General features: G+C 39.1%; 4 protein-coding genes across 5 annotated transcripts in view; all 4 read right to left on the minus strand.

Annotated features, from left to right (window-relative positions):
* Positions 1 to 1,637: 1,637 nt before the first annotated feature.
* ndufa4b (NDUFA4 mitochondrial complex associated b) lies at positions 1,638 to 3,222 on the minus strand. Its single transcript, XM_082151668.1, has 4 exons — positions 3,061 to 3,222; positions 2,262 to 2,350; positions 2,135 to 2,195; positions 1,638 to 1,967 (listed from the first exon to the last, which is right to left on the minus strand). Exons 1-4 carry the CDS (start codon positions 3,100 to 3,102, stop codon positions 1,911 to 1,913), a joined length of 249 nt encoding a protein of 82 aa, XP_082007794.1. The 5' UTR covers positions 3,103 to 3,222; the 3' UTR covers positions 1,638 to 1,910.
* Positions 3,223 to 4,829: 1,607 nt separating this feature from the next.
* Positions 4,830 to 18,859, minus strand: fam117ab (family with sequence similarity 117 member Ab). Its single transcript, XM_082152922.1, has 8 exons — positions 18,518 to 18,859; positions 17,254 to 17,408; positions 14,886 to 15,005; positions 14,599 to 14,685; positions 9,200 to 9,313; positions 8,867 to 9,017; positions 6,141 to 6,261; positions 4,830 to 5,992 (listed from the first exon to the last, which is right to left on the minus strand). The coding sequence occupies exons 1-8, from the start codon at positions 18,618 to 18,620 to the stop codon at positions 5,812 to 5,814; spliced, it is 1,032 nt and encodes a 343-aa protein (XP_082009048.1). The 5' UTR covers positions 18,621 to 18,859; the 3' UTR covers positions 4,830 to 5,811.
* Positions 18,860 to 24,085: 5,226 nt separating this feature from the next.
* rundc3ab (RUN domain containing 3Ab) lies at positions 24,086 to 36,047 on the minus strand. 2 transcript variants are annotated; one of them, XM_082151360.1, is made up of 12 exons: positions 35,824 to 36,045; positions 35,522 to 35,644; positions 31,070 to 31,185; positions 30,840 to 30,967; positions 30,193 to 30,278; positions 29,858 to 29,947; positions 29,535 to 29,615; positions 27,863 to 28,025; positions 27,603 to 27,760; positions 26,586 to 26,705; positions 26,328 to 26,422; positions 24,086 to 25,358 (listed from the first exon to the last, which is right to left on the minus strand). In XM_082151360.1, exons 1-12 carry the CDS (start codon positions 35,829 to 35,831, stop codon positions 25,216 to 25,218), a joined length of 1,311 nt encoding a protein of 436 aa, XP_082007486.1. In that variant the 5' UTR covers positions 35,832 to 36,045; the 3' UTR covers positions 24,086 to 25,215. The 2 variants fall into 2 exon arrangements, with proteins under 2 accessions (XP_082007486.1, XP_082007485.1); XM_082151359.1 differs by having other exon boundaries at positions 30,840 to 31,185; positions 35,824 to 36,047.
* A 5,482-nt stretch (positions 36,048 to 41,529) lies between these two features.
* pth3r (parathyroid hormone 3 receptor) overlaps positions 41,530 to 72,089 on the minus strand; it is a gene marked incomplete at its 5' end in the record, with an annotated part of 31,843 nt that continues 1,283 nt past the window's right edge. Inside the window, 12 exons of the mRNA XM_082152288.1 lie at positions 41,530 to 41,973; positions 51,150 to 51,191; positions 51,860 to 52,001; positions 52,204 to 52,298; positions 52,510 to 52,576; positions 54,073 to 54,133; positions 54,280 to 54,433; positions 54,522 to 54,672; positions 56,126 to 56,220; positions 56,684 to 56,805; positions 58,301 to 58,411; positions 59,838 to 59,943. Coding sequence (XP_082008414.1) covers positions 41,536 to 41,973; positions 51,150 to 51,191; positions 51,860 to 52,001; positions 52,204 to 52,298; positions 52,510 to 52,576; positions 54,073 to 54,133; positions 54,280 to 54,433; positions 54,522 to 54,672; positions 56,126 to 56,220; positions 56,684 to 56,805; positions 58,301 to 58,411; positions 59,838 to 59,943 — 1,584 coding nt within the window. The 3' untranslated portion in view covers positions 41,530 to 41,535. The remainder of the gene's footprint in view (positions 41,974 to 51,149; positions 51,192 to 51,859; positions 52,002 to 52,203; positions 52,299 to 52,509; positions 52,577 to 54,072; positions 54,134 to 54,279; positions 54,434 to 54,521; positions 54,673 to 56,125; positions 56,221 to 56,683; positions 56,806 to 58,300; positions 58,412 to 59,837; positions 59,944 to 72,089) is intronic.

Consider the following 72,089-nt stretch of genomic DNA (forward strand, 5'->3'; position numbering starts at 1 on the left):
GTTTTCATGGCCAAGATTAAGACCCATTTCTGTCATATTAGCAGCTTCTAACAGGAAAGATCAGGACTTCGCTCAGCTCAAAGAGAAGAATGTTTGGGGAGCTCTTTTATGAGCTCTTTATGTTTTTAACAATGGAGAGAAACTTAATAGAGTAAGTTTACACTGCCAGACTCTTTCAAGCAAGAGACGCATGTAATAATACACCCCAGGGTTCGGAAGCAAAATACAACTTTGCATCGAAAACATTAATCATTTGTTTAATTTGATAGTTTACATGTAAGCTAGATTTAATGCACACACACACACACAAACACTTTTTAAAGAACTTTTTTAAACTTAAAAGCCATCGAATTATAGGCTAATATAGCCTCACTGAAATAATCATATTAAAACAAACACAACCTTTACCATTTTTCTTTGTTACTGTACATTTAAATGCTGAATTAATTGAACATTAACATTATTATACACAGCTTCAATTTTGTATATTTATGTATTTTCATGTGCAAAAAAATAAATAAATACATAAAGTAAACTTACATAATATCGCCCCCTTTCAGAATAAAGTGGTATTGCAAAGTGGTATTCCACATTCAATCTTTAACTAAATGACAGGAGGCAATCCAACATAAATGATAGATAGATAGATAGATAGATAGATAGATAGATAGATAGATAGATAGATAGATAGATAGATAGATAGATAGATAGATAGATAGATAGATAGATAGATAGATAGATAGATAGATAGATAGATAGATAGATAGATAGATAGATATTAAACAGTGGATGGGCCCCATTGACTTCCATAGTATGGAAAAGAAATACTATTGAAGTCCCATCAGTTTGGTTACTGATATTCTTCAAAATATCTTCTTTTGTGTTCAGCAGAGGAAAGAAATTAATACAGGTTTGGAACAACTCGCAGGTGAGTAAATGATGACAGAATTGTCATTTTTGGGTGTACTATCTCTTTAAGTCTGACCAAACGACCAAAGTCGTTTTTGAGTAAATGGCGCCATCTATTGTAAGGCAAAATACCCTCTGTCAGAGTAACAGAGCCTGCGTCCCAATGTGCATACTATCCATCCTAAATGGTATGTGACATTAGTAATTGTCAATACTATTTAGGGCAGATAGGGTGGATAGTATGCACATTGGGATGCAGGAAGAGTGTTGAATTTCCATGCTTCAAACTCGGTCCTGGAGGGCCACTGTCCTGCACAGTTTAGCTCCAACCCTGACCAAACACACCTAGCTGTGAGTTTCTTAGCTTGCTCAGGTGTGTTTGATAAGGGTTGGAGCTAAACTGTCCAGGACCGAGTTTGAGAGACCCTGCTTTATGGGGACTTTCCATACACATAATGACGTTTATAGCCTACTGTACAAACTGTATATTCTATCCCCTAACCCTACCAATCACAGAAAACTTTCTGTATTTTTACAGTTATAAAAGCATAAAACGCATAATTCTGTATGATTTATAAACTGTTCTCCTTATGGGGACCAAAAAATTTCCCCACAAGGACAAGGATTTTCAGATATTGCCATCTCTGTGGGGACATTTTTCCCCATACCTGAACCACACACACACACACACACACACACACACACACACACACACACACACACAACACTTCTTTTATTGCTGTCTGTCTTGTTTATTTGGATAACAGAAAGATAACTATAGATGATATTGTTACAGGTTTGATGATGCATTTCCTTTGAGGTGTCAATATGTGTATCTCAAATATTGTTTCTAACTAAAGATGTACATTCAGATCTTATAGCTGATGTGTATGTGCTCACTTTCCGTTTCTTTAAAGATTTCAAATGGTGATTCACATGTCATGTTGAATAGGCCGGGGCAGGAAGTGCAGCGTTTACCACACCCAGCTGATTCACTTTGCTCAGAAGTCAGGCCTGTCCTTCTCCAGTTTAGAGTAGTCCATGTTGACAGCGAAGAGCTGTGGGAGGTGAAAATTGGTTAATTTATATTATTAAATTTTAATACACTAACAAAAAAGTACAGACGTTACCACCATGAGACTATTTGGCTATAATAGCTAAATATACAAAGCTGCATAATCAGAAATGGGCAAAAACAAGTGGTCTACATAAATTTTGCTTTCACCTTGTACTGGTCATTTGGCCCCAGCTTATTCCATGGCTCTGGGTTGTTCTTGCGATCCCATCTGTTGACAGATTTCAGTCAGTTCTCCATTATGTTTGATAAGGTACTGAATGAAAAGGTTACTCACGAGCAGTCAGGGTTCTTTAGAGCGAGGCGGCCCAGGTATAGCATAGACATGGTCGCTCCACCACCGATGAAAATAAAGAGAGGAATCAACTTCAAAGAGAGAAAGAATTATAAATGAATTACTAAACTGCTCAAAATACAGCTGAACAACCAATAACCTGCCTATTATGCTGCCTATAGATGTCAACCCTGTTATCATCATCATATATATATTAGACCTGAAACATAATTTGATGTAATAGAATAAAATGTTGTTGTTTTTTTTATATTCAAAAATCAAAATGTTGCCGATCAACCACATTAGAATTCCTGCACACAGGCTAATGTATGTTCTGTTCTAATGTTTTATGCTTAAGTCTTGTAAGTCTCGATAGGAAGCTGTTATGCTAAATGAATAAAAGAGGCAAAGCTGATTTAACCTCAATGCCCTTGATGGCTGCTGAACAGCCATATATGACAGATATATGCAGGCATATATCTAGGCTACAGCAGGCATACGTGCTCAGACACTGTTGTTATATGGGGAATTCAAGAGCACGCGGTATATATAGACAGAAATACATTTGGGAAATGCCAATACCCTCTCCATCACAGAATGGCCAGAATTTCTAATCACTGTGACGTGACATCCCCTATGTGGCCGTTAAGTTTATTGAAACCTTATCAAACAGCCTCGAGCAGAGGATGTATTAGCAAACGCGTAACGCCTGAAATGATTCAGAGACATGATTGGAGAGAATAAATGAATCCTCATCATTAACAGACATGAGCATCATCAGTATCAAATCTGAAATACTTACAGCCGGGTGGCTTTTCAGTTGTTTCAGTACGGTATTCAGCATGTCAAACTCCAAAAATATGTCTATACAGAGCAGGATTTGAAAGGCGTTCGTCGTACACTCAACTGTGTAGGAGAATGAGCAGTCTGATGTCAAGGGATGCCTGATATAAATGCGCTGTAGAAGATGCGCTGTGCATCTTTTCTGGCGACAGCCGACAGAGGGCGTCCGCGGGTTACATTTACATTTAGTCATTTAGCAGACGCTTTTATCCAAAGCGATTTACAGATTAGGACTAAATTAAGCGAGTCATCATGAAGAGGCAAAAACAACGCAAGTTAGACATTCATTCCTCCATTGAGTCTTTTTTCTTTATTGCAATAACAATGGGGGAATAGGGATATGCAAAACACTTGAGGGCTAGTTCACCCAAAATGTAATTCTTTCCATTTACTCACCGTTTCAAGCCCATAAGACTTCGTAACACAAATTAAGATATTTTTAATGAAATCTGAGAGCTTTCTGTCAAAGAGATCATAAAACTATAATCCATATGTGTTGAGCAGTTTATTCCAAATTTTCTGAAGAGACACGATCACTTTATGTGATGAACAGATTGAATTTAGGCTTTTATTCACATATAAACATTTCATCAACACACACATCCATTGGAAGCTCATGTTCGCTTGTCAGCGAGAACCAATGAGGTCATCTCGTGTTACGCAGCATGTTTGAGCTTCTGCGAGAACCAATGAGGTTCATTCTCATGTTACGCAGCATGTTTGAGCTTCTGAGAACCCAGGAGGTTCATTCTTGTGTTTGCGAGAACCAATGAGGTTCATTCTCGTGTTACGCAGCATGTTTGAGCTTCTGCGAGAACGAGGTTCATTCTTGTGTTACGTAGCACGTTTGAGCTTCCGCAAGAACCAATGAGGTTCATTCTCGTGTTACGCAGCATGTTTGAGCTTCTGCGAGAACGAGGTTCATTCTTGTGTTACGTAGCACGTTTGAGCTTCCGCAAGAACCAATGAGGTTCATTCTCGTGTTACACAGGTTCAGTTGAGCTTCTGTTTATGTTCGCTGATCAATGTTTATGTGAATAAAAGCCTTAATTAAATCTGTTCATCATATAAAGCGACTGAGTCTCTTCAGAAAATTTGGACTAAACTGTTACTGCTCAATTCATATGGATTAGTTTTACGATCTCTTAATTAACTTTTTGAAGCGTCAGAGTGGTGGTTGCATAGCTGTCTATGGAAGGACAGAAAGCTCTCAGATTTCATCAAAAAGATCTTCATTTGTGTTCCGAAGATGAAAGGAAGCCTTACAGGTTTGTGACGACATGAAGGTGAGTAAATTATGACAGAATTTCCATTTTTGGGTGAAATATACCTTTAACGAAGGCCTTTAACTTCTGGCTTAATCTAAGCCCTCTCTGTGAAAGGCCTAGCTGCTATAATCTCAGGAAAATAAATGAAATTTGACAAGGCACATGGGATCCAGCAAGCAATTTTTTGTTCCCAGTAAGTTCTGGGAAAGACTGTTTTTGGTTACAAAAAAAAAAGAGAACATTCATATTTGATTCCCATATGGAAACATTCTGTGTTTGCTGCAGCAGCAGATAGGAAATTGAATTGTGAAAAAAACTGTAAGGGCACACAAATAAAAAAATTCTGTTTAGTGCAGATTACATGACGTGAGATTAGCACTTAATTTTTATTTATTTTTTTACATTCTTGTCATTCTTGTTCTCCTTTTATCAGTGCCAGAACATACTGCAGACATGCAAGAATTTTTTAATTGATTTATAGAAATAAAAGAACAATAATAATAAAACAAGATTGACGAATCATCAATTTGCATGTAGTTTCCCCAAGCACTTCCCAACAGGAAGGCCAATAGTTCAAATTAATACATCTGAATATAAAGCATTTTAACCCAAGCTTAAAACATCAACAAAAATCATGTGCATTAAATGAGCACATTGAATAAAGAAATACTTTTGAAGTCAAATAGTGCATCACCACATTATATAGCTTATGTTTAGCAAAAACTTATGTGCAAACAGTAGAGCACTCAACTGAGCTTACATTCATGTCCAGATTCATCTATACAAGTAAAAAATTAACATATGTTCAAGGTACACAATTGTAACATTCATTAAACCAAAATAATCTACTTTTGTAAAAAGCACAAATGTAAAGGGTGAATGTAAATATGACTGTAATATATAGATATCACCTTAAATCCAATGACATGAATATACCCACTGAAACCCACCCACAATACCATCTTTTGATCTTTTCAATAACTGTAACTAAATAAAGCTAAAGTACAAATATAAAAATTAAAACATTTGATAATTTCTTTGCACATTATAATGCTGAAGTGGGTGGTAAAACACTGATTTAAACACAAGCATTGCCTTAATAGTAACATTTGTCTTTATATAACAAACAAATCTACTCATTCTTCCCTGTTCAGTATTCAAAGGATAGCCTTTTTCTTATAAAACTGCCTATTATTAAACCATAAATCTATCCTGTCTGCCATTCCAACAGGATATTTTCACCACTCTCATTAAAGAAATTTAAAGAAGCTGTTACTCGTATTACAATTACTTTTTAAATTGGAAAATAAATGTATACATTTTTCACTGTTCAACAATGGAAAATATTATTTTTAATAGTAAGGATGCTGAAGCAAGTACAACATTACAAGTGTTTTTAAAGACACAGTCACTTCTCTCGCTCTCTCTCTCTTATTAAGTCATCACTGTCCCACCCAGCAGGACCCTGGAGAAACTGAGAGGCTGCAGATCAGGAAGTCCACTGGAGGAAGGAGGGGCTTCGGGAGATTGACAGGGCAGAAGGCTGAGCCTGTGTGTGTGGTGAAGTTCACTTTGTTGGGGTCGGGGCAAGAGGATACATACACCTGATCCAAGCATGATGGGCTGAATTAGAGGATAGGAATACAAAATTTAAAAAAGACTTGATGCAAGGTGAAGGAAAACTACAAAAACAGTAGTGTTGTTCAAAACAAAATGCAGTGACCACTCAGAACACCACATAGAAACACCCTGTCATTGTATGCCTACTTACACGTTCTCTTCACACACTCGGACTCTCTCACAGCCCTCTGGCGGATCTCTCTGGAAGCAGTAGCTGTTATTAGGCCGTGGTGATGAGGACAACATCAGGATACATGAGTTTACCTCCCCAACTGAGGACAGAGCAGGGTCACAGTCAGTTCAAATCAGACAAGAATATAAACTAAAAAAGTGACAATATATTTCTTGTATGTTTTTTAATAGTTGTCAGTTCCATATTCTAACATTCTATTATTATAATTAATTATCTTTATCATTATGATTTGGTGAGTGAAACTAACCCAAACTGGTTTTAATATTATCAATTTGGTACATTACTATAATATTAAAGGCTAAATTTGTATTAGGTTTGTATAGGCTACTTAATAATAATAATGTTATAGAAATGATATTAATAAAAAAGAATACATTGTATTTATAAAAGTGCCTTTCAAGAACCATTTTAACGTAATTGTGTTAATGACAATTATGTTTCTGCTATTTAAAAAACAATTTATATAAACATTTAAACATTACATTTAAACATTTATGGAATTAGTTTCCATTGTTATGCTGATGACACTCAAATATATATTTCATCACGGCCGGATGAAAACGCAAAATTTTCCAAATTGACAGAGTGTGTTAAAGATATAAAAGATTGGATGACCCGTAATTTTCTTTTATTAAATCCAGACAAGACAGAGGTAATACTTATCGGTTCAAAAAACCGCCCACAAAACCTCGCACAATACAACTTTAACATCATAGGATGTCCAGTTACTTTATCCTCTACAGTAAAAGACCTGGGTGTTATACTCGATTGCAACCTGTCTTTTGAAAATCATATTTCATATGTTACAAAAACAGCATTTTTCCACCTTAGAAACATTGCTAAGCTACGTAATATGCTATCAGTTTCTGATGCAGAAAAGTTAGTTCATGCATTCATGACCTCGAGACTGGATTACTGTAATGCTTTATTAGCTGGTTGTCCTGCATCCTCAATAAACAAGCTACAGTTAGTCCAAAATGCCGCCGCTAGAGTTCTTACTAGATCAAGAAAATATGATCATATAACACCGATTTTATCATCACTGCATTGGTTACCTATAAAGTTCCGTATTAATTATAAGGTATTGCTACTGACTTATAAAGCCCTAAACGGCTTAGCTCCAGTCTATTTAACGGATCTTTTATCACCCTATAATCCATCGCGCTCTTTAAGATCACTAAATTCAAGGCTTTTGGTCATACCTAGGATATCCAGAACCACCAAAGGAGGGAGAGCATTTTCACATTTGGCTCCAAAACTCTGGAATAGTCTTCCTGATACTGTTCGTTGCTCAGACTCGCTCTCCCAGTTTAAAACTAGATTAAAGTCGCATCTCTTCAGCCAGGCATTCATATAATCCTACAGTTCAAACTACAATCCGGCCTCTAGCTCATAAATGCCAGAGGAGAACTGGCCCCCGACTGAGCCTGGGTTCTCCCAAGGTTTTTTTTTCTCCATTAGGTCACCTGATGGAGTTTTAGGACACCATTAGGTCACTTGATGAAGTTTTTCGGTTCCTTGCCACTGTTGCCTTTGGCTTGCTCAGTTGGGGATATTTTGGGGATATTTAATTTAATTTTATCAATCAATAAATTCCTCTTGAAACAAACTTTGTTGTATTATTTTAATTTAATACTGTGAAGCTGCTTTGATACAATCTGTATTGTGAAAAGCGCTATACAAATAGACTTGACTTGACTTGACTTGACTTAAATGGGAGCTGTCATAAAAACATTTCCGGACATCCCATCTCTCCTGGAAGTTCCGGAAGACTCCCGCACATTGATAGCAGCTCCGATGGCCAGAAATTATACACAATATCACGGAAATGGAGCGTGCGAGACAGAAGCCCTGTTTCCACCATGGTATTTAGATGCATTTTCAGTGATCCGATCACAAATGGTCAGCCAAGACTCATTACCGTTTTCACCTGGAATTATTATGCATTTCAAAAGCATCCCCAGTGACCACTTGCTTCCGGATTAACTATTTTTATTTTCATCACACATCTACAGTACATCACTTTCAGCGCACGAATACTATTGAATGAACAAACTAGTGTTACACGGCTTACCCAGATATATAATATAATAGAATAAATATAATACTGTTATAATGCACTGTCCTTTGGGGGGCGGCTGCACCCTAATTAGGCTTATTATTTTGCATTTTAGACTTATTTAGCATTTTAGACTTATTTTGAGCACAAAGTTATTCCTGTACATGTAAATGATGCAAGTGTAATTGTTTAGTAAATCTTTTATTTATTTATTTATTTATTTATATCAAGTTATACTTTCACCCATGTGATGTAGTTAAGATGTGTGTGGGAATTACTGCACTGTGGTTGCTGAACTTTTTTGGGAATGTCTAAAATTGTGTGCAAAACAAACACACCCCGTTCAAGCCCTGGTATACAGTACATACTGTACAAAAACTAAAACAGTTTTACATTAATCATTGTAGCTTTCAGCCCTCTGTTGGTGAAAATAATCACTACAAAATTGCTCTGGTAACCTGCAGAGTATGTGGGTCGGGCTTTTTGTTGTGTATTTGAAGGGTGTTTTGGATAGATTTAGTAGGGGCCAGGACACCAAAAACCAGGATTGTCTGCGGAAACAGGGACGTCTGTCCACCATTATATACAGTGAGAGTAAAAAAAAAAAAAAAAAAAAGACACCTACCAGTATCAAGATCTAAAGGGCACTGTGGAGTGCAAGATGTGAATGAAGATAAAGAGGACTGGGAAGATACACAAGAAGACTCGATCTGAAACCCACTCCTGGAGCTCAGGTGTGGAACAGGAGCCCTGTGGCCATCAGGAACCTCATGTAGCTAAAAAACAAAAGAAAAACACAAATACAGTTACATACGTTTCCAGTTGTTCAGGTTTGTGTAAAAAAAAAAAAAAAAAACTGAGCATTTGGCCTCGGTTATCCAGTTTATATAATATGCAAATTAGCATGACATCAGCCTTCACAATCAGTTCAAACAGTGAAAAGTGTAAAGAAACTTACTCCACAATGGTCAACGGGTGAATAATGTATGAAGACTTTCTCCAGCTCCTGATCTAGTCTCTCTTCACTGTGTCGAAGACGAGACGGCAGTCGAGTCAATGACGCAGCCGAGGACTGAGAAGACAGGAAACGCACACATATTGGTACTACAATGATTAAATGGCCTTTCCATTTTTATCTATAGGTTTTAAATTGAGCTAATGCTATTTTTATCCTTTCTGTTGTCGGTGGCCACTTTTTTTTCCTGTTTCCTACATTTTTATCCCCAAATTGTAGGTGAACAACAAACAGACTTTAAAGGCATGTTTAAACATAATACATCTTCAAACTCCTGAGAATGATGAAAATTACCACATCACACATATGACATTTCATGGTCACAATTTAAGATGAAGTTAGCAAAGATAAGGGGATTTGTTTGAATGTTTATTTATATGCAAGAGCATTAGACAAAAACTAAAAAGATGGTTTCAGTTTTATATTTTCAATCCATGCTGGATGTTCTGATTTAATTATTCTCCTAAGCCTGATATGTGTGTGTGTGTGTGTGTGTGTGTGTGTGTGTGTGTGTGTGTGTGTGTGTGTGTCTGTGTGTGTGTGTGTGTCTGTGTCTGTGTCTGTGTCTGTGTCTGTGTGTGTGTGTGTGTGTGTGTGTGTGTGTGTGTGTGTGTGTGTGTGTGTGTGTGTGTATCCATCCATCCATCCATCCACAACTAGTTGTTCTCCAATGTGTACCTGAGTGGATCCACTTTATGGAGTTGAATCATTAATGCCCTGAAGATGAATGATGGATGTTACAAAGATGAAATTAACTAATTTAATAATTGATGATCTTTACAACAGAACTGTATCAACAACACTAAACTGACTTCAGCTGAAAAATGAAACTTTTATTTTAGAGCTGCTGTACAAGTGTACAGCCAAATTGAACCGTTTGAATCACTGAATAATTTTCCTGTTATCACTTTAAAGCTGCTTTGAAAAAATGTGTATTGTCTAAGGTGCTATATAAATAACGATAACTTGACAATATTTATTGCTCATTTCATTGTCAGTGAGTACTGCAGTCTCCTGCATTGTTGTACATGTGTTTAATAAAACTTGTAGTAGCGATTATAATACCAAGTTTACAGTACATATCTAATGAAGTGCTGTGCATGTCATGTGGCAGAAGGATGGCCTTCAATTTGGTGCTAAAAAATGTAGTAATGGATAAAAACTAATAATGACAACAGTCAGAAAAACACCTTCATATCCAACTAAAACTAAACTGGAATTAGGAACCATAATACAAAATGAAATAAAACTCTGAAATGAATAACCCTGGAGTGTGTGATTTCTGTTTGCATCTGGCCAGCATGTGTTAAAGCAGAACAGCTTTTGACAACCACTCTTCCTGTTACATTTTGCAATCCTCCACACTTCCTCTAACATTTTTGTACATGTGTCAGAATATATCACTTGAGTGCATTTGAAGGCTTCACCCACAGACCACTGAACTCATTTGAATTTTATGAGCTTTGGTACAGCCAATAACGAGCCCACTAAACTACAATACAAACAGGATCTTATTCTAATTTCATATGCAAAAATGTGTCGTAGCACACTGATACGTGAAATGCAATCACATAGATTTTCACGCAAAAACTAGCTAGACAAATAATGACTAAATGTTTAGATATTTTAAATAAAAAGTAAAAGCTGTTTGCCTGTGCAAAACTCACTGTCATTATTCTAGGGTGTTGTGGGTGGTTGCTAGGGTGTTGCCATGTTGCTAAGGTGTTGTAAGTGGCTGTTAGCATATTGCTTTGTTTGGTGTTCTGGGTGGTTGCTAACCAAGTAAAATAAAATAAAAGTCTCTAAGATATGATCCTTGGATATGACTTGGGTCCCTCCTTAAATGCAAGCAACATTTAGACTCAGACTCAGCCTCAGAAGTCACACACATGGACCGAACGTCTGATGCATAAGGCACACAAAATTGAAAGTCATTATCTGATTTCCTGGAGACATGTGTGTCGCGTTCTTTAATGATCCGCCTGGAAACAAAACTGTTATGATGCCAAACCCCCTCATAAAAGTAGAAAGTGTTTACAACTGTGACAATGAGCACTTATCAGGATCAACTAAACGCTGGATTTTCAGAAGTATGTGAATTTCACAGCATAGACTTTATAAAATACGTCCAAAAGTTTTACATGCCGGTTTATTGTAGGGACATTGACGTTATATTTTCACGTGCCGGTCAGACTTTTGGGCGGACCTTGGCCAATGAATGGAATGGTGGAGTCCAGTGCCCGGTTGCATGAAACCTCTTAAGTGGTTTGACTTAAAGGTATCCCTGAGGGGGAAAAATCCCTGAGGCAAGGGATTTCTTTAAGAGCATTGCAACAAACGTCACCCTTACCTGAGTGTTTATACTAAGCATTTTGCGATAGTTTCTGGCAATTGCTATAGTTACGAAATCTCACACAATAAACAGAACATAATGAACCACTGACTTTTGAACAAGTTTTACATTTACTAAACTATACAGCTGTACTACAATATTTGAGTTATGGAAATTATTAAAGCGTCCTAAAATTCGAGCACATCTCTATGAGCCCAGCTACGACACCCGAGGATGCTCAAAATCCTGCCGCGCCACTCACATAGTTTTTCATAAAATTACATTATACTTGTCCGGCTCGTTGTTACTGTATTGTACTCGCACATCAACGCCACTTTGCCTGTTTGGTGATTAGATTCACAGATTTTTTGCAGCCTTGAAGCACGAAAGTACAGAATGACGTGTTTGGTGTCCAAGATGTCACGCTGCTTGATGCCTAATCCTGTGTGCTAAGCAGCTTTACAGTAGGCTACTGGAAACAAGAAATCTAAACCAAATTGGACCAAGGAGAAAAAAAATTGCTTCTTGAAAGATGGGGGAAAAACACCCAAGCTTGCCGCTATAATCAGACACTCTTGCGCAGAAGACGAAAGCCTGACATGAGATAAGTAATTCAAGCACACAGTGGAAGTGATGAAAAAATATGGTAAAAAAAAAAAATCGGCAGCAAAGAAGACATCGCAGGTGACGTGGCATTTTCTGCCAAAGAGAGCAAGTTCCTCGGCTGCTTCAAGTTATCCTAAATTGCCGTTGACTCAGCAGCACGCCAATCCGGCTTCCATACCCGCTCAGCCCCAGCAGAAAGCTTTTGAAGTTTAAGCAGGGCTTCCAGCCAGTGAAGTGCTACCCGTTTCCTTCTAGTGGAGGCTTGGGAAGCCATTCCAGGCGTGTTTAATTGGGTTTTAGATACGATAAAAAGGAGTTACTCGTTCCAATTCACTTGTAGACCCCCCCGCTTCAGGGATGTGACTTACACTTCGGTCTCGGATGCCAACTCTCATGGCCTCCAAGCCGAGATACAGGTTCTGCTAGCATAGTGTGTGGTAGAAAAGGTCCCCGCTGCCCACAGGCTTTTACAGCCTCTACTTCCTCATCCCCAAGAAGGATGGTGCCTGTCTCTAGCTCGACGTACCTTAATGAAATGCGTGGATGCAGCTCACAGCTCAACTGTGTGCACACAGTTCTCTGCTCCTCAGCCATCTAATGTAGAAAGTCTGGGGTTCAAAATAAACTTGAGCAAGAGCTCACTGTCCCCCAGCCAACGCATCATGTTCCTGGGGGCAGTATTCGACCCGCCCGAAATGCGGGCCTGGATTTCACCGGATCGCTCCCTGAAAATTTTGTTAGTGACAGCATTCAGAACAGGGAGCACTTGAAGACATTTCGGAAGCTGCTCGGGCCTCATGGCAGCAGCCTCCTCAGTAATTCTTGGGCCCTTTACACATTACAACACTAGTTGAAGGCCCGCATCCAACCTTTTTTGGAGCATTTCTATTCAATATTCCAATAACCAAACATGCAACCCATGTTTCCCTAAGGGAGCCCTTAAAGGGCTTTCATGCATCTGGGCCCAGACCTTCTGCCGTCAGTCTTAAGGTCTGGCTACGCAAGCCAACATTTAATAAAACACTAAGTTAGGGCTGCACGATTAATCACAATTTACATGTAATCGCACTTAAATCAAGATGGCTTATCGCGATTTTAAAATCGCAAAGGCTGCGATAATTTTTTATGCGCAGCTAGTCATTGATGTACGGCTCTGTAAACGCTGCTCCATCTGAAAGCACTGTGAGTGAGTCACTTATAACGTGCATTTGAAAAAACAACACGCGTCAAACATCTTTCCAAAACATGGAAGCATTTATGAACCTCTTGTCCAACAACAGACAACATTTAATAACATGCATTCACTCCAAACTCACTTCATAACGACAGTTGAGCATCCTTCTGTGAGATGATGTGCCGTCTTACACAGAATAAGTCAGTCGTGTATTTATAAGTCATGTTTAATCAAAGCGTTTCAATCTTCTGTTTATTCAGCTACAGCGATAGGGATTTCCTGGAATGATGCGCATTATTGTACTTCTGCGGTGGGGCATATTTATCGTGTTTGAATGAGAGCGCCCTCTGGTGTTCAAATGGGGGAGTATTTACTACCGATCAGCCGCACTCCACGGACAAGCTGCGCATAAAATAATCGCAGCCTTTGCCAAATCGCGTACGGTTTTATTGCGATTAATCGTGCAGCCCTACACTAAGTGCAAACAGCCTGCCTTGTTGGCAGAGGCTATTTACACTAACTTCACCCACAATTGTCTAGTTGAAACAGAATTTACAAAAGAAACCTGTTTGATAACGAACAGTGGCATGAGTAAGAATAGTGAATTTAGCTTTTGCTGCGACTGACCAGAGTTTGAATCCACCTTTTCCGATCCCATTCTTCGTTTTTTTCTTCGTTTTTTTTTTATCACATATCAGCTCAGAGAGGTATTCATTCAAAATAATAATGAAGAAAATATTTGAAAAGTGGAGATAAGTGCCTAATGGGTATTTTTAATTAAGGGTACCACTGGATATGGTGCTACAGTGCTACATGCTAAGCTAAAAGCTCTTGCCAACCAAGTCCTTCTTGTATTCTAGTATACACTCATGGATTTGTATTTTAACTTTGGTGATCTTGGTTAAATCTGAGATACCGTATCTTCTACTGTTTTATAATGTACAACAATACACTGAGGTGCAAATAGTATCTGCCACTATTTGGATTAAGTATAAATAGTTTTTATTTACCTATTTACCCTATTTACACTTAGCCTTTTCACAAATAGCCACTGCCTAAATTAAATTAAACCACAATTAGACAAATTCCAAATAACTTTAATTTTATGTTCAGGTTGAAAAGAGAAATGAGGATTGTGAATGAGGAACCAGGGAGCATAGAACAGCGAGAAAGAGAGAATGATAGTGTGTGTGTGTGTGTGTGTGTGTGTGTGTGTGTGTGTGTTAGTACCTGATGTTGGTTGTGCAGTTTCTCTTGGTTGCCAACTGGAAAACCTGACCTTTGCTTCTGTTGCAGTTGTTGTTTCAGCTTGGAAAACTTAGAAAGAAAAACAGTGTAAGAACAAAAAAAAAAAAGAGCAGAGAAACAGCAGACATTTTCTTACTCACATATACAAGTATGTAGTGTGATCTAGAGTAATACATTTTCCATGAGTCACAACACATGAACTTTCTATAGTTTCAAGCTATTTCCATAACAGAATTGAAGTGGCATGTTTACTGTGATGTTTGACTTACCGATGAACCTGCACACATGTCACTTCCATCCTGGAGATGATCTGAATTTCCCCATGATGCTGAGCGTTTGTGAAATCCAACAGCTGTTCTTTCAGCTCCAGCTAACCACGAATGTGGTGTCTTTTACAAAAATAACAGCAATCATAAATACATAAAATTACACTTTAAACATTTAATTTGCTTAGACAGCAATTGTGTTGTTGTACTGGGCTGGCTGATTTCTTAAAGGGATTGCATTTTTGGCCTTATTTTAAAGTTGGCATGACATGAAAATTCACCCCATCTATTTTATAATTGCATGTTATAGATCTTATTAGGAACGATTGTATGTTTGTTTGTTTGTTTTTTGACCTCATAATGTTTAATCAAAATGTCATAACTCATAAATGCCTGCTGATGTGCATATATGCAGGACTTCTCCAATCATTTAGTCCACTTAAACCCTGCCCCTGCAAGCTTGTGTTCTTCTGCTTCCACTTATGAGTGCAAAGCCCACATCTCAAAATCTAATCAACCAATAAATAAAGTTAAGTATTTGTTTATTTTTTGATAAACCGTTACACGCGAATGTACATCACAATGCAGAAGAAAACATCTGCTTGTCTGTCCTGCATGCTTTCATCCTATGAAAAACAGCTTTGTGAACATTCCACTAAATGTCTTCTTTTGTTTCATGGATGAACAATTTTGGAACCAGGGCTGAAGCCACCACATCCCCCTAACAAATCAATAAGGATTTTCATTGAACGATTTGTTTAATTTTGCCTTAGGTTGAGTAAAAAAAGATAATTCTCATTTTTGGGTGAACTAGTACAATCAGATATTTTGTTATTAAACAGCATCACAAGCAAAGAAAATACATTTACCTAAGAGAGACTCATTTATAAGGTAATTTTAGTGGGTAAAACAGTCTTAAGTCAACAATATAAAAGGAAGCGTGAAATTTTGACTTATATTATAAGGAACAGAAAACAGATGATATTTAAAAATAAAAAGCTAATGTGCCAACTTCCCTTCACAGCTGAGCTGAAGGTTAAAGTTCATAGTGATTGCAGTAAATCATAGGATGTGATGTAATAGCCTAGTTTTTACACACCACGGTACAGTGATGGAGTCCGAAGAGACAATGGACCTCTGGTATTTACCACGGTACTGCATGGCTCTGTTTACACTGTTATTAACATAAGTTTTGGGTGAGTCAGCTGACACACACTGTTGGTAAACTTATCCACTTGTTATCAGGGCACCTGAAAATGATGTTGATTCTAAGGCAGGCCCTGTTTACACCTGGTATTAAGATGCGTTTTGGTTGGATCGCAAGTAGACGAGGGAGACACATTCCTGTTTACACCTGGTATTTTAATCCATCTCTTTTGCCCACTTTCTACAACTTCTGTCCTGATTTCTTCGAGGGGAGGGTCTATGGGTGGGTAAATGTAGTTTTTTTAAGATCTTTAGATCTAATGGACAAAATAATCTACAATTTACATATGAATGCGGACAGACAATGGAAACAATAAGGAGAGCATCAGCTTTCTTTACTGCGCTGAGACAAGACCACACCGAACGCTGTGAGTGTGTGTTAGAAATCAGAAATGGTGAGAGAACATTGTGCTTGGTGTGTTTTTCATCTTCAAACCAAACTTGGGTCTCCAACTGACAAAGTTTAAATCCTGTCTGGCTAGGGCACTTTACATAATGTTTACGCATTTTGTGGCTGTTCGAATGCATTCTACCAAATGAGCGTCTACACTATGAAAGCAATCCGGTCGAATGCGCTTTCGTCTACCTCTGGAAGTGGTCGAAAGTGGACAAGCTCAAAACCTTTTAGATCCCATTAACACCTGTATTTAGCGTCGTCCACTTGAAATCCGATCAACCAAAACGCATTCTTATTACCAGGTGTAAACAGGGCCTAAAAGTGAATACACTAGGTCTATATGGGGACAATATTAACATTTTCATGTACCATGGTGTTTATATTGAATACCACAGTCTACTTCCAATTAAATGGAACCTTTAAACAGTTTGATCTAGAATCTATACAATACATACACTATTAAAAATAAAGGTTCTTCATTGGCATCTATGGTTCCATGAAGAATTCCAACAAATCTTTCTATACCACAAAAGGTTTTTTTTCTACGACACTATGACCACTTGACCTTTCTGAAAGGTTCTTTGGGGTACCAAAAATGGTTCTTCTATGGCATCCTTGTGAAAAACCCTCTTTATTTTTATATCACACACTTTACAGAATATCACTAATGGCTGAGCCGTTGATATGATGGATTAGAATTTATTATGGACTCGGATTATAATTTGAATCAGGCCCACATGATTCAGCCAGGACATTGAATCACTTCACCTGTGTGGATTTATCTTCCCTGCCGTGTCTGCTGGGACTGTGTTTGTCACCCACTTTGGGCCACTGGCCTTGCAAGTACGGCCCAACAATTGCATCCAAAGATAGTGTGCGCCGGATCCGAGTCTGCAAACACCACTCGGCTTTGGTCCAATCACCTGAGGAACCAAGAAAGCTTGTGTATTGAATAAAAAGGCTTTCAGACAAAACACCTGAAATCAAAGTGATCACAGTATATTGCATGGAGAGAAAACCAGTGCTTAGCAATTATCTATACACTTCAATGAGGAAACATGCTATTAATCATGCTATTCTTAAATGTGTGTATTTGCAACTTTTTTCCTATATCCTCTTTTGTATCAAACTTCACTATTCACTGGTCTAGAATAGATCATAAAAGTTCTTGAATTACTGGCTATGAAAAAGATATATTAGACATTATGTATTACATACAATGAAATCTCTAAAATATAACAATTTGAGCTGATTAACATGAATTTCACAATGTCTTAGCATTTAGATTGTCTGTCTTTTGCTTTAATGACGATAACACTGTAGCTGACACGAACAAAACCAGATCGTGTTTTCCACCAAGACTTGAGATGTTTCAAAGAGCATCTTGTGCTTCACTGGAAGCAAGAAAATGTGACCTTTAGTACAAAGGAGTTCACATGACCAGTGCCACCAGTGTTGTATTATTTGATTAGTGAAATATCGAAAATATTTCTTCTTTATTATTCTCCAAATGTCATAAAAATGCCTTGCTTCATAAAATACTTTATTTATTTATTTATTTTTATAAAAAAAAAAAAAAAAACTTCTTTATTTCAAGCTGTAAATTAGATTTTGATTCGCATAGTCCCCACTGTATATTGGACAAAATATGAAACCATCCATCTTTATAAGTGTAATTTATAAGTTTAAAGTTAATATACAGCCAGTATTTATAATTAATATGATGATGATATTACTATGCACTAGCAAAGTCCAGAAGAAAACTTCAGTGTGGGTAGATGAACTCACTGATAAATTTAATCTTTGCCCAGAGATAATGAGAAACCATACTAAAAAGCACAGTTTAACGCTCAAATAAGCGTAATACAACTGTTTATGTATACGTTGATCGTTTAAAGCACATAAAATAAAATACAAATAAAAAATCAAATAATAATGTGTTTTCAAACTCAATCATTTCCTGTTAATCTTCAAGGACATTTAGTGGCTCAGATCATGTGTGATAGTTACTGATGTGTATTATATACTTCACCTGAAGTGATATTTGTGACGGCAGCTCCAGCTGGTTTGTGCAGTGTGAAGGGAACAGTAGCTTTAAGAGGCTGGAGACCTGATCCGCTCCTGGACATCTTCATTTCTCCACAAACACTCTGGCGTCATAGGCTCATACGCTTCTTTTTGTCTGTGTAGTTACATAACAAAACTGCGTAGAAGACGACGGGTGCAAACATCTAGTTTCTTAACCAGACAGATAACTACAAGATATGCTTAGTTAATCGTATACGAGTTGAGAGTAAGTTTCTCTGCTGATCAACAAACACCGACTGACTGAACTGAGTGACCCGAACTCTGCCTATCGAAACGTTCTGTCGGATCTTTCATTCATTTTAGGAAGTGGGCGGATACCTCCAGAATTCGCCTTTTGATTGGCTAAAAGAAATGGCTATCCAGAAATACACCATATTAACATTAAAAAGTATTTAACTTAAACATTATTTTGGCTTGATCTTAAATAATTAAATGCAGTGCTGCAATTTTTGCAGTGTATTAACTGACACGCACACAAAAAATTAAGTATTCTGATACTTCTATGCAACTACTTCACAAACTCAGTAGGGCATAGGCCTACTACTTCAAGAAACCGCATAAAATACAAGTTGTATGGCTTTGAGTCGCTTTCTTTTAGTTCTGAGGCTATCTATGCTAGGGTACTTCCGATGAAAAGCTGAAGCAATGATGTTTGATGTCATTGACTTCAAATCAGTCGCAATGCATGTTGAATGAGTACAAGTGCAAATGAGATTTGTATGGAAGCTTATTTCCACCATGAAATAAAAAAATAAAAAAAGGTAATAGTGACTTTTTATCTCACAATTTTGACTTTTTTCTCGCAATTGCAAATGTATTTCTCAAATTGCGAGTTTATAGCTCACAATTCAGCCTTTTTTTTTCAGAATTGAGAAGGAACATTTTGAGTAATTGCGACATTTTATCTCACAATTCGGACTTTTCTTGCAATTGCAAGTTTAAATCTCACAATTCTGAGAAAAAAGTCAGAATTTCTCCCAGTTGCGAGTTAAGTTTGCAGTTCTGACCTTTTTTCTCAGAATTGCGAGATACAAACTCTGCTTTACATTTTTTCATATCTACTGTATGTATAGAAGTGGTATTTCTTCCAAGGGTGTAACAGTCCCGTCCCTGTGGGTGTCTTCAGCATGTATTGTTGGAGATAACCTTCCTCCCAATGTCTGAAGACCAGGGAGTGCAATCAGTGGTGGTTTGCATAGGGTGGAGTTTATGTGAGATAACACTTTCTGAATATGCCCATTTTTGCAGAAGAGCTGTTCTGTGGTTTGTACACTAACTTGTTTTTTGTAAAAAAAAAAAAAAAAAAAAAAAAAATATATAATAATAATAATATATATATATATATATATATATATATATATATATATATAGTCTTTCTTTAAAATAAATGATATTTTGTTTTCTGTGGTTTACATTTATTAAATTTTCATATTTTAGGATTACAGAGATTTTTAAGAATATGAAATCTGAGAGACTTTTAGATCTTTCAAAGGAGGTTTTTGAGACAAACAGTGATCCAAGAATGCGTTCTCATTATGTTACACATGAGGAAAATTGTGCGTTCTTTGACCATGCATCCAACAGGAAGGGCTTTTTCTTTTACTCTTTGTCTTTCTCTTAGAATTTAGTTATTTTGAAGATCAAAAGTCATTCTTTAGCTTCACACTGCTGCATTCTGGAAAATTAATCAAGTGTCACATCTTTTTGGTAAGCTTATTTTGCACATCAAAAGAACCACACATTTTTGGTTCTTTTACTGCAACAATCCAGAGTGAACAAATGATGCTGACCTTTGACCCATAATTGACACTTGTTCTTGGTTTGACCCCTGGGTCATGGTGACCTTAAATACAAGCCATGTTGTAATAAAAAAGAGTGACATCTGGTTAAGGAACAGGTTTGAAATAGATTAGAATGATGTGTTCCATGCATATGAGACACCGGGATGTTATGTATTTATCTAAGATTGTATCAACCACCCAGAACACCCCAGCAAGCACAAATATATTCTAAGAACGATATGCTAATGTTCCCATTAAGTTATTTCTGATTGTTTCCTGAATGCTCAAAATGTGCTATTATTTTGAGAACATTAATAGGCCGGATAACTTTGAATGAACATTCTATTAACATTACAGGAAGAAAGTTTTTTCATAACTTTGATATGAGCCATTACCAACCTTTATCACAGCAACATACTAAAAACACTTAAAAAGAACACTCAGACAACGCACCCAAGCAAATTCTACTTTGAACAGAGAACTACAGGCGACTGTCAACTAATGCACGTTCTGCGCCTGCGTGTAAATGTGACAACTGTCTATTTCCGCAGATATATTCGGCATTCAAAAAGGGAAACGACACTACAGGCTGCAGATACACAAACCGTAAAAAAAGCAGTGCGTGCATGCTTACCGTTTTGAATATCAATCCTGCTAAACACTTTTTTTATTCCACTCTGCTCGTGTTAATATTGAAATATTCGCCGAGGAACCCTCAGGTAAGATGACGTAACATTAGAACAGCCTTCTATCTGTACAGCCTGGAACACACCAAGCCGACGGTCGGCCGACGGTCGGCCGTCGGCCGGGCAGTTTTTGTGCGTCCGCCGACTAAATGTTCAGTGTGTTCCGCAGGGTTCCGCACCGTCGGCAGAAATTGGTCCTCGTCGGCTTTTTTTTCGGCCGATTCGACATTTTGAATCGGCGTCGGGCCGTCGGTGAAAGAGAGAATTTTGCTTGGCTGTTCAGCTTAGTGAACGAGTCAGTGCACGAGAATAATAGCAAAACAGCGAGCAAAGAAGTCAAAACGGTACAGATAGAAGGCTGTTCTAATGTTACGTCATCTTAGGCTACCTGAGTGTTCCTTGGCGAATATTTCAATATTAACACGAGCGGAGTGGAATAAAGAAAATGTTTAGCAGGATTGATATTCAAAACGGTAAGCACGCACTGCTTTGTTTATGGTTTGTGTATCTGCAGTCTGCAGCGTCGGTTTCCCTTTTTGAATGACAAATATATCTGCAGAAATAGACAGTTGTCTCATTTACACGCAGGCGCAGAACGCGCATTCTAGCTAACAGTTGGCTGTAGTTCTCTTGGTGTGCTCAAGTGCAGCTTTTTACCCCAATGCGAGGCACAACACAGTCGGCTTTCATCAGCGCTAGTTCGTCGGCTTCTTTGCTTGCTGTTTTGCTATTATTCTCCTGCACTAACTCGTAAACTAAGCTGAACAGCCAATCACGAGTTCTCTCTCTCACCGACGGCCCGACGCCGATTCAACATGTAGAATCGGCCAAAAAAACGGTGCGGAACACAGTGAGAAAACTTACTCCTAATTTCCACCAACTGCGGAACGGCTGCGGATCCGCTCCGAAACGGTCAATAGGTTTCCATTAAAGTCAATGTGTGTATTTTCACTGACTGCGGAACTGCTGCGTTCCGACGCCGGCGATCCGCAGCCCTGCAGAGCAGATTTACTGAGCTTCTATTTTTGCCGGATGCCGGAGAGCTCCGCAGAAATTCAGCACTTATATCACACGATCATACGTGAATTAGCAAGATCTCGTGGGTCCTCGTGACTTCAGCTGTCAGTCATGGCCACAGCCGTTCCGCAACAAATCCGGACCTGGTGGGTATTGAAGGACGGCTCAATGAGAGTGCTCCGCTCCTGCTTGGCTCTTTTCTCTCGAGCACCCCGTGCCAGCACAGAGGCCCAGATCATGGGGGTCACAAATGGAGTTGGCAGAGGAACTTGAGACGGGCTCTGCCCTTTTTCAGTTCTCATCCACCAACCCCAAAGCATTTGTTTTGGATCCATAAGCCCACTCTGCAGTTTCTTCTGATCTGAAAGAGGGCCCGATGTTAACTATGTCTGGTTCCGAGGAGTTGGATGTGGTTAGCATCTAGGCGGGGGAATTAGAGGAAATGCCATCCCTTGATTGGCCAGCCGAGGACCAGGAAGTGCACAGGAAAAGTAGTAGAGTACTTGCTCTTTGGTAGAGCACAATCTCCGCATCGGAGCCTTCCATTTTTTCCGGATCTCCACACTGTGTCGAGATACTGATTAAAACCGTACTCGGCTTTGTCCAACTATTGCATGGATATGGGGCAATGCTTAAGGTTAAGGAGACGTAAGCTAACTATCTCTCCCCTGAATCGTCATTTTCTCTGAAGGCTCTGATTCTGCTCACCAAGCCCTGTGGGGTTACATCTGCATTGGTGGGCATTGCAAAGCCTATGCTGGTGCAGGTAAGGTTGGTTCTTGTCTGCACACCACGGCAGTGTTACAGACATACCAGGCTGACCTTCTTAAAGACCTGGATGTAGGCGAGGGAACTGGCCCAGAGGCTGTGAAAGAACTCCGCTGGGCCACAGATTTGGCTCTGCGCGCCATAATACAGCCATCATTATGGCAGCTGCGTCCAACGTCTTTCCTTTGGGCCTTATGTACTGTATATGAGACCACTGGCAAAGACCAAGGGGTTTTCCCCAAGGGGCAAGCCATTTAGTTTAATCAGGGTTAGACGCAGATGCTTACATACCCTTGTGATGTGAAAGAGACCTTGGTTCTTGGCCCAAGGTCCAGTGTTGCGGCCATCATGTCATCGCAAAACGTTAACGACAGATACCTCCCTCACATTCTGGGGTGCAGTCCTAGATGGCCGCTCAGCTAGGGGTCTCGGGCCATCTTTTATGGCACATAAATTGCCATAAATTGCCTGTATTTCTGGCTTTGAAATACTTCCTCCAAGATCTCAGTGGCTACCATGTTCTCATGACAACACATCAGTAGTTGCATACATAAATCACCAGACATCCAGACATCCTGTTGTCCTGGAAGGTCTCTTAATTTTATAGGCCCTGTTTGGGCTCTCTCTTCATGTCATTATGTCCACAGCTTAGGCCAGTGGCGTAAAACTGAGCAGCTGTTTGTTTGTTTCGGTGCACACAGCAGGTGTTCTGTGGCTTCCAAGCCATGCACCTCAAATGATTTCACTTCTTTTTCATGCAGGCATCCTTTCAGTATGGCGTAGTGCATATTAAAGTTCCCATAGCGTCAATATTCAAATGCAGTGTTGAGTTCCCTCGAAAGGGAATATCTCTGGTTACGATTGTAACCCGGTTCCCTGCGTAAAGAATGAGACGTTAAGCAGTGTCTCGTTCCCTACTCAGGCGTGTTTTTCCTTTGTGAAATAATAATTAATGTATCACAGAGTTAAATTAACCAGTTTCTCTCATTGTTCAACTCAAGATTCTCTCTTATCTTAACATTTGTCTTTACACCCACAAACTAAATACAGCACACCCAGAAACACTAAAAATGGCACTGAAGTTGGTTTTTCATGTTTGTTTGAGGAAACTAAACTCTAACGATTTTTAAATGCATTTGAATTAATAATTTGTCAAGTTACAAAAACACTCATTCAGAGAGTGGCTGTCAAGTGGGACAGAAGAGAAAAACAATAAAACGGAGTGAACAACTATGACTCAATGGAAAACATTAGGACAAAAAAGGCAGTTTTATTGCGATTTTAAGTGACAAACAGCATAGTTTCCAATGGCTTTTTAAACAACGAAATGTGCAATGAATGAAAAAAAACAAACAAATTTAATTCTAATAGAAGTGAACAGCCGTCTAACAACACACACACACACACACATTCTCAAACAAATACTTTCAATTACACTGACAATGGAGGAGGGAAATCTAGCTTATCAGTTTTTTGCCAATGCAATTAAAATTGATGCAGCTAATATACCAAAAATGCCAGTGGTCCACACATTACAGACTTGTTGTAATGATGCAACAACAGATGACAAATAGATGTCAAACATACAGTACAATACAACAGTATGCAGATATATACTGGTCCAATTGTTCATGTCACTCACCGTCAGTCATTCAACAATAGTACACTGCCATCATGTGCCGGATGCTCAAACTTATTTCAAGAGGCAAGAAAAGAGGAATAAGGCAACTATTCCGGAATTGTCTTTCATTTTATTACCACTTTAACAGTAGACTGTAAAGTAAGACATACACATCATCTTGTTATCAGTTTTTGCATGTTATTTGGCAGACAAGTGATGTTTAGATGGCTGAAATGTGAGAATTAAACTAAATTGATGATAATGTCAAAATACTACTTTGTAACTATAATATGCTTTCTTTCGCACACCATTCATGGTTAATTTCTGACTGTAAGTGTCCATTTGATTTTGTTTGTAAGTGTTTTGTAAGTGTGTGTTCCCGTAGGAGAATTTAAAGGGCAACAGAATGTGGGAAAGCTGTGTTGGCCTCTCATAGTGACAATTCAGGCAGGTCTCAAGTCAGTCAGTGCATAGTCCACAGTTTGCCTTCACTGGTTACCACAACAAGTCAGGAGAAAGACCTGAACAGCAAAGACATTCAGAGATACCCACATTTGAACATTTCTGACAAGAAAAATCTGTGAGAAAACATCTCACCATAACTACAGTGGTCTAGCTATATCTCTTCAAGGGGAAACAGGATGATACTTCTGTGAGAATTAGGGTAACATGGTTTACTCAGGCTGTATCCGAGCCATTATATCTTTGGATGTCTTAGCTGACAGTGCAGATTCTCTCTGCTTGTGACATTGGTCTCATTTGCTGATCCCTAGCTGGGGGTTAGAGCAGGACTGGGCTCTGCACTGATGTTCACCAGGCACTCTGTTGACCTCAGACTTGGCAGGGACTTACAGCTGGGTAAAGATGACAGAGAACCACACAGACCTAACATAGAGGGAGTGTAGTCTTTTTCTGAAATGAAAATGGAGGAAATAGAGATTATTGTTGAACAGTCACCAGAATATTAGCATTTCCTGTTGGAAAATCCAAGACTGACAAATTTATAGGGATAGTTCAACCAAAACTGAAATTGCTGTCATCATTTAATCTCTCTCATGTCATTCCAAACATTTATGACTTCCTTTCTTTTGGATGACACAAAAAAAAAGACCTTCAGACAAATGTTAGTAACTAAACCATTTTGGTTACAATCGAAAATAACAACAACACTGTGACATTTCTCAAAATATATTCTTTTCTGTTCCACAGAAGAAGAAAGTCAAACAGGTTTAAAATGACATGAGGTAAATGGGAAAGGATTTTCATTTTTTTGAGTGAACTATCCCTTTTAAGTTGGTATGAAACATTAGTTGCAATTGCCTTTTTTATCCCTATTGTGATGTATATCAGATTGAAAAGGCTAATTAAATGAGAAGAAATTTGGCCATCAGGAATTGAAGTTGGAGTTTGCTAATTGCTGTGATCTCATTTGAGGATTTGATTGCTGGAAGGAGGGATTATTGTCCAACCCTTACACAGGTGCACGAGTTATCATAAAAGAGTTGTTGGGAGGGGGAGAGGTTATTTTAATAAGCTCTATAGAGGACCACACCTCATGCTTGATAGTCAAAAGTCTAGCAACCATGCTCCAAAATCCATCTTACAGCCAGTAGCTTAGCTGAACAACCACCACAACCAGCTTGAACAAGACAGCAAGGTCAAAACAAAGCTACCACCTTAAAGTCACCATGAAATCAATTGGACAATTCTTATTGTTTAAGAATTGCAGTATGATATTGCAGTGTTTCCGAAATTCCTGATGGACAAAATCAAGTTTTTTTTTTCTTTTTCGAGAAGCCGTTTCACCCGGATGTACAATAGTGAAGACCCTATTGCAACTTCATGCCAACTTTAAGCTTACAGGTGGGTTTTAAGGTGTACCTGCTGTGCACCAGGCTTTTCCATTTTGTTTCCTTTCCGTCCTCTGAGAATCTGTGGTTAGGCTGATATGTGGCTCTGGGCTGGGGAAACTACCCCTAAAGGCAACAACAGACCCACAGCATAAGTGTATCTGCCGTTAAATCTTTGTCAGCATTCTAGATATTTTAAGCAACACAAATTCAGTTCACAAAGCCAGTTGGTTAATGACTGGGATTTTGAGTAAGCTGCTACAACGTATGAAAGAGAGCCTCTTATCACCTGTGGTACAATTTCCTGTCCTCCTGGTTGTTGTATTTGTGGAGTGATGGCCACTGGTTAACAAGAGGGATTGACAAATCCTTAGAAAGAGGATGTGATTCACCTGGAATCAGACTTGTCCTGCAATACAGTTAAAGACAAAAACACATGATGGACTTGAGTGAGTAAACAATGTGATGTGTGGGTCACTGATTCTTGAGATACTGTACGTCCCACTGTATTTTTTTTATTTTTTATTTTTTACCAGACATTCATTTTTAAAATAGCAACATTTCCACTTTGAAATGAATCAGAGATAATCACTAGAATGTTCTAAATGCAAAATGTGCCATTTCATTTTATTTACTCTTATTTTCTTACAATTATTATATTAAATCATCTCTCACTACACCTAAAATCACCTGTCCTCAGATCATAATTTAATACATCATATAGATAAACATATATATTAAACTTACTATTATGTGTCTTAAAAAGAAATCTTTAAAAAGAAACATTTTATAAACATTTACAACTGATTTTAGTTGACATGATCAGTTATTTATATATTAAAAAACAATTGTAGTCATATTTCATGACACAATCATGTCAACACTGTCACGCAAATAGTACTTTTTTTGTTGTTGTATTGTTAGATAATTCCCCAAATTTTAAGTAGCTAGAAATACAAGAAAACAAAATGGCTACATTATGTGATGTGCCAAAATATGATTATTTTCAAAATAATAAATGAAGCATAAAATGTGACTGAAACCATTCTGTATCGTACATTCATTCATTCATCATTATGAATGCAAGATGTGTCATACATGTTGTTTATACATATTTATTTCAAATATAAACATGTTTACGTATCTGACAGTGTTGATTCATATTAAATTATTAATAAAGAAAATTAAAGAAGCAGAATGTTCGACAAAAACAGGTGAATATCTCTGAACCAATTAATCCAAAATAATTCCATAAACATCCCATGTCTTAAAAATCAGAGGTGTGTGTACTGTGTGTTGCTCTCACAGTTGTTCCTGCAGCTCCAGTATGATGTTCTCTAGTTCTCTCTTCTCTTTCTGACTCTGTAGTTGCAGTTCTTCTAGTCCAGCTGTTAGTTTCTTATTCTCCATCTCCACATTCTTCAGCTGAGATTCCCGCAGCCTCACCAGCTCCTCAAGGTACCCCTAAACACAAATAACACACACACTTTAGCACATAAAACATTTATTTTAAGTGTTACTCACCCACTATAGGAAATCATGTATGTGTGTATGTGTGTGTTTAACCTTTTGCGCATTGACGATCTTGAATCTCTGCTCCATTTTGCGGCACTTGTTCCTCCAGCTTTCCTCATCGGTGACCAGAGGGATGTAAGGATGATCAACGCTGTCATCACTGTTACTGCTGTCCACGCTCTGACCGTCCTCATCGTCACTAAGATAATCATAACTGAACAAAATACAACAATCTCATTGCCATGGCAACAGAGCAGAGGCACTAAAGGCCGTTCACACCAAGGATGATAACAATAAAGATATAGTTTTAAAATCATTCTAAATGTCCACAACACAACTATAACGCCACAGAGAAACGATTTCGTTGGAATCACTTTCACAATGATTTTTTTTCCAGATGATGAGCAATAAAAACATTGGCAGCCAACCAGAATGACCACATGTGACTGTACATTGTCATAATTACTGATAAACTGATTCATATATTAAGTCTAAATTTGGCTATAGTGAAATTGTCAACACCAACCAATAACTGTGGCTACCAGGCTGATTAACAGATATTCAGAAATGAATTAAAAGCTATTTTTTAATGAAAAGGTTAAAGAACCATGATTCATCAGTTTGAATCAGTTCGACAAATGACTCGCTAAATCTGTCCAAACAGTCACTGAATTCACATCTGACTGAACTCTGCAGGTTACTTTAGAAAACAGTTGTCATTTCCAAAATCAGCCTTATCAAAGAATTACGCGTTTTCTGTTTTCATAATATTTTGGGCGAATTTTAAGTTAATATTGTATATAATTTCATTTTACTTCAACAGTTTTTTGTGTATCTCTTATGATAAAATATCATTAATAGTTAATTGTGATCAGACGTAATATCGGTTGATCACTTATTATAACTGGATGACATCTCCCAAACAGAGATGAAAAACAAAAAAACTATTTTGGAAGAAGAGGAAACTTCTGCCCAACCCCCCGAAACAAAACGCTGTCGTTATGTTAATGTAATTTAAAGCAACAATAAAAAAGACTTTGCAATGTAGCACAGAGTTTGTATAAGTGCATTTATTCAGCAACCACAACCGCAAACAATATAGTCGAGATTCATGTATGGATTTATTACAGTATTTTACTGAGAAAGGGTGTGTTCACACTTGTAGTTCGGTATGGTTTGTTCGTTTGGTCCGGACCAAAAAACAGAAACAAACATTTATCAGTCATGGTCCGCTTAGCGTTCAGATTGCAATTTTTATCACCGAACCTAAAGATACCGACCCTAAAGGCAAGGGATATGTTCACAAACTGATTGGTCAGCTTTTATGACGTATTGCCTATTTTGAATCTTCCCGAACATCCAAAACAATGCTGTGTGCAGGGATAAATTCGCTCATTGTGTATGCGTAGCATATATATGATGGTATTTTGACCAGCTGAGAACATGCCAAGTGTGAACACACCCTTAGTTACAGTAAATACCACAAGAGTCCTCATTGAAGAACACATATGCAATGAAAGCTTGTGGAGGCTTGTTACCAGTGCAAAGACCAGCAGGCCAATATCGCTGACGATTATGCTTAATTTATCGAGAGAAGCAGAAATCGTGATCACGATTAAAATATGATTGTGCAGCCGGGTGATATAAATAAAATCTAAACATCTCTCCTACACCATTCCCTGCATGAAACTGAGTTGTGCTGTAGAATATAAAAGTTCTTCACCTTTGTGTGAATTTCAGATAAGGAGTGTAGTCAATAACAGCCTCAGACTTCCCATCCAGAGCCTCCCCTTTCAAACAGAAACTGACAACAAACACAGATCAACAAAGATTACATAACATTGACTTCACTGCATAACATTCTAGCACAGTTACAGAACCAGCATTAAAGTATTGTACGCTTTACATTGGCGTGGTTGCTGCCAATGTAAAGCTTTCCAAATCAGTTCCTTATAGTATGAGGTTCTATTTCAGTTGGAATGCTGAGATTTTTTGTGTGTTTTGTTTTCCTCAGTTTATTACCCCTTCCAATATCCATCCTCTTACCTGAAGTCAATCGCTCCGAGTCCAATGAGCATTCCAGTCAGAACAGTTGCTTCTTCTCGCAACATTATGGCACCTTCATCGTAGAACCTCCTGCAGACAAACACACACATGCAATACATAAACACATCACATTATAGATGCACCATTTTCTTCATTCAATAGTTTAATGTTCTTAATGGCTGTCTAAATTATGTTAAAACTGGATATATGTATCAGTTGGCAAGGCAAGACACCCAGGCAAGACAACCACACCCAAGTTGTCTTGCCTGGGTGTGGACAATAAATGGATCATATTGGTGGTATGATTAATATTGAGTTTTCTCTTTAAGTCTGACCTTGTGGTGCGACTATCTCGCAAAGCTGTGGCGATGTATTCAGACAGACGTTTCTCCATTAGTGCAACCCGTAGCCATGCTCTGCCCTAGAGGCACGGATGAATCACAAATCACTGCAAGCTTCATCATACAAACCATATCAAACATGCATATGCAGCAGAAACATTAATGAACACCTTTAAAATAAGTTGAGTCTATTAAGTGTTTATGAGTATAAAACATATCAAGTCAAATCATTTTTCCCACTGTACTCGTGTAGGAGTATTCATAACAGTTTTCCAAAGTTTTATTAACACTCTTGTCATTCCAAACCTGTATGACTTTCCTTCTTCTGTGGAACATAAAAAAGGTATTTTGAAGAATATTGGTAACCAGTTGGTAACCAGTTTCGGTTACACTTGACTTTCATTGTATGGACAAAGAAAATTGAGACATTTCTCAAAATGTCTTCTTTTATGTTCCACAAAAGAAACAAGGTAATACAGATTTGGAATGACGCGAGGAGGAATAAAGGATGACACAATTTAAATTTTTGGGTAAACTATCACTTTAAAGTAAGATCCTAGGTATTTCTATCTTACCATTACTGTGGCACAAAAAAGTACCAGGTATTTACTTATCCTACTATAACTATTTTGCATGCCCACCTTTGCTCGTGAGGAGTTGATGTTCTCCATGTTCTCAATGCTGCTTATGCAGTTATTGGGAACTTTACTGCAGGCCAGACGGATGAAGTCCCAGAAACTGCGCTGACCATCAAACCAACTGCCAGAGCCTGCAATAGACATGCTTCCATTCACATCACTTAAATATATCCTTAATGTTCTTATTAGGTTAAAAAGTAAGTGTGCTAGTGATTTCGTATGCACTGTCTTGCCTTTAAAGCGGTGGCTGAGGATGTGTTCCAGAATTGCAGCAAAGTTAATGAACTCCTCAGATGAGTCATCAATGGGCTCTGCTGTGTACTTCTCTAACAGTGTCTTTACAGAAAACCTGCCATACAAACACAAACAATACAATGTACTCCAATATGGAAAAAAATATTGCATCTATAAGAGACAAAACAAATCCTAGAGACCTGAGTTGTGCGCCAAATGATACATTATACACTATGCACTATAAACGTTGCACTATGTACTATGTACCATCTAGTATTTTATAAGGTTATTTTGTCATTCAACATCATTGGAAAATTGGGACAGTTGAGTGCATGAAGTGTCCAAAATTCCACACTTTGTTTATGTTTTTTGGATAATTAAGTGCATCATCTGACTATTTGAACTATTTGAATTTTCTTTTTGTTCCAGTGTGAACACACTACTCACACTAGTTGTATACAACAAAATGGCATAGAATAGCACTCAAATTGAGAATGATTTCTCTGGTTTCCATTGTGTTTCAATACCTACACCACTGTTTCGCTGTGTTTTTTTCTCTACTGTGTTTTTTGCTTTCCTGGTTGATTTTATTTGCATCCAATAAATATCTTTCTAATTTCATTGATTTTAAATGTGTGTTGTCTGTATTGTGGACCAATAAGGCTACTTAATGTCTCAAGTGTACTGCCGAATGTAATGACAAACATTTATGGTAAACTAAAATACTGTATACATTAATGTCTTTTCTATTGAAGCTTGTATATAATCATTTAAATATGTGTAATTACACATTCGTAATGATAAAGTTGCAATTTGCAGCCGTTCCCGAAATGTCTGCCTGTTCCGTGTCGACCAAGTGAGTTGTTCCTGAGATCTATCTGTCCTGTATCGGCCAAGGAAGCCATCTCTGAGAAGTCTGTCCATTCTGCGTTGGCTAAGGAGGCCATTCCTGAGAAATGTGTGTGTCCTCACTGTCTCACTCCAGCAGTCCTTCGTCTCCTCCTACTCTGCCTGATCTAAGCATCATGGATCCGGCTTGGACTGCTTGTTCTCCAGCTCAGCCCTGGATTGTTGACCCGTTTGCTCCGCCTAGAACCTACGTGCCCGTCACTCCATCTCGGCCAGTCGACAAGTCGACTCGGCTCCACATGGGACTGTTGTCCCTATGGCTCCACCGGGATTCCTCGTCCTTCCGGCTGTGCCTTGGTCATTCCGCGCTTGGCCTTTGCCACAGACTTCCAGGCCTTCAGCTACGCTTTGTCCCTTCACCCTTGGGCTCTGTGGGGATCCGCCTTCCCTTTTGCTCCACCTCAGTCCTCGGGCGCACCAGCACCCTGGCTTCGCCTCGTCCAATCCTCCCCGCAGCTAAGACCTTCAGTGTAGCCCGGACTCTTCTACTTTTCGGCTTTGCCTGGGTCTCCATCACCATCAACCTCGTCTCGGTCGTTCGCCCCCTGGTTCCGTCTGCATAGTCTCCACCATGGCTCCTCCCTCCCTCGACTCTGCCGTGGGCTTTCGTCCTGGGATTACGGCTGGGGATTCCACCCAGGCTCCTCTTCCCATTAACTCCTCCCTGGTTTCTGCCTTCATCGTCTCCTCCCTGGACTCTCCTGCTGGTTGCTCTTACCTGGCTCTTAGGTTTGTCCCATGTGCCTGCCCTGCACCCACCTCCTAAGCCTACCTCCTCCTATTTTTTAAGATAATTAAAAAAGGTGTCACAAGGCAATCTATAGGTAAAGGATTACCACAATCCTTATCAAAGAATGTCTTTATATTTGTCCACACTAATACATTAGTCATTTATCAGAAAGATTCATTTAGTGCATTGATCCAAACAATGGAACACACTTACTCATCATATCATCATTGGCTATTACCTCACCATTGCTTCTCGCAACAGGTTTTTAATGCATAGACTTTAGAATAGAATAGAATAGAATTGGGCATTTATCTAGCGCTTTCATATGTACTACTTTAGTGTATTAAAGATTTATAAGGGTTTGTATCTTATACAAAGTCAGAAGTCACTCTGGCAGGAACTCTACTCGCATACGGAAGCCAGTGATTCTAGTTCATAAAGTTATAAATATGGATATTTTTCTTAGAAAAACGCATCGCTTCGCTTCAGAAGGCCTTTAAATTAACTTCCTGGAACTGTATGGATTTCTTTTATGATGGATGGATGCGGCTTTTTTGGGCTTCAAATCTCAGTTAGGCTACTTTTCACTCCCACTATAAAGCTTGGAAGAGCCATAATATATTTTAATATAACTATGATTGTGTTTGGCTGAAAGAAGAAAGTCATATTCACCTAGGATGACTTGAGGGATTATGGGATCATTTTCATTTTTGGGTGAACTAACTTCACTGCATTCCATATTTAAATTTAAATTTAAATTTCAGATACAAAGATAAGATACAAACCCTTATAAATCTTTAATACACTAAAGTAGTACATATGAAAGCGCTATATAAATGCCCGATTCTATTCTATTCTATTCTATTCTAAAGTCTATGCATTAAAAACCTGTTGCGAGAAGCAATGGTGAGGTAATAGCCAATGATGATATGATGAGTAAGTGTGTTCCATTGTTTGGATCAATGCACTAAATGAATCTTTCTGATAAATGACTAACAATTTTCTACTCAATTACTTACTGTACTTCCTCCACAGATAGGCCTAGGTCATCAATATAACCGCTGAATCTGATTCCGTAATTTTAGTGAGAAGATATAGTGTAACATTTTACATTACTTTTCATCTAATTTTAAGATTATAAAGTCCTACATGGAAGTAATGAGTTATTCCTGTCAATGCCAAAAACAGCAGTGACGTCACCATCAATTGTTCTGATCACAACAATGCCTCTTTCAGTACAGCCCTCCACAGCAGTACAAAAGGCAGAGTGTGGCCTGACAGCCAGAGACTGGAAGGAAAAACCTTGGTCCCACTTTTTATTAGGTATCTTAACTATGTATTAACGTCAAAAAAGTAATTGTTAGGTACACTGTACTTATAGTGTTCATGTTGTAATTGCTACAATAAGTACATGTATGTACATTCGGAAAAGGACTGTAAAATAAAGTGCTACTGAAAAATTTTGTTCTTAATGTTAAGAACATTTAAATCACAATAATAATTGTTATGTACAATGTACTTATTCTGTTCATGTATTGAAAAACTCTTTTGCTAAGGTGGGATACGGGTACGGTAAGGGACAGGTTTGGTGGTATGGTTAGGTTTAAATGTGGGTTAAGGGGGAAAATATCCATAATTATAACTTTATATAAACTGTAATCACTAGTTTCCAGTAACATCTGACGTGTGTTCACAAGAGAGTTAGTTCTGGCGTATGAAATAGGATGTAGGAGTAGGAGTAGCGTAAGCTTAGGTGAGAGTAATGTCTTACGGTTCTTCAAACAAATTGGGCTGGGCAAAAAACTCAAGCTCCTCTGACATTTCTCTTTAAAAATTCTCATTTTATACTTCTATTTCATGACCAGTGTTTTGTTTTGCTCTATCTTCTGCAATTCCGCGTTAGTCAATAAGACATGCGTCGGGTCAGAAGTCACTCTGGCAGGAACTCTACTCGCATACGGAAGCCAGTGATTCTAGTTCATAAAGTTATAAATATGGATATTTTTCTTAGAAAAACGCATCGCTTCGCTTCAGAAGGCCTTTAAATTAACTTCCTGGAACTGTATGGATTTCTTTTATGATGGATGGATGCAGCTTTTTTGGGCTTCAAATCTCAGTTAGGCTACTTTTCACTCCCACTATAAAGCTTGGAAGAGCCATAATATATTTTAATATAACTATGATTGTGTTTGGCTGAAAGAAGAAAGTCATATTCACCTAGGATGACTTGAAGGATTATGGGATCATTTTCATTTTTGGGTGAACTAACCCTTTAAGTGGGCCCAAAACGTTCAATTCTTCAATTCGATAAATCTGTACAGCACAGCAGATTCCCAGCAGCTCTGATGCCCTTGAGGGAGGAAGGTTGTCGTCATAGCGACGACATCATCCGGGGAACCGACATAAATCACATCGCGTGCAATGACCGGTTTCAAAAAATAATGTTCGTGTCCACAGACATTTGATTATAACCTGCCCTTAGAATTAAATATATTCAGACAGACTCGTAAAACCATGTCTACAGAACTTAACTAAAGATCTTTAGAGATCCAGACCTCCGTAAAGTCTGTCAGACCTCAACGTATCTCCAATCTACAGATTTCTTAGGGTTGATGGTGAAACGTTCACCTTTGTTTTCAGCAAGCCTCTCTATAAACCCGTCTATCTTTTATTAATTAATTAAGGTAATAAATTCAGCAGAAAAATGGCATTTGTTCGGATCGCATCCCTGTTTATGACTCCGTGTAAGGCCATAAACATTGCAACATATAGGCTACTGTACATTCGTGACTTCTGAAGGTTTGTCACTCACCTACAGACCGTGATCAGGTTTTTTCTTTCCACGGCGATGCTTCTGGAGAAGCCTTTCTTGGACTGTGCACCCATAGCCATCGCGGACTGCAGGAAACTCTGCTCCATCCCACTGGACCCCTCCCTTACGCCACAAACACACACACAACCGCATTCAGGGATGAGGCATATGCAGGCGAAGACAGTCGATATGAAACGCCATTCTCCACTATTATAAAGTGCTGCTGAACAGAGGCTTTCTCCTTGAGCGCTGTTAAAGAGAGACACTGATGGCGACCGTCTGCACCCCTCCTCTATACTGACCTCATCATGATCTCAGCATCCACTGGATCAGCAAAATCATTTTAAGGATGTTTCACATTTCTTTCAAATCCCGGAAGAAGCTCTTCATATTAAACAACAATGAGGCTAAATTCTTAAGATTAATTAAGAGGAAAGGTTATTTTAAGAGGGTCGTTTAGTGCTGAAGGGGATGCGCATGAAGGACGCACAGACCGCGACTGAGACGCAGCAGTGAACTAATGCGACCGCTAGAGGGCTTCAGTCATAGAATATCGGGTCGGAAATCGGAATAAAGCTGCTACTAGGTTGCCATCTGGCTAAATAGCATAAAAATCCATTTCCGCCACATAAAAAAAATATATATGCTTTGCTAAATTATAATCATGACATTTAAAAAAAAAAAAATCATGAGAAAAAAAAAACGATATTATGATATAGGCTACTTAGTCATAATTATGAGATAGAAAAATCAAAATAATGAGATAAAAAGTAAAAAACTTAATGGTGGTTATGCTGGTGGTTATGTTAAAAAGCTTAAAGTTCCTATGAAATCAAAATTTACGTTTTTTGGCTTTTAGTATAAATATGTTAGTAACTCAGTGTGCTCCATAACAATGACAAAATCCGCATTTAGAAGATATAAGCGTTCAAAACTTACAGTCTTTGCAAAACGATTTTGATGACATCACTCTGCACTTTAGCTTCTCATCAGATTTTCTGTCCAATCAAATGTTCTAAAGCATCCCGCCCCCTACATTATAGACAATGAAGCTATGGCTGAAATTGGTCACTTGTTCACACAATTATCATTTTCTATATGGTGAATGGCATATGCACTATACAGGGTATAGGGAACGATTCAGAGAGTGTAAATATGCTTTTCAGTGGGGTGAATGAATTCTGGTTTCACGCAAAACAGAATGCTATATTTGAACCTCCTGAGACCCGAGAGTTTGCCTGGTGTGCATTTTATAATTGTTCTTGCTATTTGGGATAAGTAGGACCTAATAAGTATAATAACTAAAATTTGTTTTTGTACAGGAAGTAGTTTTTGCAGAGAATGATGTCCTCATGCAAGGACAGTGGGTCTATGATTTACCATATGATGTCCTCATGCAAGGACAGTGGGTCTATGATTTACCATATTACTAGCAATTATGTGAAGTGTCAGTACAAATGAAGTGATAAACTGACAAAATCTGATTGTGTTATAATAGTAATGGTAATGGCCAGCAGAGAGCAGTAGAATACCACTTATTGGCTCACTTTCATTATAAGCTTCTTGATTTTTACCAGTTTTCTGCACTAAAGCAAACCAGTTTTTCCATGTTAACTCAATAATGCATGCTCACACACACACACACACACACACACACACACACACACACACACACACACACACACACACACACACACACACACAGAGACAAATTATGTTGTTTTTTCAATGCTATTGCGATCCATCTAAATATTCCCAAGTTTAGCTAACCACATGGTAGAATAAATAACGTTATTTAGTCCCAATGTTCTTAAACGAGTGCTTCACATTTACTGATGTCCTAGAGTGCTACTATTACTAAAATATGTCAAATTTTAATCCCCATATGATGATAGAGACAGTATTGTACATAAAAAACATTTGTTTTATTCATATAATTTGAATAGATTTTTTACCTGGGTCATTTTTCTTTCGGGACCTGGTGTAGAAGGGTTTTGCTGATATTCCAGCCATTTTCTTCTCACTGACATTGGTGTAATGTTGTGATATCATCATAAGATGGTGTGGGCAGTGTCCCTAAATGTGGCCAACTAGTCTAAGATTTACAAATTCGCTATCATTGTGTCAAGAGGCAAAAATGTAATGTCCTCATGTGAGGTCGCAGGGTCTCAGGAGGATAACGCGATATGAAGGAGATTAGGAGGAGAAATTGCTAGACAGACTTAGCATTAGAAACTAAAACAGCACTGACGAGTAGAACATAAATTACACACTTTTCAAACTACACATCCTCAGCATGATTATGTTCACTGTTTTGCTTTAGTGACTGTTTCATTATTAAATCTAAAATAATCTATTAGACTGTGGCTTTCAAATGCGGCTTTGCAGAGCTCAACGGCTCTGGTCGAGCTGAGATATAAACGAAACGCTATTGGCCATTTAAAAAAAATTTTAAAGCGAGGAACTGCTCGATATGTCCCACCCTGTCTTCCTGTTTCAGTGGAAATTACGTCAACACATTGAATAACACAGCGCATTTCAAGGCACTTCAGTGGGCCTAATGGAAGCATAATGTGGTTATGTTCAAGTCATGTGAATAGTTTTGTTGTATTTAGGCTTCAAAATTTAGAAAAGTTGTTCATTTGTCAAGATTATCATAATGATAAAAAAAATAAAATAAAATGTATTATTCATTTTTATGGTCACACAGAGCATATTTTCTGAAATAATCCGAAAGCCAATTTAAAAATCCTGTAGTTTTTTTGTCAAGGGTACAAAGGGCAATTGTAAGTTCCTGGTTGGCCAACAAAAGTAGCCTACATCATCACTACAGCTAGTAACTACTGATCTGCATTCAGGTACGAAACATACAGAAGAAACCTAAACAAAGCAAAATAATAATATTGTGAATGTTAAACCCAAATAAATACATCTGAGTTCAAAATGATGAAAAATATTAATCTCTATAATTTATTTATACTTGGGATTACAACTAAATGTTTTCGTTACATAAAGCAAGATGTGATTAATTTTACACCATTCACAGACTTGCTTTCCATATATATATATATATATATATATATATATATATATATATATATATATATATATATATATATATATATATATATATATATATATATATATACATATACATACAGTATATATATTATCTAGGCCTATTCAGTTTGTTTGTCACAACTTATGTAACATCTAGAATTCAGAGTGTCCGACTTGTAAAAATTATTTTGATTGCTCATTCATGTGCTCGGAACACTTAATTATGATCTTTCCGACATAAATTAGGTTATTTTTGTTTTATGGTTGCAGGAGGTTTTTACTTTATAGTTGCTAGAGTGTTGTGGGTGGTTGTTGGCTTACTACCTCAAACCTATGGTGATTTATTTTTAGTGTCTGGTTACAATTTTAGGCTACTCTTTAAAACTCATGCCCACGTTTACAAAAAAAAAAAAAAAATTATTGAGATGCAGTTACCAATATATCCACCAGAGGTCCTCTTGTCAGCATCTTACAAATTGCTAAGACACATTATCTGTTTCTTGTTGTTGCACTGTGAATTGTACATATGAAAATGTGTCAGTAATTGTTCACTGAATGTGCATTGCAGATTTATAATGCCAAAAGAATAACAGACAATACAGTTGACAAATGCTTGCACATTTGTATGTGAGATAGGCCGAGACTGTCTATGTCCTGGTCTAGGTTTGGACCTGAAGCTCAGCTGTGAAATTCCTGACTGCAATGAGAGGGCGTCTAGGGCAGGGTACTGAAATACTGTGAAATGAATAGAAATACTATGGGTGAAAGATCCATAGTGCAAAGACAAAAGGTTTGTTTTCAAATTAGGATTGAAACAATTGGTTTGTGAAAGTGTTTGCTAATCACATATGCATCATTTCACATCCATTTTTTAAACCTCAGTTAAACCTCACCAAAAAAAAATGTATATCATGTAGCCTAATTAATATCTCTACTTACAATCATATCTCCACTTAAATTGTGGAAATTATTTTGTCCCTGATTGCATATAGCCATATATGCTAGCTAGCCAAGGGGGTACTTAATAGGCTCAATCAAAAGAGTAAACACTATTACAAGCCAAGTATACTACACTGTAAACAATTATATAATCAAAAGTTATTATCAAAGTTATGACAACATATGTTTTAACATTGCTTTAACTCATCAAAATAACTTAAGCAATTTTCAACTTTTTTATACGTTTTTTTCATTTAAAAAATCGGTTTAATGTAAATTAAGTTGAAATTACTTAAATATCCAAGTTCACTGTACTTAAAAAAATGACAGTAATTGTATCCTGGTGAAACTGTTTTTATTCAAATTTATTAAAATGATTGACATTAATGAAGTACAAATTCCAGTGACATAAAGTATTTAATAAATAAGTCAAATAAGTATTACATGCATTCCGGATTTTATTCAACACACATCTAAAATAATGATTTTACATTAGACACAAAATATTTTTTATATATATTTGTAAATCTAAAATCACTCTATTTTATGGAGTAAGAAAGTAGTGTCAAGCGTATTGCTCACTGAAGAGAGAGTGTGTGTGAAAGAGGAGTATGACAATGTCTTGATCTTCCCTCTCACTAATTCAGTAAACTACAACATTATGCAACCATCCATAAGTTAAAAAATATCTAGCCTAAATGTAAGATTTATGTAGTTGAATTGCATATAAAATGTCCATCCATTTGGATTATGCAGTTTTAGTACATAAATAAAACAGGTAAGATTTTTGCACTCAAAAAATTCATGGCATAGTTTATTATTAACTATTTGCGTCTATTTCATTTTATTTAAAAGGGGACCTGTTATGCAAAATTCACTTTTACATGGTGTTTGAACATAAATGTGTGTCGGCACAACCACCCTATAATGGTAAAAATCCACCCGCTCCTCTTTTTTTTATCCCCATTAATCATAAGCAGTGTCTCAGAACAAGCTGTTTGCAGGTTTTAGCTTTTGTGACTTCACACATGCTTAGGGGCGCCCACTAAGCTAACGACCTCTGCCCTATTAGCATAGACCCCGCCCTGAGTGAGCTTTAACAGCAGTATTCAAGTAAGAAATGTATTCTTATTAAAGCTACAAAAGTTATTCAATCAAGATGAGTGTTTTTCTATTTTGCTTTTTGTTGTTTGATTCATATTAAAGCTACAATATTTAAGTATTTTTAATGCAGTATTTATAAATGATCTATGTAATAAATAATTTTTTTCTAAAAGCACTTACATTAATTCTTCTGTTAAAATGTGTTTTATTTGTGCTGTAAAACTATTTACATATTTTTTATAGTGATTTTAGGGTCAACAAGTTTATGGTGTTCAATTGTTATGGCAAAATACTTTTATATAACTTTACACAGGTAAAGTTATTGAGTGGTTTTAAAACTAAATTCGTGTTAACACGAATATTGTTGACATCATGTGGCTATTCTATTGAAACATTGTATATTTTAACACAGATAAGCCCCATCCACTTTTATTGTAAGTGCCTCATTTGTAACCCAAATTGAGCTATTTTTAAGAAAACAAGACACATGTTGAAATGATTGATTGAAAATGATTGAGCTTACCTTGTATTTAAAGTCACCATGAAATAAAAATTGACAATTCTTATTTTTTATGGAATATCAATACACACAAACAAACATTTTCACAAATGATTTATCTGTGCAGGTCATTGTTTTTTTTCTATTCATGTGCCCTCATAATCTTTAATCAAAATAACATATGACACATGACATCACAGCAATAGCAAAACCACAACATCCAATCAATTCCCCATGGACAATTTTTTTTTTTCTTTTTTTTTTTTTGAGAAGCCATTTCACATGGATATACTTCACAATAAGAAAAGACTATTGCAACTTCCGTTTCACATGACTTTAATACTAGCCTATTTAAAACTTAAGAGTTTCTAACAACAGTAAGCACCACTAATTATTTCCACCCAGGAGACCATCAAAGCACCGTTTCCAGTTCTTTCCAAGACACCGAACCAGAATGCTCCTCATCTGCTACAAAACATGGCTCAAAATCATGCTCCCTTTCCTCTGCATTCCTGCCGGTCTGCTTGGACTGAGACTCTTTCCCCTCAGTCTGCCTCAGAGCCAGCTCATGCTGCTGCACTGTAAAAAACACAGTCTCTGTGTCATGAGGCGTGTAGCTAGGTAAGTTTCCTGAATGGTGGAGACGTGATTGTCCTTTGCCCCCAATGGCTCCCAGCGGCAGGCCTTTGGTACCACTGACACTGAGACACACGCTCTGTGTGGTGGTGTGTGACATCATGCCTCCATAGTAGCCACTTCCACATACCGCACTGCTGTTGACACGAGCCTTCTGCTTCAGGTCTAACGCAAGACTGCGCCTCAGCCATGCCTTCTTCACCTCAGCCTGCACCTGTTCATGATGGCATTATAGAGAAGATATGAAGAGTCACGAAGACATGAAGATAAAATATATGGGCTGAGAGACTGTTTGCAAATAGACTCTGACACACAGAAATTTAAAAGGTACTGTGTGTAATAATTTCTAGAATGATAAAGTACCCCTATGTGTATTATAGCTATTTGTAAATGTAAAATGTCTGTAAAATTTTAAAAGATCAAATTGCGATACATGGAGTTATTGTCTGCCAAAAGAAAGAACCAATTCTGAACTGCCTGAAATGAGTTGTCAGCATAGTTCGAATTACAGGGGGTACTGGGGGGGTACCAATACCCCCCAAAGGGACAGAAATCATTTTTCTGATATTGTGAAAAAATATAATTACAGTTACAATACAAGTCAACTCCTATTTTCACTGTAGGGACATTTTAATGTAAAGCGATTTCAGACACCCCTATTGTGGACCATACCATTTTAACCACCGTGGCTAGAAGCAACGGAGACGGAGAACGACTTCAACTTCTCAAGCAAGTGTCAACGTTGAATGACAAAACGCTAGTTCCCTTTCGTTGTCACTCCGAGTTACGTCGGATGACGACGAATGGGGTTTCGCTTAGAAATCCTATCACCTTCGAGTATATAAAACGAGCCAATGGCAAAGAAATGCCATGGGTCTGCGGAATTTGCATAGCGTAACTCCGCCCCACCGCGTGGGTATAAAGGTAGTACGCCGGCAACATGCAGATATGTTTTCGCTTCAGAGCCAAGTTGATGTACTTCACTCCCAGCCAAATCCTGAGTTTCATCTCTTCACTCTTCGAGACGAGCTTCTTTCCAGGTGTTGGTGTGACAGCGAGTTCCAGCGAGTGCACATTCCCTGCTTATCTGTGCAGTGACTTGCCAGTGTTTGTGTGTTCATCTCCCTGGTCGCTTCAGCACTTGTAGAGCTTCTCCTTTCACAAAAGAGCTTGCGCGTGGCACGTCTTTTTAAAGATGTCTCGCCCGTGCACTTCTGGTTGCGGTCGTATTTTGTCTGACTCTGATGGGCACAATCGCTGTCTTGTGTGTTTGGGTGTTGACCACGCTAAGACAGCGTTTGTGGATGAATCATGTTCCCATTGCGGGAACATGACCATCGCGCAGTTGCGATCGAGACTCAATGACCTCGTAAGTGGTAGAGTCCCCTCATCCGCACCCCGATCTACCAGTTCTTCTAGGGCTGGTACTTCGGCTGGCGGCCAGGGTGATCTGAGGGTTACGGTGTGGAACAAAGCGCCGACTATTCCGCGCTCCACCCCTCCCTCTACTTCTGTGTAGATTGGCCATTGGACTTGAGTGGTCCCCGCCACCTGGTCCAGTGCGCTCGCGGCTGGACGATTGGTTTTTGGGCGCGGCCGCTGACTCTCGTCGGTGTCCAACCTCAATGCCTTTCTTCCCGGACGTGCATGAGGAGGTCTCGAGGTCCTGGAAGGCACCCTTGTCTTCCCGTGATCGCTCGGCGACCTCCTCCGCCTTTCCTCCTCTCAACCAGGGGGCTGCTAAAGGGTACACTGGGGTTCCCCGAGTTGAGCGCTCTGTTGCTATGCAACTGTGTCCTCAGAGTGCCTCTTCTCGCGGTGATCCTAAGCACCCCTCCAAGGCCTGTAGGTTCTCCTCCACGCTTGTGGTGAAGGCCTACAGAGCTGCGGGGCAGGCAGCCTCCTCACTGCATGCCATGGCGATGCTGCAGGTCTACCAGGCCCAGTTGTTGCGTGACATGCACGAGGGGAGGACTGACCCAGGGCTCTTTGATGAGCTGCGTGCCGCCACCGACCTCGCTCTCCGAGTGACTAAAGTGACCGCACACTCCCTGGGTCAGGTGATGTCCACTTGCGTGGTCCAGGAGAGACACCTGTGGCTCAACCTGGCCGATATGCGGGAGGTCGAGCGGACCCGGTTCCTCGACACCCCCATATCCCAGGCTGGCCTCTTCGGCGGGGCAGTTGAGGACTTTGCCCAGCAGTTCTCAGCTGCCCAGAAGCAGACTGAGGCTCTTAAACATGTTCTGCCCCGACGGCCAGCTGCTGCCTCCACCCAGCCGTCGGTACAGGCGCCTCAGTCTGCTCGCCGCCGAGGGCGCCCTCCAGCAGTTCCCTCCAGCAGTCCCCCTCCCTCTCGCCCGGCCCCAGCAGCAGCCTCCATCCGGGCCGCGGCGCAGAGGAAACCGCAGGAAGGCGCCACAGCCCTCTCCCGCCCCGTGCCCCGCTAAACGCCAGGCAAAGCGGCGCTCCTGAGACGGGCTGCTCAGAGATGGCGTTGAGTTCTTTCCAGGAGCCGGTAGCAGGGCCGCTCCTTCCCCCGGTGGAGGGCCGGGGGAGAATCCTTGGTTGTCCCATTCCCGCTGCTCGTCTCCGGACGGGCAGAACCCTAATGTGGTTAAAGAAAGCACTAACACCCCCATCTCTGAGCACTCAGAGTTCTCGGACGACGGTGTGCGCCGCTTTCGAGCCTCGCCACTCTCGTCCCCCTCTGTCGCCAGACCCCTGCCAGAGCACGCCCCGTGGGACGCGGGTCCTCCCCTGGCCTCCTCTGGCAGGACGCGACTAATGACTGTGCTATGCCACCCACGCCTGGGCCGGTCATTCCGCCTCGCTGCTCCACCGAGGGTACGTGTGTGGTCCGCTTGACCCCGCTGGCACAGTTCTTGGGAGCCTGGTTAGAGCTTCCGAGACTGTCCCGCTGGGTCGCGAGAACCATCAGGCTCGGTTACGCGATTCAGTTCGCACGATCTCCTCCCCGCTTCAGGGGAGTCCGTTTCACGATGGTCGGTGGCAATGCCGCTGTCATGAGAGCGGAGGTCTCCACCCTACTGGCGAAGGGTGCGATCGAGATTGTCCCTCCAGCCGAAATGAGGTCCGGCTTCTACAGCCCGTACTTCATTGTACCGAAGAAGTCCGGTGGGTTACGACCGATCCTTGGCCTGCGCGTCTTGAACCACTCCCTCCACAGGATGCCGTTCAAGATGCTCACAGCCACTCGCCTTTTCGAGGGCGTACGGCCACAGGATTGGTTTGCAGCGATCGACCTGAAGGACGCCTACTTCCATGTCTCCATTCTTCCTCGACACAGACCGTTCTTACGGTTTGCCTTCGAGGGGCAGGCATACCAGTACGCGGTTCTCCCTTTCGGGCTGGCCCTGTCGCCTCGCGTCTTCACGAAGGTCGTCGAGGCAGCCCTTGTTCCCCTTCGGGATCACGGGGTTCGCATCCTGAATTATATCGACGACTGGCTGATCCTAGCTCACTCTCGAGACCAGGTTTGTGAACACAGGGACTTAGTGCTCCGGCACCTAGCTCGTCTGGGCCTTCGGGTCAACTGGGAGAAGAGCAAACTCTGCCCCGTGCAGAGGATCTCTTTTCTCGGTATGGAGATCGACTCGGTCGCCATGTGCGCACAGCTTATGAGCAAGCGCGCGCAGTCACTGCTGACTTGTCTTCGCCAGTTCGAAGACAAGAGCGCGGTTCCACTGAAACTTTTTCAGAGGCTCCTGGGGCATATGGCATCCGCAGCCGCAGTTACGCCGCTCGGATTGCTTCATATGAGACCGCTTCAGCTCTGGCTTCGCGATCGAGTCCCGAGGTGGGCATGGCATCATGGCACGCTCCGGGTTCCAGTAACTCCGGCCTGCCGTCGTACCTTCACCCCGTGGACGAACCTCAGTTTCCTTCGGGCAGGAGTGCCCTTGGAACGAGTTTCCCGGCATGTTGTTGTGTCAACAGATGCCTCCTCCACGGGCTGGGGCGCCATGTGCAACGGACATGCTGCCGCGGGCTCCTGGACAGGACCCCAGCGCCTGTGGCATGTCGATTGCCTCGAGTTGCTGGCTGTACGTCTCGCCCTGCACCGCTTCCGTGCGTTGCTCAGGGGCCAGCACGTACTAGTCCGATCAGACAATACCGCGACAGTAGCGTACATCAACCATCAGGGTGGTTTGCGCTCCCGCCGTATGTCGCAACTCGCCCGCCACCTCCTCTTATGGAGTCAGAAGCATCTGAAGTCGCTTCGAGCCATTTACATTCCAGGAGACCTGAACCTTGCGGCCGACGAGCTGTCTCGGATTCGGCCTCTCGCTGGAGAATGGACACTCCATCCCCAGTCGGTACAGCTGATTTGGGGCCAGTTCGGGGATGCTCAGGTAGACCTGTTTGCCTCCCACGACTCGTCCCACTGCGACCTGTTTTATTCCCTGACCGAGGGCACGCTCGGCACGGATGCACTGGCGCACAGCTGGCCGCGGGGCCTCCGCAAGTATGCGTTTCCCCCAGTGAGCCTTCTTGCGCAGACTTTGTGCAAGATCAGGGAGGACGAGGAGCAGGTAATATTGGTTGCCCCGCTTTGGCACAACCGCACTTGGTTCTCGGAACTAGTACTCCTCGCGACAGCCCCTCCCTGGCCTATCCCTCTGAGGAAGGACCTGCTTTCTCAGAGACGGGGTACCTTATGGCACCCTCGTCCCGATCTTTGGAACCTCCACGTGTGGCCCCTGGACGGGGCAAGGCAGGTTTGAGTACCCTACCACCAGCGGTGGTGGCTACCATCACTTCCGCTAGAGCATCGTCCACGAGACATGCCTATGCGTTGAAGTGGAACCTCTTCGTCAACTGGTGTTCTTCTAAACGTCTAGAACCCACGAAATGCCCGATCAGTGTCGTGCTTTCCTTCCTGCAAGAAGGGTTGGAGCGAAGGCTGTCCACCCTGAAAGTGTATGTTGCCGCCATTGCCGCACATCACGACGCAGTTGAAGGTAAGTCCATTGGAAAGCACGACTTGGTCATCAGGTTCCTGAGAGGAGCGAGGAGACTAAATCCTCCTCGCCCTCCTCTCGTTCCCTCTTGGGACCTCGCAGTGGTACTATCTGCCCTGCAGAGTGCTCCCTTTGAGCCTTTGCAGTCAGTGGAGCTTAAGTTTCTGTCCATGAAGACAGCGCTCCTGGTTGCATTGGCCTCCATCAAGAGGGTAGGGGACCTGCAGGCATTTTCGGTTGACGAAGCGTGCCTGGAATTCGGGCCGGCTAACTCTCACGTGATCCTGAGACCCCGGCCTGGATATGTGCCCAAGGTTCCCACCACACCCTTTCGAGACCAGGTGGTGAACCTGCAAGCGCTGCCCTCGGAGGAGGCAGACCCAGCCTTGGCACTGCTCTGTCCAGTACCTATGTAGACAGAACGCAGTGTTTCAGGACTTCAGACCAGCTCTTTGTCTGCCATGGTGGGAAGCTGAAGGGAGGCTCTCTCCAAACAAAGGTTGTCTCACTGGCTAGTGGATGCCATTGCTTTGGCTTACCAGCAGCAGGGTCGACCATGCCCCCTTGGTGTGACGGCCCACTCCACCCGGAGTGTGGCATCCTCTTGGGCTCTAGCGCATGGCGCCTCGCTAACAGACATCTGCAGAGCTGCAGGCTGGGCGACACCTAACACATTCGCGAGATTCTATAATCTCCGAGTGGAGCCAGTTTCTTCTCATGTACTCGCTTCAACTAGCCGGTATTAGATCCTGCTCAGGTGTCTTCGCTTGCTCGCCATTCCTCTCCACGGACGGGATACGTGCGATATTTTCCTCAGGTGAGCCTAGTAAGCCCTGAGTCTCCTCCAGCACTGACGACGTCAATGCCAGAGTTATGCCACCGGCAGCTTTCGCGCTTGGCTAGGTGCCTCCATGTGCATGGTTCCCCCTCCGGGCGACCCCCACATGTGTATTTCCACTGTAAGCCTCTCTGAGCATGTGTCTTTCCCTCGGCAAGCCACCTTGCCACCCCTGGGGTTGAAATATTCCACCTGCGGCTGGACACCCCAGTGTTTCTCCATATGCAGCCCCTCGGGGGCATATGTGTATTCCAAGTCCCCCCCCCTTCGGGTTTGGCATGATTGCATATTTCCACTGAGATATGCTTCCCAGTGTACCTTGGTATTCCTGTGTTAAGTAGGAGTCCTTCGTCCGTCCAGTCACGACAGGGAGCTCAGACTTACGCAGGGCACTGGAAGACAGTCAAGAGGTGGCGTGATTTCACTGGGAACCCCATTCGTCGTCATCCGACTTAACTCGGAGTGACAACGAAAGGGAACGTCTCGGTTACGTATGTAACCCTCGTTCCCTGAGTAGGGAACGGAGACGTTACGTCTCCCTGCCACTTCCGCTGTACCGCTGGAACACCTGAGTTCAGTCTCGGCTCCTCAGCGAAGACATATCTGCATGTTGCCGGCGTACTTCCTTTATACCCACGCGGTGGGGCGGAGTTAAGCTATGCAAATTCCGCAGACCCATGGCATTTCTTTGCCATTGGCTCGTTTTATATACTCGAAGGTGATAGGATTTCTAAGCGACCCATTCGTCGCCATCCGACGTAACGTCTCCGTTCCCTACTCAGGGAACGAGGGTTACATACGTAACCGAGACGTTTCATAAAGTATCATTCTTTTCAACATTCCTGATTTGTATATTCAAAAATATTTAAAATAATCGAATTTAATACAGTTATAATTTTTCAATGTAAATTATTTAATTTTATTGGTAACAACCCAGTGTCTAATTATTTTAATTGAATATATTTATCAAATTTAAGGATTTGAAATGAAAGATGGAGCATACATTTAATAAAATTAGGGGAAAATGCCCTTTATAAAGGTACAAAAAAATATTCTGAGTGTTTTCAAACAGTGATGTAATGAAACATTGACAATTTAAGCTTGAAGGGAGTAAAGCCTCTGTTTAGAACTTTTATTGCCCCCAGACCCCCCAAAAGATACCAAGCTCCACCAACAAAAAATTTGGAGAAACACATTAGGCTATATGATGATCTACAAAAAAATACACATTTTATTTTATTTTGATTAAAATACATTATTATGATTTTACCACCTCCGCCTCATTTTGAGCCAGGAAAAACCCTGAAATAGGCAATAGGCTTCTTGTAAAGGTATTACTTTTACTAGTAATTAGAATGGTATTTCAGTGCACTTAACTTCTAACTTTTGGGAGTTGATCAAAACAGTTCTCTTTTGGATATATAATAACAATGAGATATTCTGTAGCCTACTGATTATCAGTTTGTCGCATGTTTAGACCTTGTATGTGTGTTGCACAACACATGTTGCACTTGGCGATCACGGTGGGCGGGTGGGGATTGATATGGTAGTGGACCATGATGGTCATAGAAGAAGTGAAGGAGCAGTAGTACCCCCCAATTATGGTGGGGTAATTCACACTCTGGTTGTCAGTAATTCCAGTCTTGCAAAAACCTACATAAGTTTGTAACAAATTTGCATAATGCCTGCCTATGGTCTTCATTGGCTGCCCAGAAACCAAATATTGTAGTTGTAGCTGAGGCCTGGAAGAGTTTAGTTCATGTTGTCGACTTGTCGAGAAGACTGTTTTCTGTGCTGCAAAAGCAATCCATGCACTTCCAAAGGATGAGGACTCAGACTCTAATTGAAACGGTAAAAGCAACTCCATCGTTACTGTTCCTATCACTGTGTATCAAGTGCAGAGGAAGCCAGGAAATTCAGATATGATAAAGGCCATATTGTTTCCGACATGCACTGTAAGCGATAGACCAATCACAACGAACTGGGCCATCTGACCAATCAAAGCAGAGTAGGCTCTCGGAAAGGAGGGGTTTAGAGAGACCAGATCCTTTATCAAACTATTTCAAACATCTATTTCAGACACTGTGAGAAAAGATGTGATGCTACAATGTACATTATGAGATTAAAGTATTAAAAGTGTTTTTTTCAAATTGCTTACACACAATTTCTGAAACTATGGTTCCATTTCTTGAAACTCTACACACAAAACCACAAAACACACACACAACATGCAAAACATCATACATCTCTTGCAAAATCAAACACTTCATTCAAAATTATTTTAACTATTCCAAAATTTTTGTTTTTGTGTAGTAACTCTACACACAAACATCAAATGATTAGACACATACACACCATACTACACACAGATGTGAAAAATGTAAAAAACGACTATCTTGTGTCTTTTGCTTGTTCTGTGTGCAGTGGAGAGTAGGCTACAGTACAGGAGTTTGTCACATGTACATGTATGTGCACAAATACACTGTATATACAGTATGTATGGACAATTGATGAATGTTACAGTTATTGAACTGAACTGAATCAACACTGAAGTGACTTGAGCTGAATATTGAGACTATTAGCTTGTTAGAGCTGCTTTACAGCAGAATTCGTTTTGAATTTGTTACTATTGTGAAGCTGATGTGAAACAATCTATATTGTAGCTTGTATGCATATTCAATATATATATATATATATATATATATATATATATATATATATATATATATATATATATATATATATATACATATATATACATATATATATATATATATATATATATATATATATATATATATATATATATATATATATATATATACACACACACTGAATATGCATACAAGCCAAGTCAGAAAGTCAACTTTATTTCTAAAGCTCTGTGTGTGTGTGTATGTGTTTGTATATGTATATATATGTTTGTGTGTGTGTACACATAAATATATATACATACATACATTTATGAAAAATATATATATACACATAAATAGATATATATACATATAAACATATAAATATATATACATATACACTATTAACAGAAATTCAAGGGGGTAAATTTTTTTTTGTTTTCTCAAGACTGAGTTTTGATTTCTAAGTGATCAATTTATGCATAAGTGTTTTCACACATGGTCAGCACTTTAAAATACATTATCCTATTCCAGCTTATGGAAATAGTAATTCTGTATTTATTAAATCTCATGTTGATTTTCACAGTTCTTTTCTATGAAAGTTAATGCAGTATAGTGTTTTAAAGCTACACAAATGTCTAAAAAACTTGTGCAAAGCAAACTTGTGCAAGCTGTTATATGCACTTTTAAAAATCCTAAGTCATGCTTTAAGGATGTACACTTTTTAATTTGTAGACTAACATATTAAAGTACTTACAATTATTGCGATTACAAATATAACTGTAGTGTTATTCGATACTACATTTAAAGTTTATATATTTTAAATGTACTAAATTGCAACTTCATCATCACAAATGTGTTTCTTTCTTTCTGCACTCCAAAGTTAGCAATTCCATTTACTATAAATTTGAACAAAAAAAAATCTAAAACTCACCTCCCCATTGCAGAAGCAGTAAATAAAGGCCACAAAGAAACCCTGAGGAAATAAAATTCATCATAAAGGAAAAGCAAAAAAAATAAAATAATAATGGCAGCAGCAAAACGGTTTTGTAACAATGGATGATGTTTCATGTGTCCTAACCACGAGCAATATGAAAAGATCCAGCAACAAGTCATTTGTCTTTCCACACTTGATATAATCACAAACAATCAATATATTTTATGATTAATGTACAGCTGTTTTGGAGGGGCTTCTCCTAATTTAAACCACACACGGCCACCAATTGTGCTGTACTAGCCCTAACTAGTAGCTATTCCCACTCAACTGCAGTGCCCAACTTTATCAAGTGGCATAGTGTGTTAGCTGCACTGTTTCCACTCCTATCGCAAAGGTGTTTTTCTCTCTCTCTCTCTCTCTCTCTTGCATCTTTATTGCTAACGGTCTCTGTAAACTCAACTCGCCAACTGTCATTGAAAATGAATGACTTCTGGTTGCCTTGTCGCTGAAAGTATAAATAATTGTCACTATGAACATACTGTAACCCATTCACAGACTATTCTCTTTTTGGTAATTTAATCCAAATGTAATTTTCTTCATATGCTCTTTATTTCAGATTATAGATTTAAAATTACCTTGGGCAAAACTCAACAGGTCATAGAAGACCTGGATTTGTTTTTGTTTGTAAAAAAAAATAAATAAAATACCTGTGAGGAGTTGAAGAGCATCTCATAATGCATCTGAATCTGCCACAGTAGACCTGTGACATCAGTGTACGGAAGAGCCATAAACAGCATGTAATGAACTCCAAACAGCGGCATCAGCACCAGGGTCGACTTCAGCAGCTTCCTACAGGCCACAGAAAACCAATCACTACAGATTGTGTGTGTGTGTGTGTGTGTGTGTGTGTGTGTGTGTGTGTGTGTGTGTGTGTGTGTGTGTGTGTGTGTGTGTGTGTGTGTGTGTGTGTGTGTGTGTGTGTGTGTGTGTGTGTGTGTGTGTGTGTGTGTGTGTGTGTGTGTGTGTGTGTGTGTGTGTTGTAATTTATAACCTGTACTGCTGTCTAGGGTCCAGTTTTCCTGTATTTGTTTCCCACAACTTAGAGGCCAAAACCCTGATGATATTGAGGAAGAGGAAGAAGTTTACCTAGATGAAGAGTTATGAGGAACATAAGTGACTTTTCAGTATAGGGTATTCACTGATAATAAATATACATATATGTTTTATATGTGTGCTTTAAGAGTACTTTTATAATATATAAAATAATATTATAAAGTACAGAGTTTTGTTATTGCGTTTCACATTTGTATATTTAAATTATTACGTATAATAATTTATTGGAGAAGAACAATCTTACAACAATGGATGCCAGGATTGGTACTTGATAGATCCATTTCAGGTTGCCTGCGCTTATATCCCAGCACCTAGATGCAGAAATCCAACCTTCAGTGCTTCAGAAAGTATTCACAATCATATATTATTTTCCATTCTACAGGGTTGCAATGTAAAATTAATATTTCAATCTTCAGCAGTCAGGTGGTACAAATCAGAGCTCTGTAATGTTTTTGGATTTGGATTTGGATTTGGATTTGGTGTTTATTGATAGTGTATTGATATTCTTAATGTACTCAACCACGTCATTCCAAACCCATAAGACTTTCATAAATCTTCCAAACACAAATTAGGATATTTTTAATGAACCCTGAGAGGTTTCCGTCCCTTCACTGAAAGTCCAGGTAACCAAAAGTTAAAAGATCCAAAAAGGCATTTTAAAATGAATCCATATGAATTGAGCGGTTTAATCCAAGTCTTGTGAAGAGATACGTGATTTAACTTTGATTTACAAAACAATGATACTCACACATAGAGCATGTCACATACTGTATGGTAAACAAGGAACCTCAAACGTGTTTGATGCATGAGATCCAATGAGGTTTGTTCTAACACATGACATGCACAAAAGCTTCTGTGTTGATCATATGCGATGCCCTCTATCTCCCCCGGTTTCACAGACAAGCCTGAAGCCTAGTCCCAGACTAAAATGCATTTTTGAGCTGTTTTAACTGGCTTGCACTGACATATCTTGAGATGCACGCGCACACCAGAAATGCTTTATCCTAAGGCACATTTATTAAAGCTACTTAAATGTCCTAATTGAACTAAGGTCTAAACCTGGCTTAATTTAAGTCCTGTCTGTGAAACTAGGCCTATGTGTGTTTATGTGAATAAAAGTCTAAATTAAATCTGTTAATCATATATAGCGATCACATCTGTTCATAAGACTTGGATTAAACCGCTCAATTCATATGGATTCGTTTTACAACGCATTTCGGAACTTTTTGGATTTGGTTTTGTTACCTGGACTTTGAATGCAGGGAGAGAAACCCCTCAGGTTTCATTAAAAATATCTTAATTTATGTTTTGTAGATTAAACAAAGTCTCATGGGTTTGAAACGACATGAGGGTGAGCACAGTACCCTAATCCTAACTATCCCTTTACAAAAACATGAACTTAATTGATTGGCCGCACCATAAATCATAAATCTTGACTTCACAGGTTCAGCCAGAGACTATTTTTAGAACGGACAACATATGGTCATGCCTGGAATTTGCTAAAAACCATGTGACAAAACCTAGACCTTTTGGAAGAAAATCTTGTGGTCTGATGAACCCTATTTGACCAAAAAGTGAAGTGCTATGTTTGCCCCAAGCCAAACAAAGCTCAACACCCAGGTGATCATCCACCCATCCATTCTCCAAACCGCTTGTCCTATGCAGGGTCATGGGGATGCTGGAGCCTATCCAAGCATCTCAGGCTGAAGGCAGGGAACAGGTGATCATGTGGAATTTATTCCAAGGTGTTAACATTTAGAGGTTTACCAGAAACCTTATACAAAAACAAATGCACAAATAAACCTACTGTGTGTCTGCCAGAGATGCTCGAGCACTGACCCATATGGACACAAACACTGCGGGTATCCCTATGAAAAAGAAAACAAGATAGAAGCAAACAGGACGTTAATGGAAAACCCTATCTACAACCTTATTTTCACCCTCAAGATCATAAGGGATTGCTCGGCTAATTTTATCATCAATTGCAGTCTTCAAAACAAAAGTGACAACTCACCCCAGCCTATGATTGTTAAAGCCCACAGACAGTTCTTATCAGACAGGAAGGCCATGAAGATCAGACTATGCAAGTACAGACCCTCAACCAGGATCCAATAATGATTGGTTGCCAAGAGATACAGGAAGAGGGTCACAGCAACCTTGCAGCCCACCTGATAAACACACAGACCAATAAAACTGATGTCGGGCTTTGAAGCATTAATTATGTATTCATGTGCAAATGGTTTGTGAGTAGCCTACCATAGGTCTTTGTCCAACTGCCCCATCCTCTAGTTTGCCGTCATCTGTGACGGTGTAAAGAACGGCGTCTTTCACAAATATACTGATTGCTCTGCATATGAATGAGGTGAAGAGGTGGATGTGGATGTAGTTACGGGTGCAATGGAGACGTCTGGAGAAAAAAAGAAACATAGAAAAGAAAAGAATCTTGACTTTGAAGCAGTGGTGGAAATTGATTCATTTCAGTTTCTCATAGATCACATTACAATGCATCCGGATTGCATTAATATATACTACACGTACTGTATAGAGCATATTTAATGGTTGCGAAGTCAAATGTAGTCTACGCTATTTTGCGATTTCTGATGCATTTAGTGTCTTTTTGTGTTCTGAGTAACTGTATCATTTACGCATTTAACGATTCATTAAAATCACTTTAAATAAATATGTCTATATTTTATTCAAATTTGTGACTACAAATGTATTATAGAGTATTTAAGTATCATAAACTATAGAAATAAGACATATGCACAAATTAAATGCCTTCGACATGTTGAAAACAAATCAGACACAAAACACTGCTTGAGTCTGTGAAGGGTAGTTGCATCTAAATGATGGGTTCCTTCATTTCTTTAAAAGGGAAAGACTTTAGAAAAGAGTGAATGACATTGATTTGGTTACTTTAAAAAATCAATTCACAAATGTTGCTCCTGGACCAAGATCCAGGAAAGTGTTTCCTTGTGAAAAAGAAGCAGGCTTAATTGTATTGAATGTGCACTTAGAGTGTTCTTTAATCTAAAAAGTATATTTTTTATAAACATGTAATTGAAGACGCACTTTTACACTTGTAAAAAAGTGCACTTTGTAATAATGTGTTACATTTTAAATAATTATGTTTTAATAATGTTTTGTTGTGCTTTACAGAAGTACACTTATTTTAATGTGTTCACTGACATAATAAAGCACATTTAAAATACTTCAGTACTTCAAAGTCAATGGAAGTAATTACATATAAATATGTAAGTCCTACTTACGTAAGTGGGGCAAAAGCACTCTTACATTCAACTTAAATTTCAATTCTAATACATTTTTATTTACAAATAATATGTAATTACTGTAAGTGTAAAGAAAAATATATTCAGTTCTCACTTAAGTACATTTCTTTATAGTATATTATTTCCATAATAAGTGCTGCTATTCTATTCTATTCTATTCTATTCTATTCTATTCTATTCTATTCTATTCTATTCTATTCTATTCTATTCTATTCTATTCTATTCTATTCTATTCTATTCTATTCTATTCTATTCCATTCCATTCCATTCTATTCTATTCTATTCCCTCTTCCTCAGAGAGCAGAGGACCTGCTGACTGTCTGATCAGATCATAGCAAAGATATCTCAGTGAACATAAGTCTGTCTGTACACATGGTTATTACATGGATGTAGATAGGCATCAAGGCACCACACACTCATGAACATGAATCAGGCACTGACTGAGGGGACATCTAGCATCCTGATGGGTTAGATTTGTGTGCAGTGTTTATTGTCTTGGATATATTCATCGCTAATCTTTAATTTAAAAACATGAAATTTGTCTTGTTGAAATGTTCATTTTGCACTTACTTGAAATAGCAAAGGATAAAGACTGCCACCAGTAACGCTGCCAGTGATATGGAGTATCCAATAGTGTACATGAGGTAAAGACGCTCAAATACTTCCTAAATAAACACAGAAAAATAGTACACAATAGTATATAATTATGTACATGTTAATGTCTATATATTTCAGTTTCCTTTAGACAAATCAATACTCTATCACTAAACTAAATACATTTTCTACTTGTTGCTCTGTGGATGTTTCTGCATGGTTGCTACTGTTACTGACCCATGTAAAATAAATCCATGTCAAAGTCACTATGATATTCTTGTCTATAGATATGGTTCAGTTCTCACCTTCAATTGAATATATTGTTTGTTTTTTTTTCACCCAATTTGTTAATCTGCCAGGAGATAAAAGTCTAATCATTCAGAAAATTGCAGTCAATCATCCTGAAGTTTAATACTTACAGTTATGTATTTGTTCAACTTCAAATCACTTACTTGAGCAACAGTTATAGTAATGCATGCCACCAAGATTATCGATTATAGCTGCCTATGAGTTATTTTTAAAAAATGCACACACCTCCTGATTGCTGTGGTTAGTGTGCAGGTAAGTGGTGCATTCTGTGTAGTTGGCCCATGTCCGGTTTATAGTGGACACCTGCTCCCAGTAACCTGATGCATCACAGTGGCGATATGCATGTCCTAAAATGCATGTAAAACAGTCATGCTTAATTCTTAAGCAGTGTATAAATAGGTACACCAGAAAGTTTCAGCCTCTGAGGTCATTTCTTCATACAGCTATTTTGTGTACTCTTACAAATAAAAAGTTTATTCAATTATTGCTATTAGTATACTTCTTTTAATCTAAAAATAAAAGAGTAGCTTTACTTTCAGCCTACTTTTAATGTATCAGATATATACTTAATGAATTTATATTTAAGTGTACTGTAAAAAGTCTATTAATATTTGGTGGGTACTTAATTTTTGTATGTAGCTATATTTAAAAGTAAATACGTATTCTAAGTATAATTGGCTTGTATTTGTGCTTACTCTTTTAGTAGCATAGTCTATTAAATACTTTTCTTTTTTACACATTGGCTTCTTTGAGTAAGTACTCCAGCATATGTTTTATATACAGTACTATCTGATCAACTTACATGTTCAAGTTTACAGTTAACTTCAAGTCTACTTAAGAGTACAGTTAAAGGATTATTTCAAGTATAAAAATAATATCAAAATAGGAACCAAGTAGTATACTTAACGTGCAAAAATTATTTAGAAGTTGTCAAATTTAAGTATTTACCCCATTTTCAGAAACATTGGGACATTGTGTAAAATGCAATAAAATCTAAAATATGTGATTTGATCATTCTCTTTAACCTTTATTTAAATGATAAAAGTACAAAGAAAAGATGTCCAATTTTTTCACTCACCAAATTAATTGTATTTAGTAAATATTAACACATTTTAATTTTAATGGCTGCAACACACTCCAAAAAAGTTGGAAAAGAGGCAAAATAAAAGTGAAAAGCTTATAGAATATCCAAGTTGAACTGTTTAAAAACAGTCCATAATAAGTAGGTGAATTGGTAATAGGTGATCGAGAGTATCGTGATCGGGTATAATAGTACCATCCACCCAAGGCTCACCACTTTGTGCCAAATTTCATGTCCATACTTCGATCAGCGACAGGTACAAAAGAAAACATCTGTCATGGCACGGGGGTGCATCAGTGCTAACGGCATGGGTACTTTGCATGTGTGAAGTTACCATTAATGTGGAAGTGTATATTGGGATTGTACAGAGATTCTTGCTGGGAAGCAAGACAATGCCTGGCCTCCTTCTGCACGTGCTACAACAGAGTAGATTTTTAAACACTCTACACTGCAGAGTCATGTGCATGTGCTTGACTGCCTGCCTGCAGCCCAGATCGGTCTCTTACTGAAAATGTATGTCCATCATGAAAAGGAGAATATGACAAGAACGACTATGGACTGTTGAGCAGCTGTGGGGTATCAGATGAGATTGAGAACTGCAACAGTATTCCCGAACAATTAAAAAGTGTAATTAAAAGGAAAGGTGATGTGACACATTGGTAAACATGCCTCTGTCCCAGCTTTTTTGGAATGTGAAATATAATTATTTTTGTTATTAAAAACAAGCAAGCCTATCCTAGGCGAGAAAAAGTAATGCAGACCTCTGTGGTTGAAGTCATAGATGTACTCAGGACACAGAACTGCAACCATCTGACTGGGTTTTCCTGCAGGCCAGCAAATGATCCCATCCCACTCAGGAAGACAGTAATCCTCTGACAATACACAAAATATCAGATTCATATGTTTTACAAGTTTAACATATATTTAACACAAAATATTTGCAATCAAGTTATTCTCCAACAAAATGTTTGAAGGTGACATGTCAAATAATCTCTTTAACATAGGAAGCCAAAGATAAGAATCCTGATCTTTTCTCATAACCAAACAGCAGTGGATCTGTATTCATTCCACAGTTCTGAGTGACTCAGAGTCAGTTATCACTACGAATAAATAAGGAACCTGAGCTCAAATCAATATTCCTTATTCCTTATCTTGCTATAAACAGGGCCACAGTCTAATTTGATCCTGATCTTCAGGAAATTGGATCTGTAGGGTTAGGAAGATGCATGCTTTTGATTGCTTCAGTAGCTGTAAGTTTGTCACAACTATTTTGGTTAGCTTTATATTATGCCAAATTACACATTTAAATTGATAGGATAGATTTTTTTCGACATTTTCGCCAGGTGAAATCTGATTGCTTTAAAAGTAATAAAATACCTTAAAGGGGTGGTATAATGCCCATTTTTACAATATGTAAAATAATTCTCTGTTGTCTGTTGTATGTGAAGTTTTAGCTTAAAATACCCCACAGATAATTTTTTACAGCATGTTAAAATTGTCCCTTCTTGAGGGTCAGTAAAAACGCGTTGTTTCGTGTGTGACCCTTTAAATGCAAATGAGCTGCTGCTCCCAGCACAGAAGGCGGAGTTTCAAGAGCTCATGTGTGTTAGTAGCTCCATTACCTCACACAGACAAGCACTAAAATGTCAGAAACTAATCTGTCTTTTAAGTTTAAACTGGAGTCGGTCAATGAGACTCAAGAAGAAGTGAGAACATGTAGAATGCAACAGGACGTTTCTGAATGGTTAGTTGATGAATTTATGTTGCTGATGTGGAGTTAACTATCTTCAATTAGCATATTCTGTCATGATAATCTATAAAATCGCTCGTTTAGGAATGTTGTAAGATGCCTACAGAGTGACATGCTATTGCATTTGTGTTACTGTATTGCATGTGAAAAGACAGCTTGAGCAGACTCACAAATGTCTCTACTACAACAACTCTTCCTCTTCTCAACGGGGGCGGGGTTTATGTAAATTTTAGGGTTAGTGATGTCACTAACACGGGAGGAATGTCGTGTAGTCCCTACCAGCCGTTTGTTGTAGTCTTTAAAAAACAATTTCTTTAAAAGCAAATATATTTTCCTTTGCTTTGAACTTTGAGCATCATAACTTTGCAGATGTTGTTTATGCTCAAACAGCAACATTACACGCTAACTAAAGTTAGAAAAGTGAAATCATAATCAACCACCCCTTTAATTTGAGGTGTCAACAATTAATACTTAAATTTAGGGGTGTTGCTAACAATGATGACATTGTATAACAGCCCAATAGTCACACAAATTTTTTATTATAATACCTCGGACCACGTCTAACTGTGCACGGATGTTTCTCTCACACCTCGCGCGTGCACCAATTAGAAGAAAGATCTGTTCATCTCTGGTGAGGACATCATCAGAATCAATCTGTAAGAAGAGCGACAGAGAAAGAGAACATTATTCTCACCCTTTCACATATTTTCACTATATATAATCCCAAACCAAACCATGTTTGATGAATATCTTTATATGTTATTCTGAGATTTGTAATGATTTATTTTTATATTTTTTTATCTCAATTTCTACATTTTCTAGATAAAATTACTTAAAAAAAACAAAAACAAAACAATGGATGTTTCCTGAACTATAGGCACTTTTATTGTGTGGTATGGTGTGATTTTAATTAGCCTTCAACAGATTTCAACCTTTTTCTTTTGTTATCCCTAGTGAAAAATAATGTTTTAGTTTACCATAAATGCTTGTCAGAACATTTGACAGGCTGTCTGTCAGTTTTGGTGTCTTTTCCACTAGGACCATCAATTTTGTCCCTAATAATTTTTTTTTTATTTTTTTATTTTTTTTATTTTTTGTACATGTATTTGTATATAATATGTATGTAGTATTTGCTCTCTTATAATTTGAGTTTTTTTTTTTTTTCTCTGTCTCATTACTCATTGCTTAGATGTCATCTGTAATGCAAGACACAGTACTACATACTTAATCCAGATCAGTATGTTGGGGGAGGGTGGAAGCATGTCAATAAAGAAAGTCAATGTTTACGATGCTCTCTTAGTAGATTTATTGTTTTACTATTTCATCTGCATTGAACAGGTGTAACACGTCACATCACAAAAGACTGACAAAAGCCTTGTTTGTTTCTAAGCATATACTGTACATGTTAGTTTGTCATTTTCCACGATCTCAGCTGAAATCATTGACATATCAACCATTTATCACCACATCTGGCACACCTTCTTTTAGGCTGATGTGCTGTCTCTCAGTGTTGTGAAATATTTGCACTGTCCTGTGGTATGTGACGAGCTCTCTTCAACCTTCAGGATGAGAGAACATATCCAACCATACACACCCCACACCCATGTGCATCCTCCCACATTATGAGAACTGATCTCTGGGTCCTCACGACTGGAGAAACACAGGAGCATTTGTGCCCTGAATACATTCACAACCACCAAACAAAACCTCAAACTCACACACCTAACATGAGACAAAGAAAGAAAGAAAGAAAGAAAGAAAGAAAGAAAGAAAGAAAGAAAGAAAGAAAGAAAGAAAGAAAGAAAGAAAGAAAGAAAGAAAGAAAGAAAGAAAGAAAGAAAGAAAGAAAGAAAGAAAGACTCAAAAAATTGCTCTTTGGCTGAACATGATTCAGTCATATACAGTGGACCCATGTGGTTAAATCAAGTAAAACCCAATAAAATCAACCTTGTTAAACTAACTAGAATCAGTGGTCTTCAATTAACATGAATAAATTGTTTTAGTTGAATAAATGGTTTTCATTTAACTTGAATTATTCAAGCTTAGAATTATACAAGCTAACAAAGTGTTACTTTCCTTTACACATTGTCAGGTTTATGTTCTGTTTTGGTACTCTTATTTTGATTTTAGCTCAGTTCTATGTTCTCTGTGTTCCTGGTTCCTGTGTTTATTTCCTGCCTACCTTAGGCCCCGTTTACACGAAGGGAAGACACAGATATTTCCCGGTATGCGGTTTGGCCTCTCATTTACATGAAAAACCCGTTTTTATCACAGGAAATGATTATTTCTAAAAACTCCGGCCAAAGTGGAGATTTCTGATAACGCCGGTTATGTGCTGCCGTGTCAACTGGGAGAAACAGGGTTTTAGGTTCTCAAATGTCACATTATGCCCCAGAAAATGCTTAACGTCATGTGAGCGCCCTATGTTTACAGTTTGTTTGGCTACTGATCATGGATGCTGTTAAGGTGGTACTCATTTCTACTTTTGTGCAAACGCTTTTGGCCTGTTTGTATTTGCAAATACAACTGCTCTACTATATCGAGGAGCAGAGGCGAAGGAGTGCACGGAGGCGTATTTGTTGTTTTGAAAGGAACAGGAAGTCGCTCGTGTTATTCGTTGTTGTCGATTCTGAGGATTCTGATTGGTTGCATGGCTTTATCCTTCTCCCTACACTGCTGCCCATAGGTTTGGCATAGTTATGATGGCGCTCAACGGCGTATTTATGCGGGTTGAAGCGGAGGGGGGGGAAATATTTGTTTCTCTAAATACCCGGTTATGTGTAAATGTCGCCTTAGTTGATCTAGTTTCCTAGTGTGTTCCTGTTTGTTACCATAGCACATAATTGTGTCCACCTGCCCCTTGTTAATTCACTCATTTGGTCTCTGTACATATATATCCTGTGTAGTTTAGTTCCTTGTCCATTCTTGCATTGATACTGTTGGCTTGCAGTTTCCTTTTGCTCCTGAGTGGTTTCCCCCATGTGCATTATTTTTGTTTTGTTTTATTTTTATAAATAAATACGTTCGCTGCTGCTAGATCCCACCTCTGTATTTCCTTGCTCCTGCAGCAACCAGCACGTTAACAGAAGAACGAACCAACCATAAAATATGTATTTAGCATCAGTTCTTTCAACTGTCACACCCGAAGACTTTCTCATCTCCCTCTCACAAGACGGCCGTCACTTGGAAGACTACGTGGAGGAGTTCCTCAAGATCAGCCACCTGGTTTCCTAGGGTGACGACGCCCTGAAGGCTGTTTTTTGGTGGGTTGGATGATTATCTATTTGTCAGCAGGAGAGACCACCAGCCCCCTGGCACAGTATATGGACTATGTACTGTGGTTGAGTGGCTCCTCTCTCTCAGTAAGCGAAGTTGATGAAGACACCAGTGCCATTCAGACGCAGCCTCCCTAGCCCACTTGAGTAATCCTGTTGCCGTTGCTCATTATCGTAGCAACACCACCTGTCTCGGAACTCCTTCCCAGTCCTTACCCACTCCTCCTGTCACGGACCCTTAGCTCATCCAGCACCTCACCACACCTACCACGGTCACAGACCCAGAGCCTCCCACCTGCCACGAGACCAGAGCCTGAGCCAGAGCCAACACCCGCCAAGGAACCTTCATGGATGGAGAAGGACACCCTGGAGCTAGAGCCTGCAGCCGTACTCATCCAGGAACCTGAGCCAGTCTTCATATCTGACCAGGTGCGATAGTTAGCACCCTTTGCGGTCATTCTCAGGTGGAGACAGCGTTTTTGGATGGTTCATACTCTTACTGCGAAAGCATGGCCATGGGAACGCTGTGGTCTCGGCTCCATTTGTTTTTCAAAAGACCGCAAGCAACCTCAGCTGCCTCAAGTCCTGGTCCTTCTACCTTTGGGTACAAGGCCTCGATGGTGAGCGCTGACGGCGATTTGAGCGCTGAATCGGGACAGGCCTCATCCCACCCCCGTTCCATTCTTCCAGGAAGTGAATGTTGAGCTCACCAAGTCGTGGCTTGTCAGCCCTCACTACCCTCAATGGAGCGTTGGCCAGGGGATACTTGGAGGACCCACAGATGGAGCGTGCGATTGCGGTGCATTTATGCCCAGTAGGTGGGCATAAACAACACAGTAGGTGGCGGTTCCTTAGGGAAGCACATCCTGAGAGGGTCACAGAAGTTGAATCCTCCAAGACCTCCCCTCATCCCCTCTTGGGAGCTCTCCTTGATCTTACAGGCCTAACGGAGGGACCCGTTCGATCCCTTGGAGTCAGTCGAGCTCAGTGCCCTCTCCATGAAGACAGCCCCCCTGACTCCGTCAAGAGGAAGGGGACCTTCAAGCCTTTTCCATCAGCAATACATGCCTAGAGTTCGAGCCGGCATACTCTCGCATGGTCCTGAGCTATGTGCCCAAAGTTCCCACTACTTCCTTCAGGGACCAAGTGGTGAACCTGCAAGCGCTCCCTTGTGACGAGGGAGACCTAACCCAGTCTCTGTTGTGCCCATTGCGCTCTATAAATATACCTGGATCGCACGCAGAGCCTCAGAAGATTGGATCAGCTCTTTGTCTGCTTCGAAGGTCAGCAGAAGAGGAAGGCTGTCTCCAAACAGAGAATGGCCCACTGGATAGTGAATGCCATTCGTCTGGCTTACCAAGCCCAATATGTGCCTTGTCCTTTGGAGATCAGAGCTCATCCAACATAGGCATTGAGGCCTCTACAACCCTGGCAAACGATGCCTCTTTGGAAGACATTTGCAGAGCTGCAGGCTGGGCTACACCCGACCTTTGCGAGATTCCATAATCGCGAGCATTCGCGCAGAACCAGTGTCATCCCGAGTTTTGGGTTATAACAGGTAAGGCTTGGACAACTTTTCAGTGTAGTGCTTGCATGAGCGCCCTCCCCCTCCATGAGGCGGAAACGTGCACCGTTTTGTCTCAGAGATATTCCCCAGGTTTGGTAAACCCAGGACGCCTATACGCCCCTAGCACTCTTCGGTGGCGAATTCGGCTGAGGAATTCCCTACTAGGCCTGTTACTCGTGGTATGCCCCTTTCAGGTAAGCCCTTGTAACCTGGTTAGTGCTCCATATGTAGTGGTTCCCTAACGGTGACCCCATATGATATATTCTTCCACTGTTTGGTTTCCCAATCGGTGAACCCTGTGTCTTCCACTAGATGGGGTTAGCCCCATCTCTATTTGCTGTGGCCTGGAGTCTTCCCCTCATCAGGTGGAGCCCTCCACAGGGACTATTCCCTATGTAGGATGTGTTTTCACATACTAACCTCCCCCCTTCGTTAGAGAAAAGAGAACACTTCCCCAACTGTGGTACTCAGCCGTAATATATAAGAAAGAAGATATTTTCAAAAAATAAATAAAAAATGATCAGAAGAAGCCCTACGACTGGACTGACCTCTCTCAATAGTAGATGGATAGGGAGACCCAAGGTCAGTTAACCTGGGTGTTGGAAGGTTGCAAGACAGCTTAGATTCATTTGTCATTTTCCGTTTCGGCTTCTCAGCACAAACCTGAATGTGTAAAGCACGCTGGCCTCCTTTTATACCCATATGTCCAAATTCTACACGCCAACTTCTCTGGCCTTTTCTGAAAATGTCAGAGGTGTTTTGGGCTCCCAAGTGCCCAAAACACAACGACACAATACAACTACACAACACAACGACACAACACAACGACACAACACAACGACACAACGTCCCGTTCGTTCCCTCCATCAGTGAATTGAGGTTATACTAGTCACTGAGACGTTTTCATAATGCATGTTACTGGTTCATCTGTCAATATTTGATTATATTTTATAAATTGTTTGACCTTGTAATCTTATCAGAATGTCAAGCAACTCTTCTTGTATTAAGACTCACTTTTATTTGATGTATATAATACCGCGCTGCAGTTAAGCCAAGAGGGGGTGCTCACCCTGTGGTCTGTCTGGGTCCTACGCCCCAGTGTAGTGACGGGGACACTATACTGTAACAAGCACCGTCCTTCGGATGAGACGTTAAACCGAGGTCCTGATTCTCTGTTGTCATTAAAAAACCCTCGGCACTTCTCGTAAAGAGAAGGGGTGTAACTACTCATGACCTCATAATAATCCCCATCCATTGAATTGGCTCTATTAATCTCTGTCCTCTTCACCTATAGCTGGTGTATGGTGAGCGCACTGGCACCGTTGTAGTGGATGCTGCACACTGGTGGAGGAGAGACCCCTGATATGATTGTAAAGCACTTTGGGTGTACAATAGTACATATGAAACCACTATATAAATACCTCATGCAGTGTTCACGGTTTACAATCCAATCAACAAACGATGAATACATCAAGTCTGTCTCATTCTGTTCGATAGCCATTTGACTTTATTGGAATGATTTCCCTTGTGGAGAAAAAGTGCTCTTAATTGTATTGAAAATGCACTTGTAGTGAACTTCAAATCTTAAAAGTATATTGCACATGTAAAAACTTTTTTGCCAATAATATATTAAATAAAAGGTACATTTGAATTAATTCTTTAAATAATCTTTAAAGTCGTGCTTTAAAAATGCACACTTATTTTGATGTGTTGACTAACACTAAAGCACATAAGTACTTGGTTATATATTTAACTGTATTGTATTATTTGATATTACATTCAAAGTGAATATATTTTAAATGTAGTAAATTGCAACAATTACAAATATATTTAAAAACATGGCATGAATAGAAATTACATTAAAGTATATTGTAGTTTATCATAAATGCTTGTCAGGTACATTCAGCAGTACACTTTAACCATATTACAAAGGCAATATACTGTAAGTCATTTTTTTACAAGGGTTGACACTCCTTGATTCCTAAAATACATAATGTATTTTTCATTTTCTGATTAACAGAACTGACCTGGCTGTTCTGAGTTGGGTTGACACTCCTTGATTCCTAAAATACATATGTATTTTTCATTTGATTAACAAAACATTTGTTTTAGCACATTGTTATGTGGTTTCTACAGTGTTACAGGTAGGCCCAAATCAAAATAGCCCACCTACAACTCTATAATATTCTGGTCTCATATAACTAGGGTCCCTTTCAGTTTATTGATATTTATTTATTTTCTAGTAGCATCACAAAATGTGTGATGGTGTTTCTCACTAATGAAATTGGACTACACTCGAAATTACTAATTACAAATACAATACTATAATGCTTTAAGACACATAGCTTTTAAATCACTGCATAAAATTTCACATTAGTCCATAGGGAGTAAGTGAAATTACAGTTGAAATTACACTTACACTCAAACTGCAAGAGTCAATTAACCAACTGTCACATTTGATTGTTGTTTTTTACCTTTGGAAAGCATAGGCATTGATGAATCACACTGTCAGATGCTCTAATGTCATTGATTCTTAATAATTGGTTTTTGTTACTGCCCTGTGTTCAAACACTTGTAAGGATATCATCTTGATAGATGATATCCAGAACACCGAACACATTTAATTCTAATTGCCTTCTCCAGCAAAGGTGAAATTAGTGGCATGGCAGTGCTCTTGATCAATCGTGATTTTCAGGGTCTAAATTGCCTGTTTATCAAGTGTTCATCTCTCGCTGACCGACTCATTTTCTGCTTCATTGAGCATCTGCATGCATTGGCCAGTAAGTCTTTCTGAAGTTGACAGCACAAACAAAGAGACACACTTTCCTTTCCCCATTACCAAAAAAATATAGGACATGCACAACCTTGAACAATATACATCTCTTTACACCCAAGACAAATTTCTTAGACAATTGAGCTTTCTATAGTTTTAATTTGCTGATACCAGTTTAAGCTAAAAATTGATAACACTTTAGTTTACAATAAGGTCTCGTTTGTTAACACTGCATTAACTAACATGAACTATGAGCAATATATTTTTACAACATTTACTAATCTTTGTTAATGCTCATGTTCATGTCAGTTCACAATGCATCGACTAATGCAAGTTTTGCTTTTTCATTATGTATTAGTAAAAATATAAATTAACATTAACAAAAATAAATGCTGTTGAAATATTTTTCATTAATGTAGTTTATTAATGTTAACAAATGAAACCTTATTGTAAAGTTTAAAATTTTGCTACCTATACCTAACAAAGAGTAAGTGAAAAAAGGGTGAAAAAGGTAATTTTCTCTTTGCCTAGTGATTTCACTGCATTCTCACACACACTGCCCTGTCAGAGGTCTTCCGCACAGACCACTCAAACCAAACAAATCTATTTGTGTGGCTGATGAAACATTGATCCAGCTGTATTATTGGGAAAGCCGATCATCTGAAGATGATCATTTGTGTTCAACCAGAAAATTGCCCTGAATAAGATGATTTCTAAATTGGATTTATAAAGCTGGATTTAAAGTAAAAATCAATTTGCAATTTAGTCACATCAGAGAAGATTGATAGTGCTACAGATATCTCTAACAGAACGTGCACAGTAACATTTGTTGATTAAGTAATATATAGTATACTGTAAAGAAAAATGCGATAGTAAAAACCTGTTTCCTTACTATACTTGTAATAGATCTAAACTTACATTTAATGTAATTTTACAGTAAAATTGACAGGTTTTGAAAGTGAAAAAGTCATTGTATGATTTGCAGTGTAAAGAACATAAATTGACATTCCCCAAATTCCCGGTTTGACACTGTTGAAATAACGTTTTCTTCGTTTTTTCAATTCAGTTATGTACTTTATGGTTTTATGTTACATATAATGTTGTTAAATGAATGTTTATTGGCTGCATTACTTTAGTGTCATGTGTGTTACCATGATGGTGTTTTGTAGAATGACACTGTGCACCTTTTATATATTAGTTTTTACCTTCTCAGCTTGAGGAAAAGCTGCTTGTGATGGACTTTGATTCAGGTTGTTAGTGTATTACAAAAGGTACAAAACAGATATTAGTACATTGGTATATTAACTGTCATAGGTCTTGGTTGCAGCAGAAAAGAAACAGTATCTATATGCTGCAGTCTTTATTAATGACAAACTCAAACTAACAGAAATCCTCAGGATACTTTGGAATTATTAAAATACATGAATAGAACAACCAACAGCGATGTCGACAAACAACTAGACAGGACCAAACTCAGGCTTAAATACACGGGCAAACAGGGGAGCTAACAAGATAAGAGACGAGACACACCTGAACAGATAACTCTAATCAAATTAGTAACTATGGAGACAGACAGGTGGGAAACAGAACAAACGGAGAAGCCAACTTGAAACACAACACATTGGCTACGTTTACATGCAACCAAATAATCCGTTAGCAATCGGATTAAAGGCTCAATCGGACTGAAAAGCCTTCATGTAAACACCTTTTCTTCCTGTTGAATAAAGTGTCATATAAATGAGTGTCCCGTCATTCTAAAATTCTCCTTTCACTCAGGAGCGGACTCTGGGATTTCACACTCATGAAAGGACTCTGGGATTTCACACTCAGGAAAGGACTCTGGGATTTCACACTCAGGAAAGGACTCTGGGATTTCACACTCAGGAACGGACTCTGGGATTTCCCACTCAGGAAGGGACTCTGAGATTTCACACTCAGGAACGGACGGACTCTGAAATCTCACACTCAGGGATGGATTTGGGAAGATCACTCACTGGATGCATTGTGACCACTGTAATTGGCAATGCTTTAATCCTTGGAGTGGGAATTTTCTGTGCCGGAATGGACTTGGGAACAGTAATCACTGGAAGGGATTCTGGAGCCGACTCAGGAGCGTTGGGAGTGGGGCTGGAATCCTCAGCATTCTTCAAAAACGGTGCTTTAAACCTCTTGACAAACTAAAAGATGTAAATGACAGTTGTATGTATTCTAAATCAAAGATACAGATTGTACTGAATGTCAGCTTGCTTATTTTGCTCAAGATAAGGATTTATTGAGTCCACATGTCATGCAAACAAGAAACTCTGCTTCTAACCATGCTAATGTGGTTCCAACCACACAACTTTGCAATGCTGTTTGCAAATGTTCATTAGAAGAACTATGATTTCTGGAAAGATCAATTTGTTGAACTATACCAATAACAAAGGAACTTGCGAACATAGTTGGCTAATAAAGCTTTTGGGAAACACACCCCAGAACAACCAGGCTAACAGCAACGTCAACAGATGACAGGACCAAACTCAGGCTTAAATACACGGGCAAACAGGGGAGCTAACAAGATAATAGATGAGACACACCTGAACAGATAACTCTAATCAAATCAGTAACTATGGAAACAAACAGGTGGGAAACAAGGATGACTGATGTAATAGAACAAACGGAGAAGCCAACTAGAAACACAACACAGTGAAAACTAAATGAAAACAGAACATACATGTGAAATTAACATTATGGGCCCTATTTTGCACCCAGCGCAATTGACTTTGTACACCAACGCAAGTATTATTCCTATTTTGCACACAACACACAGCGGACTTTTCCCTCCACAGATGCACGTCTGTAAATTAGCTCCACCCGGGGATGGTTCAGCGAAAAGAGGAGGCGTGTTCCGGCGCAAACATTCCCTGGTGCTATTTTGCAGTTTCAGAAAACAATTGCGCCACAGACCAGGAAAAACCTAGTCTAAAGTCAGTTGCGCGTTATTCAGATGCTATTTTAAGGGCGCATGCTTGGCCATAATGTAGCGTGTGCACAACGCGCGTACACTTTGCTTCTCTCTTCTACACAGACGCAGGCAGCAGTTCCCATTTTTGCAAACCATTCATAATTACAAGGAAAAATATTACCACACAAGGGAAATCATTGTGGTGTCCATGAAGATGTGAAAAAATAGGCATAAATCTAGCTTACACATTTACCCAAATTATTATTCGCCTGTTTAACCGAAGCTAATTTGGGTGGGTTTCTCCCATCCCCATACAATGTCACTTCTCTGTGTTTTACGGCCCTGACGAGAACGTCGGTCTCCTCGGCTGTGAACCGCTCCTGGCTACGCCTGGCAAATCCGCCGTTATAATAGCCAGCCGCCATGGAACAAGCGCGCCTGCTTTTAAAGGGAATGTGAGATGACGCTCTGATTGGTTTATTTCACGTTTCGCCCAAACCACACCTATGAGTAATGTAACTACTTCAGACCAACCCATTTTAGATTTGCGCTGACATCCGCCCACAAAGTTACTTGAGTTTTGCGTTTTATACTTGCATTTCAGATCGTTAAAATAGGGCCCTATATCAGTTAATGAAATAGGCCTACATTTTTTTTACTGTAAATGTAAGTTAAATCTGTAAAACCTAAAATGTTGCTACCATATTTTTATGGTAAATTTATGGCAACCACAGCTGCCAGCTTTTTTCTGTCTTTCTTTCTTTCTTTTTTTTTAGTGTTATGTTGATCGGATAGTTTAGTTAAATGTTTCACATATATTTGCACTTAATTTGGTCTCATTTTTTATCATAACATTTTATTAATTTAAAATATACTAATGTAGGCTACCTAAAGTAGTTCTGTAAGATGCATGCACTTTTTAACTTAAAGTTATTTAGGCAATTATTTTAATCGAAATTGTTAACTATTGATAGAGGATAGAGAAAAGAACAAATAGGAAGAAGCCTTTAGCTTTGCTTAAGCACTATTTGATTTCACATTTGATAATACTGTATTCCATTGGAGCGGCAGATTCCGATTATCTTAACAAAATAAACAAGTAGTTAATTTAGTCAGGTACTGATCTAATTCTGGTGAAGAGGGAAAGCAGCAGACAACATTATACAACCATTGTGAATTAGAAGCACACTTTAGCATAGTTTAAAAAATAGTTATTACAGAAATAATATACTTTAAAAGAATATAATTAAGTGTAAACTGAATGTAATATTTTCTAACACTTAATTTCTCGTTACATACAGTTAAATGAAAATCTATTAGTTTAAATTTATTTTAAATGCAATTAGTTAACTTAGACTGCTTTTGACCCACTTAATTGTTTTTGTCTTTATGTGTCATTTCACAATTACTTCTATTGGCTCTGAAATATGGTTAAAGTGTAATCTCTCTTATTTCTTTCTTCTTTTGTTTATTTATAAAGCACTTTCATTGCAAGGTTGACACAAAGTGCTGTATAATACAACTGAAATCGGATACAATACAATACAAATACAACAATACAAAAAAACACAACCCCACAAAATACAAACATTATGGTCGAAAGCTATTGATAAAAGGTGTTTTTTAAGTAGATACTTAAAACTTGGTAGAATGGAAGCATTTCTACAGAATTTTCACCGGAAAATGTCATCTGAACAAGTAAGGAACATCCACTTTTGTTCTGACCAACTAAGGGGAAAAAAGCATTGCAGTAAATCGAGCTGATTAAATCTAACGATCGCTTATCATATCACGTCAAACCGTGCAAATTATACTTTGATCTCAAATTGTTCATGTTAACAACATCAGCATTGCGTGAGTACATTTAATGTGTATTAAGGCTACCTGTAGTTCAGTTTTCATTTCTCTGCAGTCTTTCTAATTGTCATACCAACAAATGAATGTTCCAACTGGTTCTCTTTGAACTACAAACACATATCTGTAATCAGATGCATATTTAAAACTGGAAATATAATCTTATTTTTACCTTTCAAAAGCCCTTCCGATATTTATCCTTGTTTTCGCATGCAGTCTCTTTTTTTCTGTAGCCACTCCGAAGTCCGAAGTCTTTTGCATTTTACTATGGGTGAATCTTCAGTTGTCACTGGTGATTGTTGTTTGAACCTTTCTGGATCCACCATCAAACTGATAAGTTTAATTATATCAAGTGCTGTGAGAAAAGGCTATAAATCTCCACCTCCA

Source organism: Leuciscus leuciscus (assembly GCF_965113295.1).
Source record: "Leuciscus leuciscus genome assembly, chromosome: 21".
In the NCBI taxonomy this organism is placed as follows: Eukaryota; Metazoa; Chordata; class Actinopteri; order Cypriniformes; family Leuciscidae; genus Leuciscus; species Leuciscus leuciscus.

Excerpts from the sequence above, each read along its gene's own strand:
- ndufa4b (XM_082151668.1), bottom strand. The coding sequence starts at position 3,102 with ATGCTGAATACCGTACTGAAACAACTGAAAAGCCACCCGGCT. Across the intron at positions 2,196-2,261 it reads CTAAAGAACCCTGACTGCTC|ATGGGATCGCAAGAACAACC; the intron begins GTGAGTAACCTT and ends ATCTGTCAACAG. Across the intron at positions 1,968-2,134 it reads GGCCAAATGACCAGTACAAG|CTCTTCGCTGTCAACATGGA; the intron begins GTGAAAGCAAAA and ends CACCTCCCACAG.
- fam117ab (XM_082152922.1), bottom strand. The coding sequence starts at position 18,620 with ATGAAGATGTCCAGGAGCGGATCAGGTCTCCAGCCTCTTAAAGCTACT. Across the intron at positions 9,018-9,199 it reads CACCCGTTGACCATTGTGGA|CTACATGAGGTTCCTGATGG; the intron begins GTAAGTTTCTTT and ends TTTGTTTTTTAG. Across the intron at positions 6,262-8,866 it reads CCCTTTAGATCTTGATACTG|TTGGGGAGGTAAACTCATGT; the intron begins GTAGGTGTCTTT and ends CTCTGTCCTCAG.
- rundc3ab (XM_082151359.1), bottom strand. Across the intron at positions 31,186-35,521 it reads AACCTGATCACGGTCTGTAG|GTTTTCTGTAAAGACACTGT; the intron begins GTGAGTGACAAA and ends TTTGTATGGCAG. Across the intron at positions 30,279-30,839 it reads TCAACTCCTCACGAGCAAAG|GGCAGAGCATGGCTACGGGT; the intron begins GTGGGCATGCAA and ends CCGTGCCTCTAG.